Below are 72,089 nucleotides of genomic sequence, written 5' to 3' on the forward strand. Positions count from 1 at the left end.
CTTCGTCTGTGATATTGTCCAATCCAACCATTCTTCTTTTCCCTTCACGAACAACATGTAGCTTCTTGTTACACGGATCAAGTATACAGAAGACCTGAACAACTTGTTTGGCCTGAACGAAAGGTTCATCCTTGTAGGCATTGTTAGCTAGATTGACAGTGGTGAAACCTCCAGTATCAACTTTTACACTGTGAAGATTGGCCCATCGACAATGAAACAACAGGACTTTGAACTTCAAGTAGTCTTGCTCCAATATTTGCTCTACTCTGCCATAGTACTGATCATGTCGACCACCGTCGTCACTACTGGCCTCAATGCATAACCCACTATTCTACACTATGCATTTACTATCTTACTTGATCGTGTGAAAGGTGTATCCGTTTATGTCATATCCTTGCCAGGTTGTGGCACTCCATTCAGGACCCTGTCACAATCACTTCAGTGTTTCCCTAGACAAGTTTTGCACGTTCGCAATTTTGTTCTTGAACCACTCGTTGAAAAAAGACATGTGCTTGTTTCTAATCGGAGTGGGTTTTCATGTCGGAGAAATCCCAAGTGTTCATCAACATACGGCACTACCTTAGTCATATGCGTGAGTACCGTGAAATGAGCCTTATCATACACCTTTTGATCCATCCTTACTATTTTCCATCTAACAGTACCCACATAATCAAGCCTCCCCTCGTGATGAGATCGTGGTAATCCAATTGAAGAGGCTTCCGACAGGTAGTCCACACAAAAATCGATGACCTCTTCGCTGGTGTAACTCTCAATGGTGCTTCCCTCGGGTGGGATCGGTTCCATACAAAACCCTTTAGGATCCCCATATACCTTTCGCAAGGATAGATCTGCGTCATGAAAACAGGCCCACAACACTTGGTTTGTCTAACAAGATGCACTGGAAGATGTTCCATTATATCAAAAAAAGTAGGAGAAAAGTACATCTCCAAATGAAATAACGTTCTCATAATTTTTGCCTATAGTTCATCTAGTCCCTCAGGGTCAATGATCTTCTGTCTGATAGCATTAAAGAAGGAGCACAGCGCATTATCGTGTGTCATACCTTAGGAGGCAAAATATTCCTTATTGCAACGGGCAACAGCTGCGTGATAAGAATGTGACAATCATGCGACTTCATTCCTACCAGCCTAAGGTCTTGTAGTGAAACGAACCTACTAATTCTTGATGAGTAACCATATGGAACCTTTATACCACTAAGACATGTCAACAAATCCATCTTCTCATCTTTCGATAGAGTGCACCAGGCTAGAGAAAGGTACAACCTGCCAGACTTCGTGGTAACAGGATGTAGCTCTAGACGAACACCCATGTCTTGCATATCTCGTCAAGCGTTGAGACCATACTTTGTACTACCAGGGTTAAGCAGTAACATCATCAAACTCTCACATACATTCTTCTCGATATGCATTAGATCTATGCAGCGGCGAACCTCAAGATCCTTCCAGTATGGTAGTCTCCAAAATATTGACTTCTTCTTCCACTCGTTGGTTATTCCCATCACTAGGTTGTGCACATCTGTCCCTATTAGCTCTTGTGGGGGTCTAGATGTATCTTTGTGGCTATTAAATTTTTTTTCATATTCCTATAAGGGTGATACCGTGGGAGAAATCTCCTGTGACCCATGTAGATCGTCTTGTATGAATGTTTCAACCATTTGCTTCTTGTTTCCTTCATACAATCCGAGCACGTCCATCTCGTGTGACCCATGTAGATCGTTGATGGTATTAAACACCATCTCATGGAGGCTAAAATGCTCCTTTGCATATGTGTCCCATGTACATGTGCCCTCATTCCAAAGGATCGCAAAGTCATCGATTATTGGTTCAGGCAAGTAATGGATGGTCCGACAAGAGTTTTACAGATGTCGAAGTATAGCAAGTTGTCCTGCATGTAATGGATGGTCCGACTTACATCCATCATAGAAGGGCATATGACAATCTTCCACCAACTTACTAAACTTCTCAAAGTCTCTGTCGTTGTCATATGCGTCTTCAATGTCATGTAACATTTTAGATAGGCATTCGGTGTCAAAATCAATGGTATCTCCGCCTAACGGAGACGGTACAAACATGCTTTCTTGTCATGCCCTGAGTTTTACCCTAGCTAACAAGTAATTAAATAATGCATTAAAATAATTTGTTAATTAAAGTTCAAGAGAAAACTCAGTGTAAAATTAATTTAATTAAATGGAAGCTTTTCGGTATGTTGTAAAATGTCCCGAAAGCAATTTAAATTATTAACAGGATTTATATTTGAATTTCAGAGAATAAAATTTGCTTAAATCAACTTGATAAAAATCGGCAAAATTGGAGGCAATTTCTTTTTTTCCCTCCTTCCTTTTTCTTTTCTTTTTTTTTTCCTTTTTCTTTCTCCCTTTTTTTCCCTTTTCTTTTTCTTTTTTCCTTTTTTTCCCTCCTGGCCAAACTCACCTCTCCCTCTCCCCCACGCGTGACGCGCACAATCTCCACCTCTCCCCCTGTCGTACTCCATCCCCCACCTCTCCTGTGTGTGCTCATCCCTCGCCCTCCAGCCGTGCATGCCCCAAATCCCTCCCTCATGGTAAAACTAATTCCAATTAATTAGGACTCTATTTTTTATCCCTTTGAAACTTTATCTATTTTCTTTTTAATAGGAGATGGATAACTAGATTTATCTCTAACTCTCCCCTGTAAATACCCCCTAGAGCCTCGCCTCTTTTCCCCGTCTCCCTCTCCCGTGCTCCTCGAGCCGCCTCCTGCTGCCCCCTGTCCTAGCAGCAAGGCACCGGCAGCCCTGCTGCTCCCTGTTCGCAGCATCAGTTCGCCAAATCTCTCCACTGAATCTCAGGATCTTATATATTTTATTCTTGCGAATCAATTTAAATTCATCTACCATTTAATTGTTTAGGTTTTCTAGCCGAACAGTGAGAAACAACCACAATCCTCGCTGATCTCACCACCAAATCTCAGGTTCATGTACGTTTTACTCATGCGAATCAATCTATCTTTGCTCTATTGTTTACTTGCTTAGATTTTCTAATCTAATTAACTAGCGTGAGATTGATCTACAGTATGAAATTCAATTTCGTACGTAGATTGGTTTTACGTTAAAGTCGTTTAGTTTCTAGTTCAGCGAGTCCTTAAATCTCGATTTAACGAGTCGTTCAATCCTGTCGTTGTTTTGCTAACAGTTCACGGTTTCGCATTTTGGATCTGATTCGTCGTGTGAATCTCTGATTCATGCATGGTTTAGTTCCGTTTTGCGACTGCGTGTTCTGTTCGCAATTCCCCGAGCCGTCACCACCAATGCGCTCAAAGAGCCCTTCGCCTGCCTTGGTCCACTCCTCTCCTTCCCTTCCACTAGGCCAGCCCGTCAACCGCGGGTCGTTCTGCTCGCCTCCGCCCCTCTCCCTTCAACCCCTCCTCTCGCCCGCGTGCACGCCACACTACCACCCCGCGCACGCCAAGTCCAGGCCACCTCCCTCCACATCGGGACATCGACAGGTGGGCCTGTTGACGTCAAAATATGAACATTGACGCGCCACACACGAAGGCCTGGAGTCAATCTTAGACAGCTCCAGTGCAGGACCTAAATTCTTAGAATGATGCACGGGCGTGCCAGTCAGTTTGATCCTGCAACTGACAAGATAGGGAGTAAAACAAGCCGATCGGCATCGAGCTGATAGGTAACTAATAATCCGGCCAATCGGACGCTGATGTTGCAACGTTTAGCCGATAGGATGATCGATCGGCTGTAAAAAGCTTAGATCGGCCAGAAACTCAAATAGAAATAGGCTTGAATTAAATATTAGACCAAAATAATCCACCAAGTTACTTATTAATCTTAGTCGATCGGACAAGCCCCTATAACCGGATCGAACTAGACGTACAGAGATTAGACTTAACCAAGACAGTATGCAGTCTAGCACAATATAATTATAGGAAACACGAAGATCTCTAAGGCTAATAAACAAACCGACGAATTACTTGGAATAAACAATGAATTGTGTGTTGCGATCAGCTAAACCCAAGTTGTATGTAATTCTCGTAAGCCGATGCAACATAAATAACTGCCGATCTAACTAAATCAAGCCGATTGGTATAGAAATAATTCAGTAAGGCAATCGGCTACTCTATTGATGTAAATATGATAAGCATGTGGATCGGCAAAAATCATCGGCTATAAACGGCGGACAAACAACCAAGAATTAAAAAATATCTAGCCCAGATTGCTAAGAATAATCATAGAAGATCGGACCCAACAGAGACAGTTCAAGATTACGCCTTACAATGTCAGGATAGATACTAAACAGATCTAGACTGCTATCAAGCCAATGAGCGGATGACTAATAACTTATCAGTTGGTACTCCGATAAAACAATGAGCAAAATACATCGATCTGATATAAACCATCTGATAAACGCAATCTACTAGATCGGACCGAACCGAGACATTACTAGATTGAATATGTCCAACGGCAAATATCAAATCCACGTAGATCGCCCAAAGTGATCGACCAGATCAACTCAAAACACGAAAGTGATCTACGTTGAAACTGATACGATAACTAGCAATCGTGCAACTAGATTAGAAGATCAGACCGAACCGAGACAGTTCTAATCTAGCCGAACGATTACCGTGGCCCAGCGGAACGACGGACTTACCCCTCTACCGAAGATCGAAGTGATGCAACCCTGCGTCAGGTACCAAGTTCCACCGGAGTTGAAAAACTTGGACAAGAGGGTGGCGATGCGCGGAAAGAAGTTAATCTAATTGATTCGTAGATGATTTACAATGACCCGGGGCATATATATTTATACCCTCGGGTGAGGGCTAGGCCGTGTTGGACACGACATAAAACTCCTAATAGAAAAAAGAAATAACAAACTCCTAGATAGATTCTATCTCTAACACACAAGTCCCAACCGCAGTCTAACAACCTTAGCGATAAAGGAAAAATCTAAACTAACTCTAATTAACAAATAAAATTAAATTACACGGACTCTGATTATTCCCGAATCTATCTGTAATATTCTAGGTCCAATCGGACTATATTTCATATCCGATCCAGACTCCATCGGCTGAATCCGAGTCGTATTCCGCTTGGTCCTCTATCTGGTTGTTACGTTTCTTGTTTAATTTGGTCTTTAATCAAAGCTTTATCTCCAACAGCAATTTTCCAAATTCTGGCGTTAATAGGGCCCCACCTGTCGGGGTCGTCCCCGTCCTTCACTCGCCACCGCGCCGAGCTGCGTCGCGCCCTCACCGCGCCAGCCGTGCCTCACCTACGTCGTCGTGCCATGCCATCGGTCGTGCCGCGTCCGCTCACCGTAGCTGCCCCACTGTCACGCATGCCGTGCTCGTCGCTGCGCCGCCCCGCTCGCAACCGCACGTCGCGCCTCACCGCTCACCGCGCACCGCGCCGCACCTGCTCGCCAACGCCCGTGCCTGCGATTCCTGCCGCCTCCTCCAAGCTCGGCGTCCGCACCCGCAATCTGTGCTTCGCTAATTGTGCCACCGCAAATCTCGTCGCCAATCCTGCACTAATCCCACTACCACTCCTATGCCTCGCTTTGCCGCATTGCGCCCGCACCGCTCTGCCTCGCGCTCGTCGCGTCGCCGAGCCCCACGTCACGCACCGCCGCCACGTCAGCGCATCCGCTTGCCCACGCTGGCGCAATGGCCGACGCCGATTTCCCGTGGCTGTCCGCCCCGTGATCGCTGCCGCATTTCCACGCAATCACCGGCCGCAATTGCCGCCCCACATCCTACCTGGAATGGCCGCCGCCAATCTCTCACCGCCGTCAACCGCCTCCCGCATTCGCCGTGCCGCGTCCGCCCCACGCGCGCTAACCACCACCCCACCCTTTCTGTGAGCGCTGAAGCCTCCCGCTCATATTTAACCTCCCCGTCGGCCGTGCCGCCGCCCTTCTTCGCGTCTCCCTCGCGTCTACCATCCGCCACCGCCTCAACTGCACCGATCTCCTCCACCGAGCACCGCCGATCCCCTCCGCGGCCGCTGCTGTTTGCCCTTCGCCCCCTCGAGCCACCGCTGCCCTCTGTCGCCTCTATCACGCTCGTCCTTCACTGCCACCGTCGAAGTCGTCTGCTCCGCCGACCCCCTGTCAGTTGTCACCGTCGTCCGCCTCCCCGCACCGTCGGCGCCGTCCCTTTCTCCTTCCCCGTCCTCTCCTCTCCCTCGCGCCGCCGACGGCGCTCCGCGTTGTCGCCGCTCTACTCCGTGGTCGCCCCGCCATTGACCGTCACCTCCCTCCTCGCTGTCCCTCTCTTCTCCCTGGCTCCCCATTCACCTTCCTCCTCCTCTGCCTCTCCCACGCCGCTTTGCTCGCCATGCGCGCCTAGCCGCCGCTGCCGCTCATCACGTCGCGCCGCCACTAGCCACCGCGTCGCACGCATGGGTGCATAGCCTTCGCTCGCCTCCCGTGCCTGTCGTCGCCGGTGCTCCCCACCGCTAGAACCCCATGCGCATGCCCACCGCCGTCGCCACCGTGCGTCGCTGGCCGCCACCGCCAAGCACCACTGTGTAGCCGCTGCCACCGTTACTGTGCTGCTGCTGTTGTAGTGCTGCCGCCGTCGCCGGTTGCCGCCGCCAAGCGCCGCCAGTCGTCGCCGCCGGCCATCACCGTAGTCGGTCGTCCGTCCTCCGCCGCTGTTGCCGCGTCGCCGCCCGCCGGCATCCGCCGCTAGCCGCCTGCTGCCACTCGGCCAAGCCACCTCCTCCTCCTCCTTTGTTTTCACTCTATGCCACCCTAGGCCCGCACGTCAGCGGCTCTGCTCTCTCTCCTTGTCACTGAGCCGTGTGCCCCATGGCCAACCCCTCTCTCTTCCCATGGGCCCCCTTTGTCATTCTCTTTGCCCTGCTGCCAAGTAGGCCCCAGTCATCAGCGTCCTCTCTCTCTCTCTCCTTGCTGACGTCATCCTCCAATTAGTTTTCTGTTTAGTTTAAAAACACAGATAATCTTCTAAAATTCATAACTAATTTATCTAGTCTTCGTTTTAGTCCATTCATAGTTTCCTTAAATCTAGAAAAATGCCAAGAATCCACTAAAAATAATTTCTTTCTCTGTTTCAGTAGTTTTATAGTCTATTTTTGCTTGTTTTGCCTTGTTTGTTGTAGGTTTGACCCCGTTGCAGCGCCGTTCGTCCCTGAAGTCGTCACCAAAGTTCCTCGTGGGTCAGAGCAAGGCAATTGGCAACCCCTTTGATCATATTAATCCCACGATTATAAAATTCTCCGCTTTACGTTCAAACAAGCATTGTTTTATGTAAATCTATTTATTATATTTATCTATTAGGCAATTACCTTTATACCTGTTGATTCCCAATTATTATTATTGCTATCCCAGGGTTAATTTGACTAGAATTAGGATTAGTCAATGCTTAGCCATACTTAGTTCAACTAGCTCACCAATTATTATTTAATTATTGATTAGACTTTGATAAACCTTGAATGTTGTTATCACGATGAATTTCCCGATGTGGATTAATATAACTAAAATATTGCTTATGGTGCGCTATGGGTGCATGGTTTTCAGAGTCGTACCCATGACAATTAAGGACCGGTTCTCAGGAAACCCTGGAAGTCTTACACGTACTAACCATAAGCAAGTGGGCAACGGTGAGACTTTTATCTAGCTTGTCCCTATTCGACGCACCTAGGCAAGGGTGGGCGTGATGGAGTACGACTGCTTTTTATTCAATAGCTTTTGAGGGCGGATGGGAGTCATGGTGTAACGATGGCCTATGTTGCTTCAAGATTCACCTAGATACAAGAGGGGGCTGCCCGACTTGGTGTAAAGGAGGGGCGAAACCTAAAGTGTGGTACGATTATTTAGGGAGGGTTAGGTGAAAGGTCTTATCATGGTTTCCGTACTGAGGTATCGTGGTGATACGTTGGGGCGTGGTAACAGGCTTGGGAGCCATGTCTTGTGGGTAAAGTTGTACATCTCTGATTAGAGTAAAACTATTTGATTAGCCATGTCCGTGGTTATGGGGCGAACTGACAAATTCACTGGGATTAGTTGAACCGTTAATAATCTGATGAACTTTGGAACTGGTTTGACCCTGCTCAATGTAGTGTAATGTTGGCAGTGGTTTGGGTCTGTCGCGACGTGGTGTAACGTTGGATAGAGGGTTGACCCTGTTGCAGTGTGGTGTAACACTGGGCAGTGGTTTGGGTCTGTTACGACGTGGCGTAACGTTGGACAGAGGGTTGACCCTGTTGCAGTGTGGTGTAACACTGGGAAGTGGTTTGGGCCTGTTGCAACGTGGTGTAACGTTGGACAGTGGATGATTATTTTAACTGTTTACTTTACTTCTTTTCAGTCTATTTTATTTACTGTTTTGCTAAATTACTGCCACTTTTATGCAAAGTTAACCTTAGCCTATCCTTGATATCCAATTGCATTCATTATTCTCCTCTCTTGGGTGTTACTTGTTGAATACGATGGTTTGTACTCAGCCTTGCTTAATTTGTCCCCCACCAGAGAAAGTGACAGAGCCTGAGTCAGAAGGTTGTTTCCAAGGTTGAAATGAGGTTTAGTCCACTATCGAGAATGCCTGTGGTGTGGAGCTATTATCGCCAGCTGAAGCTGAAGATTAGATGGTTTAGTTTGTTTTCACGTTCTGCTGTATTTCGATAGATAATTATTTTTATTTGTTTTTAAGTCGCAGAACTGTGTATTAATTTGTCATAGTGTGTACTCGGCCTGATTCCTGGACCGAGATTTAATACATGCTATTGCTCAGAAATTTGGTGTAAATTTCTAGCCGTGACATTTCTAGAGCTACCGCGACATTCACTGTATTTTGATCCTACACTTCTTCGTCAGATTCAACATCAGGTGCCTCTTGCTCTCCATGCTTGCTCTAACATATATAATTCTCCATGAATCCTCTTCTTATCAAATGAAAATGCACCTCTGAACTATCAGAGATTATCTTTTCATTTCTACAGTCATTACATGGACACCACATATACAGGTGTTCCTATCATTGTCCGTAAATTTAACAAATTTAGTGACCTTCTCCCTATACTTTGTGGATGAACGATAAACATGGTACATCCACCTCCGATCCATCTGTAATAAATAACATAGAGAAATATTATATGATAATTGATTGAAAAAATATTATATAATCAACAACATGGTACATTTAAGTATGTATTTTTACCTTCAATTTGTGCAAAAATTCACCCCCTTGTCCTCACAACCAAATTGCGAATAGTGCACTGGTCGGGATAGAAAGCAGTTGGCAGTTGGGGGTATTTATAGCACCAACATACACCTTAGCCAGTCTTAGAGAAATACCAAATTGTAAACAGTGCACTGGTCGGGATGGAAAGCAGTTGGCAGTTAGGGGTATTTATAGCACCAACATACACCTTAGACGGTCTTATAGAAATACCCGTCATAGGTGGTGGGATGTCACTTGTTACGATTTGCAACTGGAGAAGCTGTCACAGGTGATAGCATACCAGTGACGGCTTAAGGTGTGCGGCCCGTCACAGGTGATGGGATGTCACCTGTGACGGCTTTCCACGGTGGTCCGTCAGTGGTATCCAACACCAGTGACAGGCCGCTGCCAGGTCATGTTCAGGCCGTGATAGGATGCCTCACCTGTGACGGCCAATGTTACAGCCCATCAAAGGTGATCGATACCACCGACCAGGCCAGCGGCCCATCAGTAGTATCCCGCCACAGGTGTGGGATACCACCGACCAGGCCGGCGGCCCATCAGTGGTATCCCGCCACATGTGTGGGATTCTGGCGCAGTGACCTTTGACTAACCGGTGCATATTAGTCTCTCATTTTTCGTGCAATTATGCCTCTCTGTTAGTGGAGATGAATGCTGCAGTTTCACCACGACAGCCCCAAATTGTATATCCTTTTAGCATTCCATCACAAACCAAATGATCATACACTTCATTCCGTTGCTGTAACCACCTTAGAATACATTCGACACATGGGCATCGGATTTTCTCTACAAAACGTTTCCCTCTATATGCAAAATCAAGAAAACCATCTACACCAGTCAAGTAGTCATCACTTGGTCAAGGAGAAAGTAGTAACTTCTTAACAGAGGATAAATCAACCCATTCCCTATGTTAAGAAAATACAGTACTTATTCAAATAAGGCAGGAGTGGTTGAAAGACCAACAGACGCATCCAAACACAGATAAAAAAAAAGCTTATGCTAAATCAAGAATCAACATTCTTATGGAATATCGAAATGCAAGAATTTGTGGGGAGGGAAACCATGCCTGGAGGATTGGTGCTTGGATCCTGTACCCCTTGTCTCCATAACAAGACCAGACAAGCTGCAGGGCGGCAAACTTGTCTAGAAGCTCAATCTAGCTGGCTTCAGTCCATTTCGTTTATCCAAGGATTAAAGTTGGCACCTAGCAAATGAGATATAAATGAATTAAAGCATAACCTTCAACTGATCTGCATAAGACCTTGTAAATATGAGAGGAGGACCCGAGCATAGAATGTAAATTGTGATTTCAAGATGGAGACTACTTCGTATTTATAAATGCTAAATTTAAATCCATGGTAGTATTTTATAAAGAGTCATGTTATTTATGATGACACATTTATTTAATATAAGTTTTTAAATATAATCTTATATGATAATAATATAATATATTTATAATAACTAGATATTTCTTTGTACGAAGCCAAGTAATACTATTAGTTTGTACGGTTCTATATGATATACCCTCTACGGTTTATGACTTTCACTGATTTGAGGGTTCTGTTAAAGGGGCTTTTATGTTCTGATAAATATTCATTACCATATTCGTACAATTTTGTACTCACTCTTTATTTATATTTGATAATATGTAGTTCTGTTTCCGTATCCGGGACATTCGATTCCTATTCCAACTTCGAAAAAATATGAAAATGAATATGACAGATCTAGTTTTTGGTCGTTTCCGATCCGCTTTCATCCCTGCATGAAGCCATGAGACATACCCCATTTTTTATATTTTTAGATTTTAATACTATCCCATCTCTGAACACTACTCCCCACTATTGGTATTATTTGAACTTTTAAATATTTTATAAATAATACTATATTTTATATAAAATGAGCTAATTATAGATGGTGATATTTTTTTCTATTAGAAGTTGAGGTGGTTTCTGTGTTCCGAGAAAAAATGATTTCACATTTATTTCCGAGCATTGAAGCGAGCACTTAGAGAGCTGTAGTAATTTTTTGGGATCAAATTCAAAATTTTAAAAAGTCTAATATGTTTGAACATGCCATTTCAAAAATGACTCAAACTTGAAATTTTGCACACACAAATCTCCCTCTCAAAACACTTCCAGCTGGGAGACACAACAAAGTAACAAACCCTATCGAACACCCCCTGTTGTGTGGTCAGAAAAAAAATGTTGGGAAGGCTAGAAGGAGCCATCCAATGGAATTAAGAAAGGAGAAGCCATATATATTTCCAACCTTTCATTTAATCCAGGCGGAAGGTGAGGGGTTAAGGATTCGAACCCTGGCCGCAGGGTTTACCAACGAACACCTTTGCCAAACCCTATCGAACACCCTCTGTTGTTTGGTCACCGTGGTGCCCTGCATCCCGCCGGAATTTTCGTCTTCCTAGCTCGTCGTGGATGTTGATTCTCTCATTGCTCTCTCCAGCTGCGCTCAAGCCAAGCTCTATGCTAAAGAACCTAGAGTGCTTAACTGTGGGCATGCTGCCTTTTGTCACGGCTGCATTCTAGCCATCAAAATCACGTAACCTGGTAGTTTCCGTACAGAGTTCGTTCTTATTTCTTCGTGTCTATAGCAAGCTGGTTTTCTAATATTTGTTGTTGGCGTTTGTTATTCTTGATCAGCATCTGAAATTAATGGGCATCGCTATAAAGGATTTGCTCAATCTTCGTGCATTACGTCCATGGAACTCAATGCGGTCTTTGTTACCATTTCCTAAGTCCATAAACCGAAGAGCTCTGTACGAATCCTTTTGAGCTCCTGCCAGAAATAACCTTTAAAAATCAAAAGAAAAAACGAGTACGCACCAGTCCCCTGGAAATAAAATGGATCGGAGGTGCAATAAACTTAACATTGTAGCACTCAGAACAAACAAAAGTAACATATATAATAAACAGAAAAGGATATATTGGATGAGGATAGCATAGATCATGTAAATACGCATTGAACCAAGTAAATTTTATATAAAAATAAAAGTAGCACTAAAACCCTTGGATAACAGGGAAACAAACAATGCTTATATAGATCTTAACTTAAGCCTGCATACATCCGACCAACCCTACATTGTTATTCTACCGTAAACTGCTGAAACAAAAAAGAATATATAAATTCCAGCAAAGTTTTGAATTTTGAATTTTATTTATTAAATATTTTATAAATTTAATTTTGCATTTCAAAAATTCACATAACTGACCTCCTGCCGCCCTCTAGGAGGGCGCATGTGTAATTACTTAATCACAAATACTCTCATTGTCTTTTAGATAGAAAAGGGGATGATAACCACTAAGGCAAGAGAGTGCTTGTGATCAAACAAATACATACGTTATACATATATGGATCAAAACGTGGTTTAATTGTGAAAAGTTCCCGGGCTGGCATGGTAATTTTACATATACCCCCTTGCTGCCCTTATATAGGGCGAAAATGGGCTAAATGTAAAAAGGCCCAATGTGACGTTGCCGGCCATCCCTCCCGCCCGGGTGGCCGTTTGCCACGTCAGTATTCCGCCATCCTAGAGGGCGGCAGGAGGTTAGTTCTATGAATTTTTGAAATACAAAATTAAATTTGTAAAATATTTAATAAATAAAATTCAAAATTCAAAAAATTCTTGAAATATGCACTAATAGAAATGGGCCTTGATTTGGCGCAAATTGCTTTCGGCAAGCAAAGGAGGTGGCCTAGTCCAGACGTGCGCAAATGGGCCTCGATTTAGGCCCAGATTGTTTTTGGCCAGCAAAGGAGACAGCCTGGGCCAGACGAGTGCGCGTGTGCAAATGGTCCTCGATTTAGGCATTGTTTCGCGCGCCGTGGCTGAAAAAATCAACTTACAGATCAGTTTGCTAGGATGGAACCTAGAATCTTTGGTTCGGCATGCCAACGCGTTAGGGTATGTACAACATTTATATACATCCATGTCAGATTAATCATACTACATGATATTATTAACTCAAGAAAAACTTGATCCACATCTCTTGGTTCGTCTATTGTTTGAGCACGTGCTCGTAAGCTACATGCGACCTTTTCTACAGAAATACTTCATGCATTGTTTGTATAAAATATAAAAACTCTGTTTAACTGTTTATATATATCAAATAAACAAGAGTTGTTTATACTATTGTAGATGGCCTTATCCATTGCGGTACGAGGTCAACCTGATTTCTTTATGAGTGTGAGTCCATTTGAACATAATTCTCACGTGATTCGGTCAGGATATGTCGAAAGAGATTTGCTCCACTGCAACAAAAATTATCTCAAGGTACCAATACCTCACGGTACCAAATCATTTTTGATCATTGGATCTAACAATGCTCATCGTACTCAACTATATGCAATGGTTAGAAATGATTTAGTACCATGAGGTACCGGTATCTCGAGTTACTTTTTATTGAAACGGAGGAAATCTCATATGAAAACCGATTCACGACCACGATGAAAACTGATTTGTTAAAATACCAGCTAAGCTTGAAGTGGAAGTCCTTAGTTAAGTTCAAGCTTGGGCTACTAGACTTCTCGATTCTTTTGGTACTGAAGAACACTCTCTAACACATGAGTAAGTAACTTGTGTACTATGTACTATCAATCAAACATATTGAATCAGCAACCTAAACGTCTGGTTCCTCTGCATCTGCCGACGTCTCCACCTCAACGCCAAAAATCCTCACGCGTCTAGGGCGATTAGTTGGCGCGGGCACTGGCACCGGCGCCGGAGCTGCAGCTGGCGTGGGCGTTGGCTCTGACGCTGGCTCTGCTCCATGTTCAGCCACCTCCACCTTTGGCTGCTCAGACTGCGCCGGTGGCGATGCCGCTGCGACGATCGCCGGGACTGCAGGGTCAGGCGCCGGAGCTGCGACTTGTCCAGGCAGCGGCGGCGGCGGCTTCTGCTTCTTCCTGTTCACGATCAGCTTGCGGTCGAAGTGCTTCCTCATGTGGCCGCCGAGCGCTACTCCCGTAAGGAACTCTCGATCGCACTGCTTGCATCGGTGCTTGCCCTCCGGCTTGGCGCCGGCGTCGTCGCCGTTGCCGCCCTGGGCGGCGGCGGCGGTGGCCACCAGCTTCTCCCTGATGATGTGTCCAGCCACATGGCCACCCAGACCCTGGTGCGTCTCGAACTCCTTGTAGCAACCCTCGTACTTGCACCTGTACGGTCCACCATGTGGGGCTTCGGGAAGCAGCTGAGCCCAGGGGCGAGCCAACTGCGGCGGAGCCGGGGCATCGTGGTGGGCGCCGGCGGCCAGGTTCGGCGCAGCAGCTCGCACGTGGTGGTCGTCGAAGACCTGGTTGAGAGAGGGCTCATCGCGAACTGGCACGGGATACGCTGTTGCGACGGCGGCCGCCACCTGCGCGAGCTCTGGTCGCAGGGCGCGCTCGCCTCCTTCCAGTTCTTCGTTGGATACGGGGAAGGCAACGGCGACAGCACGGCAGTGGCCGCCGCGGCGGCACTTTCCCGTCGAGGCCTTCTCCTTGTCCTCCCCCTGATGCACCCTCATGTGGCCGTGCACCGCGTTCCTGCTGCCGAACTCCCTGCCGCAGAAGTGGCACGGGAACGCCTCCCGCGCAGCAGCCACGGGAGCACCAGCGGCGCCGGCGCCGTCGTCGCTGACCGTCCTCTCCGAGCCGGAAGACGGCGTGGGCGAAGGTAGCGCCGCCACCAGCGCCTCCCGCCTATCCGCGACCACGTCCTCGACCCGCCGCCGCTTGCACGCCGCGTGCTCGCGCTCCTCCAACTCCTCCTCCTCCTCGCCGAGGCGGGCCCGAAACACGTAGCGACCGTCGTCATCCTCGCTCTCCGAACCCGAGTCGTAGTACCCACCACCACCATGACGGCTCTCCTCCTCCTCCTCCGGACGGCGGCGAGCGCTCTCGCCGTTGCCGCTCGACTTACCACCCTCCATATCTCACCGATCCGATCGATCGCTTCTCGATCCGGAGCGTGATCAGATTGAAATCGAGCAGCAACAGCAACAGGCAAGTAGTTGGGCTTAGCTCTCTCCAAGCTAGGGTTTTTCTTTTTTTGCTCCGCTTCTGGGTGGCCGCAGCGGCAGCAGCAGCGGCGCCACGTTATATAGCACCAGCGGCGGGTCGAGTGGGGCCTAAGTCGAGTGAGCCACGTCACCGCGGCGCGGCGAGAGAGACACACTCGGATGCGGATTCCATGCTCCCCGGCCGCTTGCGACTCGGATGAGGATCAAGAATCGTTATTATAGATAATAACTTGTTACATGTCTCCAATATTTCTCAAATTTGTATAGCATCTGCTCGTCTATTGCAACACAAAAATTAACATAAAACAACTTCCACTACAGCAAAAATTTAAAACTTTAACAGAAATTAACTAATTAAGGACTTGCAGTGGAAAATTTTGAGCCATAATCACGGAAGCATTTTTTACATACGGTTGGATGTCTACCCGTTATTTGCATATCATCTAAATAATCATAAAAAATATAAAAAAAGATAAGATAGATTTATATAAGTTGTATAACTCCACAGACATACAAGTTCAAATTCGACTTCTACATGTTGTAACAAAAATAACACAAAAAATTGTAAATATGTGTATACTTAGATTTACTTTAGTTTGTTTTTTTTGCTACAACTTATAGAAGTTGAATTTACACTTGTATGTTTGTGCAGTAATATAACTCATATTAGCATATCTTGTCAAAAATTTTCATAATTTTTTATCACTATTCATGAGTGTGCTAAAAACTTGTAAAAATTGTTTTTGTCAAAAGCTTTAGGGAACATAATTCTAGTATCAAGCATGCAAATGCTGAGTTCCATCTAATTGGAGTCAGTTTATTAAGATAGCATAGGACCTTTCATTTTTTTTTGTTAATTTACTCCACAAACCTCTGTTGCAGCACAATGCACACTTCCGTAATCGCTTAGTGTGTCGGTAATGGTTAAATGCTACTAAGAAATATATACAACGAATATATCTAAGAATATACCCGGTGGATACTTTATGAGATATTCTGCATAGTTTAGTTAATACCCCTAGGTGGGTCATGTAAGCAAAGGGTAGTAGGGGAATTTCCCTTTTTTTCATCTTTATATATGTATAGATGAATTCATGATGGATCATTCATTCTCTTATTTTTAATACATAAGACTTGTCTCTTTCTATTTCTCCATTTTCTCAATCTTAGAGTCTAATGGTATCTAAATTATACCGCAACAAGCGTGTTAAAAAATATTTTTCCATGTACAAGGTCACAACCTCCTTTGAAATTTAATAATTTCTTGAGTAACATGACATCAAATACTTCTCAAACCACAATATCATTAATTAAGGACAAACATGTAGTTTTTTACATGACATCAAATAAACTCTGTAAGGACAAACATGTAGTTTTTTGTCTAAATTTTATTCATACAACTCGTTTATAAACGTCTTAGGGGTGAAAACACCCGTCCATGGAGTTTTTACACCCATGAGCCCTATAATCTTGTTATCTGCGTTGTGGTCCACTTTTCATTTAGTCTTAGTTAATTTTATTTAGTTTTGTATCTGAACTTCCGTATTAGTTTGTATATTTATATTTGTATAAGTTAATAATATTTTGTACCTATAACATAAAATATGATTGTAAATCTTAAATAAACCACCTTATATAATAGTGTCTAGACATGCAAAATTAATAATTATGATATACAACTATTTAATCAAAATACTCACGACTTTCTCTTTATCGATAAAAATTAGTAAACTTTGTATTTGGAGTTACAATCTTTCAATCAAAGTCCTTATGAATTTTTTTATGAACTTTATATTTGGGGCGCGGACGGTGGAGGCCATCTACTACTTGCCGATCTTGCAATACTATCATTGACATCACCATGGTTCTAGTGCAACTTTCCCTACTGTTGGCGACGGCGGCGAATAAGAAGCCTGAATATGCCGCGTTCGCGTACGCATCTTTGCTGAAGAAAGCCTTGCCGACTCTAGCGGGGCTCTTTCTTCGGGCAACCCTATGGCAACACACTCGTTGTTATACCTAGAGGCGCACTGCATAAGCTCCATCGCGGTGCTGCTCAGTTGAGCTGGCAGCACCGGGTCCTCCGTCGCCGGCGTCACCGCCAACAGGAATGCCATCTAACTGAACTGTTGCTGCTCCTCCGGCATATACGTCTCATTAATGGCCATTGTGAACGCGTAGTCTTCGGGTGGCAAAAGGATCTCACCCTCAGCGTTGGGCGGCTTGTCTTGCTTGGTTAAAGCCGAGAGCATGCAGTCCAGTGACAGTAACAGCGACAAGCTATCGTCGATGTGCGTGGTCGCCTAGACGACGATGAGACGGATGCATACTTAGACAAGTGACACCGCTGACGGGAGAGAGGGACATGATAATGATTCTACACACTATGGTAGAAGTAATAAATATAATTTTATACATAAAGTAAAGAAAATTACTTCGGTTCCTTTCACTCTTGGTGAAATTGTACAAGTTGATAAACATGGAGCTGCTAGTTTGAAAGTTGTTGAATCTAAAAATTAGCAAGTTATTAATTCTATTTTCTATTTAAAATGTATAAACATTCACCTAATTTTATGGCTGGAGTTATGCTTATGACAAAATGTGATTTTGATGAAATTTCTACCAATGATATTTGTTATTCTTTGATATGCAAATATGCTTCATTTTCTCTTAATGATACTGCTAGCTCAGTACCTACTGTTGTCACTAACATTTTATAGAAGTATAATGATCATATTACATATTTGAGAAAATCTAAGTTGGTGTCAAAATCTGATGGTCTTTTCAAAATTATCGAGAAGATTTATGATGAAGCATATAAACTTGAGTTGCCTATCGGGTTTTGGGTTAGCCTTACATTTAACATTTCAGATTTAAAGAAATACTTGGAAGAAGAATATGCGCTTGAGTCAAGGACGACTCCAATTCAAGAGGGGGAGGATGATGAGGACATCACTCTTTCGGATACACAAAACCATCTTCCGTTTATCATTCAATATCCACGACAATTGAATTTACAGGTGACTCGTTCCTAAGTTCTTCTCTATATGATTTTGAGAATAGATTGTTACCTAATGACTATATTATGATTATGAATAATGGAGAGGACAAGTAGACCCAAACCAAGTAAACTTCGAGTATGATTCGGAGTCCAGGACCAGTCTGCACTAAAACGGGCCCAGGTCGCATACGAACTCAGGGTGGGGCGTTCTTTATATGGATGAAATGTAAGAAGATAATTGTTCCAATGGTTCTGGTCCCACGTCTAAATTCATTAAGAGACAACGGGAATCGTCTCAACATGTTGATGTTCAGAATTTGTCCCGGTGTTGCGTCACCAAATTTTGGGCCCTTGGGCCGTGTACCGTGTTGGACTCATTAGGGTTAGGTCAAGGGGTTTTGCATGACCCTGAAAGCTATATATTAGTAGTCACTGCCATAGTTCGGGTTTGGGTTTTTGCTTAGATTAACGTGAAAATCTAAAAAATACTATTGACAAATGTGGAAGACCTGTACTAGGGGTATCCATACACTACATGTATACATACAGTCGTAGGGCTACCGAATAGGAAGGAGATTATATTTATATGGTATCAACCGGAGTTTGGTAACTGTCGGATTACATAGCGCATGTACCAGATTCGAGTTGTAACCGAATTAGGATAGATCTTAGTCTCATCATATTATGACTCTATCTGTAAGCCCTATACCCCACTATATAAGGGGGACAGGGGCACCTCTCTTGGGAGAGGGCCAAACAAACGACATATTTAGATCGGTTATCTTCTAGTTGATCTGTCCACAATCCAATACAATCGCCAAGCAGGAGTAGGGTATTATCTGCTAGTCGAGAGCCTGAACCTGGGTAACCCTGTGTCTTCATCCTAACCATCCATCTTTACGCCTCGCTAGCCAACCCATATATATTGCCGACATCCAAATCGTCGACAGTTGACGCGCCAGGTAGGGGAAGCTACTCCAAGGTCTCTGACGAGATCGATGGAAACAAACTCGAAGATCATGAAGAAAAAGTTTGTCCTGGGGCAAACCTTCAAGTTTGGCGGCATCAGATTCCTTGCCAGTTAGAGCGCTGCGCTCTCCTACATGTGTTCAGATTTATCTGGGCCTGAGGAGGAGGTGTGCCGCTTCGGACCAGAGAACTTGGCGCTGTTTCAAGATGAGATCCAATTTAGATCTCACCACATTGAGCTGCAGTCTCCTGAGTTGGCACGTCCGCCGCTCGGGATTGAGGTCAATGTAGAGCCAACTGCTCAAGTCGCCGCATTAGACACCTACAGCATCTCGGGAAGCTTCGTTCCCCCCATTGAGGTCTTCACCATCACTCGGGCAACAACAACGAGGCTAGGAAGGAGCGGCAAGAGGAGCAAGCAGCCAAGCTGGTCGGAGAACAGCAGTAGGAAGATGAACACCATCGACTTGAAGACGAAGCCAGACGCCAACATGAGAATTAACCTCATGAACATCTAAGGAGCCAGCTGCGCAAAGTGCATTGCGATCTACTCTACACTCGGGTTGAGGGGCATGCAGTTTTTAAGACCCCTCAACAAACCTCCAAGCGGCGGTGGATCTACTCGGCGACGTCGTTCAGTAGCTACCTCAGCAAGATCTACCGATGGTTGAAACCATCAACAAGATCAAGGCAATGGTGACAACAGCTGCGATCCAACACTCGTTGCAACGCAACTCGGGAACACCACTGGTACGGTCAGAGGCTCAGTCGAGTAGGTCACCCCGATCTAGATCGAACGTTTCCAAACGACCATTCGGATCTCGGCCACCGACTGATAACAGATTGTGTCGAGCGTCTCCCGACCCTGAGCAGAGGAAAGACACAGCTAGTAAGCAACGCCGCCTCAATGACGAAATTCGCCGACTGGATAAACAACGCTAAGACCTTGAGGCCGAGACGAAGCATATCTACCAGGAAGATAGCTTCAACCTCTGCCGAAAGATCGAACGCCAAAGTCAAGCCCGCCAGGAAGGTAGTCGTCGGGACCACGAACATTGGAGCCATAGCCGGGGGTCTAGGCATCGGTCACCTGAGAGCTCAGACACCAACACGGTCGACGGTGTAGCGGCCTTCACCAAAAACTTGAGCCAGCTTACTTGGCCGACAGGTTTCAGGCTGACTGGTAACGAGAAGTATGATGGCTCCACCTACCCCAAGGCTTGGCTAATGGTGTACACCATGGCTATCCGGGCAGCCGACAGCGACACTAAAGCAATGGCCAACTATCTACCAGTCGCTCTGGATGACTCGGCTAGACATTGGTTATTGGGGCTCCCCAAACAGTCTATTCATTACTGGGCAGAACTCCGCAATCGGTTCATAGCCAACTTTCAGGGTACTTAGGATAGGCCACGTCCAACAGAAGAAGAACGAATCTCTACGGGCCTACATCAAACGGTTCTCTAAGGTTCGCAATTCCATCCCCGACATCAAGGATGACATGGTCATCGCCGCCTTTCGCAAAGGCGTGAAAGACAAGTCATTCATCGTGAAATTCACTCGCAAAGAGCCAACTACAGTCAAGGATCTCTTTGACATGGCCAACTGGCGCGATGACTCAGACAACATGAATCGGGAAAATGAAATCTACTGCTCATGAGCTCTTCATCTGTTTACTGGATCAATGCCTGGATGCGGTTATACGACTTTGTTTCTACACCCGACTTACTATACCGAACCGGGTAAACGACGCTACGCTCCGCGCTGGCTAAGTCCGCCCAGGGGCTGTCGGGATGGGCACACGCCGCGAAGCCAACTCATCTCAGATTAACACCAAACATGATTGAAGTTCGCCGAGTGGTCAAGATGAAATGAGTGGTCATTAATGACCCTAGTTTCCAACAGAAGGTCGTAGGTTCTTCATCAACTTCGTCACCGCCGAGATCATCGTCACCGAATGGAAATCTCTTCGCCAAGTGGGCCACACCTGACTTCATCTGCGCCGAGTAGTGATCCCATCACCACACTAAATGCATGCACGGCCACCGTGTTGGACGCATCAACTTCGTCGCCGCCAAGTGGTAATCTATTTACCATGTCGGCCACATCTCTCTTCGACATCAGGATCGTCACCACCAAATCGTGATCGCATCCATATATCGACCGCCATCAACAAGAGAACTTGTGGAATATCGAACAACTAAGTCCCTTTCATACTTAGTACATTTTCTGTAAAAGTTTCCCCTTTCTCCATCCTTCGACTGCCCACGCCGAGTGGTTTTCACCCTCAGCATGCTAGTCGGGAGGCTGCTGTCACGCCCGGAGTTTTATCCCAAGCCTAAATATGTAAAAGAAATTCGTAAATAACAATCGGCTTAATTAACTCAGGAAAAATCCCTCTAAAGGAATTAATTTAATTAAATCGAGGTTCCAAATGGATTAACAGGATTTAAACTCAAACTGCAGAAGTATAAAATTTGACCAAACAAATTAATTTAAAACTCGGCAAAAGTGGGGCTTTCCTTTTTCCCTCCTTTTTCCTTTCTTTTTCCCTTCCTTCTCAAATTGGGCCGAAGTCCAATTTTCCTCCCTTTCCTTTTCTTTTTCCTTTTTCTTTTTCCTCTCCTCCTTCCCGGGCCGGCCCAGCCGAGCCGGCCCACCTCTCCTTCCAGGCCGGCCCAGGCGAGCCGGCCTCCCGCCCCGTGCCCGCGTGCGCCTCCCCCTCCCCCTCCACCTGGGCAGTCGGCCCAGCTCGCCAGCTCGCCCGCACCGCGCCGCCGAAGTCTGCCGCCTCCTCCCTCGCACCACTGACAGGCAGGGCCCGCCTGTCAGCGACCGGTCCAGGCGTCGGCCGAGTCCGCCTACCCGCCGCGTCCGCGCCGGACGCCGCAGCGCCACCGTAACCGCCGCGCCCGCAACGGCCTCGCCACCGCGCCCGCGTGTGCGACTCAGTCTCCACCGGCCATCCCGCCCTAGCCGGCGCCGCCACCCTATAAAACCCCCAGCTCTCCGCCCCGCCGCCACTTTTTGCCTCACCCGTGCACCGCCGCTTCCTCGCCGCCATCGACCGATGTTGCCGTCGACCGTCGGACGTCGCCGCCTACCCACGTCACCACCTCCGCCTCGGCTTCACTGACTTTCTACCATCTTCCGTCGCCATCGGTGGGCACCCGAGCGCCCTCGTGCCTCTTCCTCTCCTCCGCCACCGTGCCCGACTTGGTGTAAAGGAGGGGGTGAAACCTGAAGTGCGGTGCGATGGTCTAGGGAGGGTTAGGTGAAAGGTCTTATCAAGGTTTTCATACTGAGGTATCGTGGTGATACGTTGGGGCATCGTAACATGCTTGGGAGCCATGTCTTGTGGGTAAAGTTGTACACCTCTGCAGAGTAAAACTATTCGAATAGCCGTGCCCACGGTTATTGGGCGAACTGACAGATTCACCGGGATTAGTTGAACCCCTTTAATAATTTTATTAACCTTGGAACTGATTTGACCCTGCGCAATGTGGTGTAACGTTGTTAGTGGTTTGGGTCTGTCGCAACGTGGTTTAACGTTGGGCAGAGGGTTGGCCGTATCGCTACGTGGTGTAACGTTCGACAACGGTTTGGGCCTGTTGCAACGTGGTGTAATATTGAACAGTGGATGATTATTTTAAATGTTTACTTTACTTTTATTTCAGTTTATTTTATTTACTGTTTTGCTAAATTACTGCAGCTTTGTGCAATTTAACCTTAACCTATCTTTGATACCCTATTGCATTCATTATTCTCCCTCCCTTAGGTGTTACTTATTGAGTATGGTGGTTTGTACTCAGCCTTGCTTAATTTTTCCCCACCAGAGAAAGTGCCAGAGTTCCAGTCAGAAGGTTGATCCCAAGGTTGAAGTGAGGTTCAGTCTGCCGTCGAGAATGTGTGTGGTGTGGAGCCGTCATCGCCAGCTGAAGCTGAAGACTAGATGGTCTAGTCTTGTTTTTCTTTTTCCGCTGCATTTCGATAGATAATTATTTTTATTTGTTTTTAAGTCGTGGAACTGTGTATTAATTTGTCATAGTGTGTACTCGGGCTGATTCCTGCACCGAGATTAATGCATGCTATTGTTCAGAAATTTGGTGTAAATTTCTGGGCGTGACAGCTACACTGCATTATGTCACGGTTCTTTTAAAAATCTATTGTTTAAAAGCTCTTTTTTGATCATGAGATCAATATCTGAATAAAGCTAAACAAACTTCGCGGCTATGCCCTACTTACCGTACCAAACCGAGTAATACGCTATGCTCCGCGCTGGCTAAATCTACTCGGGGGCTGTCGGGATGGGTACACGGCACAAGTTTACACAACTCATTTCAGATTGCGAGATCTAATCAGAGCAAAGACTTAAAGCAATAGCAAAACAATTTACATTACAGACAAACAAATGTCTTGCAAAAGACATGTTACTGCTAATGGCTATATTTCCTATTTGCATGTCAAAGGTCCGAACTATGGAGTCGGCACTGGCTTTAGCCTCTTTTGTTAGCACCAACGCCTTTTTCGAATCGCAATTGCCTGCAAAACCTTTGACGGTGGCTAAAAAGACTATCCAGGGATAAAGAGACTTCATTGTGGCAAAGGCTTGGCAAGACGCTATCATCGCCATGTCCCTCACCTCCTCGGCCACACGCTCGGGTACCTCTTTAAGACTGTCATTCGCTGACGTGGAGCTAAACCGTGTCACCATAGTCTTGAACGGCCCAAAGGTCGCCCAAGGCCGCAAAAGCAAACCGGTCCCGAGTAACCTCGACTACATTAAGTCGGGTCTCAATATCGGCTACTGTGCCACGGGTGCTCTATCGCACCAAATCTCCAAAATCGCCGAACTAAAATAGTTCAATGGCTCCAAATCTCCAAAATCAACTAAGTGTTACTATGTCCCTCCGCGGGCATAGCGGACCGATGCGTAAAACTCGGTGCTGGCATAGTTGATACCATGTTGACGAGAACGTTGCGAGTTTATGGTTCGCCCAAACGGTGACATAAAATTCGTGATTTCTCACATTTCGGGAATCAATGGTACGCCTATGTTATGGGCCCAAGGTCGCACTCGGAGGCGTCTATTGATATCACCCATGGCACTTAATTGCGTTTTTTAGCCTGTGCCTAAACTTTGAGTAAACCCGAATATACATGGTACTAACTACTCGGCTGTAACGGTTAGGCAGTACTACATAACCTACCCTACGGGCACAATGTAATTATAAATTACATGTCTGGGGAGACACGGCACACAAACCATCTCCAAACCACTCAAGTTCAAATTGCTCGGAGAGAGCAACCAGATCTAGGTACCACTCGGGTCCGGAAGCACTCAGAACAGTGTTGCTCGAGTTGGAAAACTCAAAATTTCGAGAAACATCTCTTGGGTAACAGTCCATAGAAGACTCTATGTTTAATTAATTGTTACGCATTTAAGCATAGAGTCGGGGGCTACACCTAATAGGTGCATCTTCGATGCACCTATTCATTTCTTCCATTTGGAGCCATCCACAGCCTCTACAATCATCACGGAGTACTCGGGATCACTCGAGAAGCACTCGGGGAGCGCTCGGGAATTACTCGGATAACGTCAAGCATACTGTGCGAAGATACGCCTAATGATCAACAATCTACACAAATGATTTGCGCAGCTATGTACGACTCCGGGGCTACTGTGGAATACGTGTACTAGGGGTATCCGTAGACTACATCTATACATATAGTCGTAGGGGTACCGAATAGAAAGGAGATTATATTTGTATGATATCAACCGGAGTTTGGTAACTGTCGGATTGCATGCCGCATGTACCGGATTCGAGTTGTAACTGGATTAGGATAAATCTTAGTCTCATTAGATTAGGACTCTATCTGTAAGCCTTATAACCCACTATATAAGTTGGACAGGGGCACCCCTCATGGGAGACGGCCAGACAGATGGTATATTTAGATTGGCTATCTTCTAGTTGATCTGTCCACAATCCAATACAATTGTCAAGCAGGAGTATAGTATTATCTCGCTAGTCGAGAGCCTAAACCTGGGTAACCCTGTGTCTTCATCTTAACCATCGATCTTTATGCCTCGCTAGCCACCCCATATATATTGCCGACATCCAAATCGTCGACAACAAACATGTAAGTCTTAGAAATACCATTTACGAGTGTGAGATCTAGGAAATGCCATTGTACAAATGAATTTGTCTAACAAATACCATTGTCGTTAGGGTTTTGTCCATTTTTGCCGTTAAGTACACTATTCACACTATAGAACTTAACGGAGAAATGCTGACAGAACCTTAACGGCGATGGCATTTATCAGACAAATTCGTTTGTACGATGGCATTTCCTAGAACTCGCACTCATCGATGATATTTCTTAGAATTAAGTGTTTTTCAATGGCATTTGTTAGATTTTCTCTAGATTAATCTATTTAGAACAGTTTTTGCCGTTTGTTCGGTTTGTGAGACCCCAACTCATGAGTTTAATCATTCATCCGCAATTTGGTTACGTTCTTTCCTATTCTTGTTTGTGTTCTTTGATTCGCAAGCAGCGATTAGCCTTCTCGGCGAGGTCAACCGGGTTTCGACATAGTTGATAACCAGAGGAGAAGTGGTGATGCGATTGCGGGGCTTAAGGGCGTGTTCGTTCAGAAGCTAGATCGAGTTGTCACAACTCCACCAAAGCGAGATATTATCAAAATCTATCGGAAGATAGGAAACCCTAGTTCAAATCAAGTTTGGTGATATTACAACAGGAGCTGCAGCAGGTCCTTCCAGTTGAAGAGTTGTTGGTGATGCTCCCAAGTCCCAAGCTAGAGTAGTCACACTGCACACACTTGCACTACTACTGTTTGCATGTGATGAATCCATCTACAACATAACACAAAAACGATTTAATGTTTGTCACACCTGGAGTTTCGTCCCAAGCCTAAATCGTAAGAAGAAATTCGTAAGTAACAATTGGCTTAATTAACTCAGGAAAAATCCCTCTAAAAGGACCTAATTCAATTAAATCGTGGCTCGCAAATCGACTAACAGGACTTAAATTTAAATCGCAGAAGTATAAAATTTGGCCAAACAAATTAATTTAAAACTCGGCAAAAGTGGGGTTTTCATTTTTTCCCTCCTTTTTCCTTTCTTTTTCCCTTCCTTCTCAAATTGGGCCGAAGTCCAATTTTCCTCCCTCTTTCTTTTTCCTTTTTCTTTTTCTTTTTCTTCCCGGGCCGGATCCGTCGAGCCGGCCCACAGCCTCCTCCTCGGCCGGCCCAGCCGAGCCGGCCTCCCTCCGCCCGCCAGCGCGCGCCCCGCCTGGGCCGCCGCTCGGCCCAGCTCCCGCGCTCGCCCGCGCCGCGAGTCCGCGCCGCCTCCCTCCTCTCTCTCGCGCCACTGACAGGTGGGGCCCACCTGTCAGCGACCGAGCTCCGCCAGCCCGCGCCGCGCCCGCGCCGGCCGAGTCCGAGTCCGCCGCCGCGCCGCAACCGCCGCCGCCGCAACGGTCGCCGCCGAGACCGCGTCGTCCCCGACTCGGTCTCCAACCTCCGCCCGCCCTAACCGGCACTGCCACCCTATAAATCCCCACCGCCGCCGCGCCGTCGCCCGCTTTCCCTCTCAGCTCTAGTCGCCGTCGCTGTTCGCCGTCGCCGTTCAATCCCGCTGCCGGACGCCTTCGCCGCTGTCCAGCCGCGTCATCGCCTCCGCGCCGCTGTCGCCGACCGGTTGCCACCCTCGTCGTCACCGGTGAGCGTCCTCCGCGCCGCGCATTCCCTCGCCGCCCGGTCGCCGTCGTGCCCGGTCGCCTCGCCGCCGCCAATCGATCTCCGCCGCCACCGCCGATCTCCCGCTCCCACCAGCGTCGCCACCTCCGCCTCGGTCTCGCCGACCCGCCCGCGCTCTCGCCGCCGCCGGTGAGCACCCGCACCCTCCTCCCCTCTTTCTCCCCCTTTCCGGCCGACCGCCGCCGAGTCGCGCGCCGTCGCCGGACGAGTGCGAAGCTCGCCGCTCCCGCCGGCCGCCGTGGTCGTCGTCGCCTCCGCGTTGCCGACGTTTGGCCGCCGTCGCTTGCGCCGCGCGTGCCGCGCCGCCGGCCGTCGCCGTGCCGCGCCGCCGGCCGTCGCCGTGCCAGCCGTCGCCGCTGTTCTGCCGGTTGCGCCCGTGCGTCGCCGCCTCCACCGTCGTCGCCGTCGCGCCGTCGTCGGACGCCGGTCGTCGTCGTCGCGCCGTCGCCGTCGCGTCGCCGCCGCCGTCGCCGTGCGCCGCCGCCGCCGCGTCGCCCGTCGCTCCTGCCGGTCGCCGCCGTCTGCCCGAGCCCGCGTGCTCTGCTCCTCTCTGTTCCTCTCTCGCTGACGAGTGGGTCCCACCCGTCAGTCGTCCCCGTGCCCGCCTCCTCTCTCTCCCCTCCCCGGGCCCGCGTGTCAGTCTCTCTCTCCCTCTCCCTCTCACCGACAGGTGGTCCCCACCTGTTAGCCGTCAGCCTCCTCTCTTCTCGCTGACCTCAGCAGCCCCATTAATTGCGCAATAATTGATTTAGGACTTTTCTGTTTAGTTAAAAACCCAGAAAACTTCTAAAATTCATAAGTAATTCATCTAGTCTCCATTTAGGTCCATTCAAATTTCATTAAGTTCATAAAATTATCAAGAATCCACTAAAAATAGTTTCTTTTGCTGTTTCAGTAGAGTTTGTGCCTGTTTTATTTATTTTTGTGCTTTGTCGCTTAGATTCGGACCCCGCCGAAGAGCCGGTTTACTTCGAGATCGTCGCCGAAGTCCCCCAAGGGCCAGAGCAAGGCAAGTGACACTCATCCTTGAACATATTGAACCCATTATTGCAAATTCCCCGCTTATTTATTTGAAATATGCATTGTTTTAATTAAAATACTTACTTTATGTTATTTTCGGGTAAACCTTATTGTTATGCCATTGTTTAGCCAACTTTATTCATTGCTGGACCAGGGGTAACTTGATTAGAGTTAGGCCTAGGTTAATGCTTAGCCATGCCTAGAACAAATAGCTCATGGGATCACATTTAATCATGCTTAGTTCTGAATAGCTGAGATAATGATTCACTACCCGGTTCGGGTTAATGTCAACTAAAATATTGATAATGGTGGGCTGTGGGTGCATGGTTTTGAGAGTCGCACCCATGGCAATTAAGGACCGGTTCACGGGAAACCCTGGAAGTAAATAAGTGCTAACCACATGCCGAAATGGGTAAGGTGGGATTTGAAGCATGACTTCGAACTATTTAACGTACCCAGGCAAGGGTAGGCGTGATGGAGTATGGACGAGCAATCTTGGTGTAACGAAAGCTTCTCCTGCTTCCGGATCTACCAAGGCACAAGAGGGGACTGCCCGACTTGGTGTAAAGGAGGGGGTGAAACCTGAAGTGTGGTACGATTAAATAGGGAGGGTTGTGTAACGGGTCCTATCACGGTCTCCTTTCCGGTATACCATGGTGGTATGTCGGCGCACGTTCAAGTGTAGTGGAGTCGTGTCTTGTGGGTATAGTAGTACACCTCTGATCAGAGTATAAACTATTCGAATAGCCGTGCCCACGGTTACGGGCGAACTCCCAGCTTCACTGTGATTAGTGAACCTTAATAACTTGAGTAAATTTGTTATCACTCGGGACTACTGCAACGTGGTGTAACGTTGAGTAGTGGTTGGGCCTGTTGCACGTGGTGTAACGTTGGACAGTGTTGTGGTACTTTACAACTGCTTATTTTATTTATGTTTTACTGTACCTAATCACCTTTGTTCTTTTAAGCTCTGTTATTTGGTTTAACTGCTGCTTTATCGCAACTAACCCTAGCCTGTCCTTGTTAATCCCTACGCATCATTTATTCTTCCCCTTGTCCGTGTTACTTGTTGAGTACGGTGGTTTGTACTCAGCCTTGCTTAACTTTCCCAACCCAGAGCTAGAAGTCGAGTCCGATGAAGGTGCCTCTCAGGAGTGAGCTGTTCCGCCGTCGAAGTGTTGCCTGTGGACTGGAGCCGTACCCGCTGAAGCTAGTCTACCCCTTTGTTTTTTTTTCCGCTGCATTTCTGCTAGAATAAGTGTAATTTTCAGTTGTTTCTAAGAACGATGGTTATGTAATCAACATTGTCTTTTTGTGTACCTTGGCTAGTTCTGGACAGGGATTTATTACACAATTAAGTTCAGAAATTCGTGTGAGGAATTTCTGGGCGTGACAATGTTGGAGCTAACATTCCACAACACAAAAATGAAATCAATTAGAGCTCCACAATAGAAAACAAATAAAAATGGAGTGTGATTACTTACTGTGGTGAAGAATTGAAGATGAAGTAGTAGCGGTTGGCGACCAACGGAGCACGACAAGCATCTGGTGCAGCATGGCATGGCCGGTGTACAGGCAGCGAGGCAAGGTTGCGACATCGGGGTCTAACAGCTGGAGGGAGCGCCATGGTTGTCAGTGTCGGTGGCTGGTGGTGCGGGATTTGGACGGCACTGGTGTCGGGGGCTGGTGGATGGAGGGAGCTAGAGACGGCGTCGGGGGCAAGAAGGCAGCGAGGCTATCGGCATCGGGGGCCGGTGCTTGGGGGCGACGCGGGATCTGGCCGGCGCCGAGGTTGGCAGGGAGTGGCGGGAATGGGATCGAGAAGGCGGCAGAGATATGGAAGGGGGCGACGGGGCTAGAAGTGGGCGATGACACCGGCTAGCGGTCTGGACGATGGCAGCAGCCGGTGCTAGCACCTCTTGCATGCACGGGCGGCTGCCGCCTCCAGCTCCAGCCTAAGTGACGAGTGACGCCATGTTCTAGACTATGGTTCTTTTGGAGCCTGTTAGGGTTAGTCGTTTGGGCCATTCGACTAATTTCATACGAGGTTGTGGTTTGGAATTCTGGAAAGTTTCTGACCAATTCGGCAATCTGGAAGATAGTGCTCTTGTCGTATCCGTTACCTTTTCACAACAAAAATTTCATCTGTCCATCGTGAGGCCAGTAATAATACAGACCACAAATACTACAGAGGTGTCCCCACCAGGCAGTGAGACAGAGGCAGAGCCAGTTGCAAAACTAAAGAATTCCCCACTCCCCCCGGACGAGCGCTCGAGGCTTCGTGATTTGGAGTTCGAGGTATCTCCTTCTTCCCTCCTGATCTAGAAGCTTCTCCACCCACCAATCTTTGCACGATCAAGTTTCTTCGCTTGGTGTTGCGCTGTGGATTCATGGTTTTCTTGATTCTCGGTCTCCCTCTCCCGCGCAGTTTCCACGCCCGCCGCCTGCTCGACGAAACACCTGCGCGTGCGGGGAGTGCTCGGCCGCCATGCAGGAGGGGTGGGGGTCGCCTGCCGAGATGAGGAAGGTCACGGCCCCGGCGCAGGACGATGGCGAGGACTGGTTCAGCGGTGTCCCCGACGACGTCATCCGCCACATCATGTCGTTCCTGACCACGCGCGAGGCTGTGCGGACGTGCGCGGTGTCGCGGCGGTGGCGCGGCCTGTGCCGCTCCGTGCCCTGCATCGACGCCGACATCATCGTCTTCAAGCGGAGAGACACCGAAGTGGAACAGTATGATGAAGAGGGGGAGTTGGCGTTCAAGATGTTTATGAACAAGGTGATGGAGCTCCGCTACACCGTTGCCACGATACGTACGTACGTTTTGGTTCAGGTGCATATTGAATTTGGACGAATGTTATGATGTTTATTGCATATTGAATTTCATCTTTTCAAAAATCTGAGTCTAACTTCAATTGACATTACTACACATAAATTTGAGATGAAGAGATATCATAGTACATACAAACGGAAAATGCCTCAGCAATTGTTGAATGTCTTGCTGCTGCGGCTAGTTCACGATAGTGTTGATCTTTGTTTATACTGGTGTAACTACCTAACTTGCATCCAAAGCACCCTGACAATTAATTCATATGTGTTCAGGAGACTGGTTGAAAGCAAACAAGTATATCATTGTTTATTCTGGTTTATTCATGACATAATTTCTTTCGCTTGTAGTCTTTTACCATCCACTATCTTGAATATATAGCTGTACCTGCACACCATACATAATACTTATCTCATAGTGTTAGTCCCCTCAATTATTGGCAAGTTTTGTGATTCAGGATTTTTTTTTCCATAATGTCTTGGCTTTTCTGTTGCCACATAATCAGTTCAATCTTGTGCAGCTGAGAATGGAAAGTAATTTGCAAATGGTACCCAAGATTCAACAATCTTGTGAGCCTGACTCTCGGTCAGTGGTGTCTGGACGTAGACTTCTATGGATTAATTCTCTTCCTTCAGAACTCACCAAAACTGGAGAAGCTAACTCTAGAACTTCATAAGGTAAATCTTTTCCTCCAACTGTTTACTAATCTTACTTGAAATACTTTTTTTACAAGCATACATGTCAATCTGGAATATGCTTATCTTATTTTCTTTACAAGTATCATCAGGAAACAACAAAAAGAATCATCGGTGAGTTGGAAGATAGATCATTTACATCTGAGCTCCTTACGAGTGTTGAAGTCTAATGCCCCAAGAACCATCCTCAAGTATCCACCCACACGTTCTTTAATTGTGGATGACAAGCAGTTGTTGTGGAAATTCCGTTTCTATTTGACATCTGAGAAGAGAACTCTTGTAAAGTTCCCTGTCGAATGGAGTGACATCCAAGTTAGTGAAAGCATCCACATAATTCAATATTGCTTTCATTTGTAATTGCAGGAAACTACTTAAATTATGTTGATTAAGATAATTTTGTTGATGGTTCTTGCCATTTGAGTTATTTAGTTGGATGGTGCATTCTTTTCTCCTAGCAAGAAAGATGCCCATTCCACCCCACACACAATGTTTATGTTATGGATAGGAATCCAGGATGCTTATATTGGATCACTATGCCTTTAACTTTTCTGAAGTCGCTTCCTCTTCAAATTTATTAATTCTGGAGTAAAAAGAGGTCAGACATCCATGTTTTTTTAAGGATCAGCCAGTGTTTTGCTATATGGGAGCTTATGTAAAAAATGTTGCACTAGCCTTTTTGTACCACTACACTTTACCAACTATTGCAGCATTCTCCTATAACTATTTGCAAACCAGTATTTTGTTTAACTTGTAATGATGAAACATCTCATTCATTCATGGTTATAGAGATGATGCACCTCAAACAAAAATTTCAGTACTGCTGCATCTAACCTAAACAACTTCAGCAACCTCAGCTGCAGCAAGAGGTCCCGATGTGTTTAAAACTGGATGTGCAGACTATGAATTTCTTTTATTTGTACATGTATTGAATTGTTGCAATGTACATGCTCGATCTGTAGAACTGAGATATCTTCCTATTTCCTGCAGGAAGCCAAACAAGCTATTTCCTTGATCCAAAGATGGGAAGCCATTGATGTGGCTGATGCACTGGGGCTCCTTTCACCAGTTTCTCTAAATGATGAAGTAAATGATTTTTCCCAATTTGTTACCCTTCTTGTTTTCTTAGATGCCTATGTCATATGAAACACTAGAAGTTTTGTACAGATATCGTTGGTTTTTGCTCTATTCGTCTGTTATTGACATATTCTCTGTTATCAATGTTCCAAAGTTCACTCATTCCATCATGCAATGGGCTAATATATCTATCTAGGGGTGAATGGACCCAACTTTTTGTCCTACAAAATTGAAGGACTAGGTCCAAAAAGAGATGGAAATTTTTTTATAGATTTTTGAGCTAAAATATATATATAGGCTGAGTTGGGTTGTGAAAAGACCCATGGGTCTTGGCCTATTACCATCCTAGCAGTGTGGCATGCTCATTTTTATTCTTTTTGGAATGCGACCGCTATCTAATAGGCCTGGGCAGAAAAAGACCGAGACCGAGAGATCGAACCGAATAGACCGAGACCGAAAAGACCGAGACCAAGAAATTCGGTCCTAGTCTCAGGTGGAGGAGGTGAAAGACCGAAAAATTCGGTCCGGTCTTCGGGTAGAGGGCTCGGGTAACCGAAATACCCGAATAGACCGAGCTAATAGTGCGTGCCCCCGCTAGACTGAGACCGAACTATAAATTGTGTTGTGGAATGTGGAACTATGCACTTACCTAGTCTATGCTTAGTTCCTCTTATTTGTAGTGCATGATATTTCTTTATTTTGTTAAATGTGTCATTTTCATTGTGAAAATATATCCCAAAAACTGGGGAGCTGCTGCCCAAATTTCCTGTGATTTTTGAACTTTATTGAAATTTTAGGCACTTCGGTCGGGACCGAGACCGAACAAGACCGAGACCGAATTTCTCGGTCTTGCGTTTTTTCAAGACCGATCGAGTCCGAGTTCTGAAAGACCCAATTTTCTATCGAGACCAAAGACCGAGACCGAGATCGAACCGAAAACCGAACGCCCAGGCCTACTTTCTGATAGTGCAATTGCTTCTAAATGTTGTGTTGATGACATAACTACCACTCTTGTGCAAAGGTTCGTGCTTATGCTGTCAGTGTGCTTGAAAGGGCCCAAGATGAAGAACTGGAATGAAGTTTTCAAATTTTTAATTTTATTTATTAAATATTTTACAAATTTAATTTTGTATTTCAAAAAATCACAAAACTAACCTCCTGCCACGGAAAGGTGACATGGCAAACGGCCGCTCGGCCGCGAGGGATGGCCGGCAACGGCAACACGGTGAACTTTTCATTTAGGTCCTTTCAGCACTTACAGAGGGCGGAAATTTTTCAAATGAATCGGGAATTTTTGGATTGAACGGTTTGATGCATATATGTAATAACATATGTAATTAATTAATCACAAATGCTTCCGTGGCTTAGTGGTTGCTATCCTCCTCTCCTACCTAGGAGACCGGAGGTCGAATCCCGAGGAAGAGGTTGTGATTAAATAAGTACATATATTATACATATATTATCAAACCGCTTTTCAATCGAAAAGAAAAATTCTGAGGTGCACGCAACATTTTTGCAGTTTGCCCCTTCCAGCCCTCTGTAAGGGCGGAAAGGACCAAAATGAAAAATTCGTCGTGCCGCCGTTGCCGAGCGTCCCTCGCGGCCGAGCAGCCGTTTGCCATGTCACCTTTCCATCCTCACAGAGGGCGGCAGTAGGTTAGTTTTGTGATTTTCTGAAATACGAAATTAAATTTGTAAATTGTTTAATAAATAAAATTCAAAATTCAAAAAATTCGAACTGCAATGCTATTTACTCCAACTTGTACAAGGTCTGAGGTTTGGAATATCTGATAAATCTCGTCTAGCACATTTCCTTGTGAATCGGGGTATGCTCTTTATTCTTGTTATTTAAACCCTTTAGTGGTCATTTGGATGATAACTGAGGTCAAACCTATATATAACAATTTTGCAGTTGTTTGATGTTAGTAACTTATTTTGTGAAATGTCAGATACAACCTATTATTTTGTTATGATCTGAAATTTAGACAACCTCCAAAGCCTGCAGTGTGGTAAAAAAGAAAACTATAGGTATTTACCTAAATAATGATTTTGTTAAGTTTTTTGCTTTATACGATCTTAATCCGGGTATATAAAATTTAAAAATTGGTTTTAAAATTAGGGGTGAAAAGTCTCCTATACATATAAGGTGGGTGATGTTGGTTTTAAGGACTATACATATACTGAGGGAAAAGAATTGCTCCCTCCGTTTTATTTTATTTGACGCCGTTAACTTTAATGTTTACGTTAGACAATTTGTCTTATTTAATAAATTTATATAATTATTAATCGTATTTTTCTGATTTGATTTATAACTATATGAACTTTAAGCATGACTTATAATTTTACATATTTTGATAAATTTTTAAATGATATAAATAGTAAAACATTGATTTAAAAGTCAAAGGTATCAAAGGAGGGAGTATATCGAGAATTCTCTAAAAACGAATGCAAACAATTATTTGTGCATCATCGCTACATGTCTAGATGGCGGTAGATAAGGAACCAGGTGACCGACAAATAGCAATGCTGCATTCATGATTCTGTAGAAAAAAAATGTAACTAAGAAGAAAACATCGGGTATTATAACATCTAGCTGTCAGCTTCTCTAAACTCAGAGTTGTGAACAGACATAAACACCAATGGCATCAAGATATGACCCTGATCGGCCAAAAAAGCCAACAATACTGCTATTGCTAACGAGCGTAGATGTGGAGAATGGAATCCCCTTTGCAGATCCAAAAGGGCCATAGCTACGAAGATTTGTCACAATGCTAAGTGATGTTATGACATTGTTCAAATGATGAAATGGACCAATTGTTCCTGAAACTTCGGTCACAACCTCCGACTCCCCAAATTTGATCTGCAAGAAGTTATTTATGAATGCTATAATTAGGTCCAATTACTTAAAACATGAATACAACTAAACCATTATAATGAATCTTCATGCAATCATCTAATTATGCTTAAACTTTTTTTTATGCTGACCGTTCGGGAGATCCCACCAACACCACCCCATGATGGTGTAGAATGCCGCTGCCCATATGCATCTCTGTAAGAAAATGCAAGTGCATCGACGATGGCGCCACTGCAGATCGTGACACTGTCAAGATGGCAAGGCGGCACCACCGTGATTTCACGAGCTCTGCCTCCAGTTCCTCCCCATGGCCCAATCTTTGGAAGCTCCACCTGTGCATGCAGCAGCAACGTGTATGCAAGGTATTGATCAGCAAACTTGGAAGAAGGTTAGTTATAAGATGGGCCAATCTAAGGGTAGAACATACAGTGGGTAGTGCAGCTTTCTGTTTCAATCTCTTCCCATGGTTTTGATGGACAAGCTGATGCAGTTTCCCTCTTTCACCTTCATCCAGGGCCATATCATCCTCGAAGTGCCGGATCACCTCAATTTTGCAGGTCTGATTTGAACTTAACGAAGCCATGTACCGCACAGCGTCATTGGCCTCCCCAACTTCTGTTTTGTTGGAGCATGTACAGTTGATTCTGATTGTCATATGTGAGAGGGAATCTGAGATGTTGTCGAGTCCAAATTCAAAATTTCCAAAGGCTTCTTTTGTCTCCCTCACACTGAATACAAGCTCAAGGTTCTCAAGCTTGGGCATAGCTCCTTCTGAAAACACAAGACCCATTGCAGGAATGGCTATCCAGAACACCACAAGACCACAGAATGCATTGCCTCTGCTGACCAAGCTTGTTTTCTTTGTGGCCCCATACACTTCCAAACGCAGAATCTGAAGGGAAGGCAGTGCCCCAAGCATTTCCATGTCCTCCTGCTGCAGTGTTTCGAGCACAGTATCCAAGGTTGACAGACATGACATCATATTGGAGCTGATCCACCTTGGCAACTTGCTAACTGCATAGGTGCTTGAGAAAAAATACTGGAGACTACTTGGCATGTAGCCTAACTGTAGAATGAAATCAAAGGAACAACTGGGAGCAAAGATTGATACTAGTTGGACTTTGTTTAGGTTGCGTAAGGAATTAATCAATGCTTTCTCGTACCTTGTATGCCATCTACCTTCCACAAAAAAATGGAGAACTCTCAACTCCTTCAGATTGCCTAGCTCTTCTGCAATGCTTGGGGACAGACTGATGTCGATTTCTGACAGCTCTCGTAGAGATTTCATCCTCCCAATCCCATGAGGCAACCTTACAGTCTTTTCAACATAAAGGCACATAAGTTGCTTTAGCCCAACAATTGATGAAGGTAACTCAGTTATAGATGTTCTTGTTAGGTCCAGCGTCTGCAAGCAATATAGTTTCCCAACTTCCTTTGGGAGGTTTGTAACTTTGGTATCCTTCAGTCCTATGTGCCTCAAATGAAACAACTTCCCTATATCTTTAATATGACGATTTTCCAGGTCCCTGCAGCCCTCTAAATCCAATACTCGCAAAACATTAAACCTTGAAAATGGTGGCATCAGATTACTGCTGCAGTGGAACGCAAGAAGCGATCTTACATGTGACAAACTCATTGACTCCAGCTGTAATCTTGTATGCTCTTCTTTACAGTTTTGGAGGCACAGCCGACGGACCTTGTTTGGAATGGTTGTCTCTTGGTGGTCATCTAATATAGTTACGAAGTTTTCTTCACTTGACAACGAGCTGATTAGATCAAGTACCATATCATGGACTCGACATGTTTGCACTCTGCCATGAGCATCAATGCTCTCTGGTTGGATCATGCTCCTGTTAATTAACTCATATAAGTACTTCTCTCCTATTTCATACAAATTTCCCTCATGTTGCTGCTTGTTGATAAACTCTTCACTTATCCATCTTAAAATCAACTGACCAGTGGAAATGATATAACCAGATGGAAATATACACATGTACAATAAGCAAGCCCTTAGGTGCAAAGGCAAGTCATAATAACTAACAGACAATATCCATCTCATGTTCTCCACAGTAGGGCTTTTTTCAAGTCCAGTGCCGATGGAAGTGTGGACACTGTACCATTCAGCTATTGTTCTGGGCTTATTGGCTAATAGACTAGCTGTGGTCATGATTGCTAATGGTAATCCACCAATTTTTTTCAGAATTTTCCCAGATACTTCTCTTAGTTCAGCTGGACAACCATACTCACAGTTGAATATCCTCTTGTAAAATAACTTTCTGGAGTCATCACAAGAGAGAGGTTTCAGTTTATAGATGGTGCCATCAACATCACTACAGGATGCTTCGGCAACACCAATTATACGAGTAGTTGTGATAATCCTGCTACAGCAATTGTTCTCAGTCAGAGCACAACTGATATATGCCCATGTTGATGTATCCCATATATCGTCGAGTACAACAAGGTACCTAGTTTTGCAATAGAACATTAGCTAATAAATTGTTGTCATAAAACTTAAAAAAGGCACATGTTGGGAAACACAACAATGGAATTTATATTTTACTTATATTAACATAACCATGTATGCATGGACAACATGGGCCCAGGCATGGGGTAGCTTGGACGTTAGACCCACGCCTGGCCAAAAAATTACATTAGAAAAATGACTACAGTTTAGTTAAAATTTATAAAAAATTTAATAATCTGTAGTTTAGCCCTAGGCTTGATAAATCTCTGATTCCGTCCTGTGGACAATAGGACAAGCTGTGGAAGTAAAAAGATATATCTTCACTAGGTAATATGAGTCCTTAAGACAGGCGTACAATTTGTTGATGACCAAAATGGCACAAATAGAATTAGCAGATAAGAATGGAAATGTATATTTGTTGATGACTTAATATTGATTCTGTTGCATGTACAGTACACCATGACCTAGAATCAGTGCAATGCAACTACCTTAGAAAGGACTTTAGCTGAAAATTCATCCGTTGAGGAAAGATTTGCCAGCACTTAATAACTACCCTACAAAGTCCTGTTAGGAAAGAGCATTCCAGGCAAATATGACCATTCCCAGCAATTATATACTACGAATATATGTCCCCCGAATGCCCTACTCATTCCCGGTGTATAATTGCAGGTAGTTACACTGCGGTTATTTTTTTCTCAATCCCCGGCCGGCAGATAATATGTACTAGTTAAATATTAATCCCGGCACATATTTTATTCCTGACAGTCTCTCATTCAATTTTATTCCTCGCAGTTAATTGCTAGATTATAATTTCAGCACATATAGCACCCCTCTCCAACCGCGGGTCCATTCGACATTTTTTAAGGTTTTTTCCTCCTTTTTGCCTATGAGTAGACAAAAATCCTATGCAAATTGTCTCAAAAATCGGTCGCTTGTTGCCTAATCTGGAGTTTCAAAGCTATTGCCGATTTTCTCAAAAAAAAAGGGTGGCTTGTTCCCTTAAAAGTGCAAAAGTTGTCCTTTTTGCCAATTTGGTCCTAAATGGAATCTATACAGTTACGAGATGGCAGGAACTTCGTTCTGTAATGAACTAATGATGCACCAAGAATATCAAATATGTGTACATTCTGCTATATTTTTTCTTAAGAAAATTACATTCATAGCACCAAATCCTATGTAATAAAACAAAAGCCATAAAACATTTATCTCAATTAAGTCCCCACCGTTATCCTTTCGCTTATACTTATTCTTATAAACTAAAATTTAGATTTTTAACTTTAAATTTCGAGTTTTTCCATCGTAATTTTCTTTTAGCCTTTGTGCAGATAACTATGAATTATTTTTCGTTTCCACATCCGTCATTTTGTTTTTCCCGGAAAAAAAATCAAAAGATGACCTCATGTGTGTATTGCACATGTACCCCGTCTTTTCGCTTATGTTTTTCTTATGTTTATAAGTCAATATTTATTTGATTATGAGAACTTAAATTTGGAGTTAATTTTGGGAATTTTTCATCTTAATTTTCTTTTTCAGTCTTTACTTTTATATTACGGAGAGAACACAAACGGAACCTTTAGCCATAATTTTTTTCAGCAGTTAATAAGGTGTTTGGCTTATGCTTATAGAAAGCAAAAATATGAAGCTGGTAGTTAAGACTACAGGTTTTTTAATTTTATTAAATTAATCGTTTAGTGTAATTTCTCATAGCTTGTATCCGAAAATTCAGCATGCATGCGAACACTGAACACAAAATCATATTTAGCTCCACGGCAAGCATCAGAAACGTTAACAGAAAAAGGATGAGTTAGTTACCTTTTGTCGATGACGAATTCTCGAATCATGTTGATGAGATCCATCTCATCCCATGTTTCAGTGTTCACACAATCTGGCCTCATAAATTGCCGTATTATGCTAATCAATATCCTTTTTAAATCCGGAAGCTTGGAAGACACCGAAACGAAGGCATGGCACATGAATTGATCCCTAACCTGTTGATAGGTCACATTAGCAAGAGTAGTCTTGCCGAGGCCACCAACACCAACAATAGATACTACTTTCAGTTGCTTCTGTGACATGATGCCAGTTTGGTCCTGCAGGAGCAAGCTGGCTACCTCCTTCACCGGGCCATCTAACCCAACAAGCTTCCTCACGTCTCTGTACATCGCCATCAACCATGGATGGCTCGTCTCAGTGCTCGATTTCGTAACAGCAGCAGCAGCAACAACACCGTATCTGTCACGGCGTTCCGCCACCTCTCGGACAAGTTCGTTGATCCCTTCGATGCGCCGTGCGAAGACTGACCGACGACGGTGAGCCTTACACGGAAGCATCATGCCGATGCACATGTCGATCGCTTCCCTCACGACGCCAAGCTTGCCGGAGCGACGGCGGCGAGGGGAGCCGGTGAGGCTCAGCTGCAGGTGCAGGGCATCGACAACGTCCTCGATGTCGTAGGACATCTCCTGCACGCTGGCCACCCAGAGCCTGAACTGTTTGTCGAGCTGCCGCTTCGGCACTCCGGATGCTTCCTCCAGCGCAGCTTGGATGCTCTCGAGCTCGGATCGGAGGAACCGAGCCTGGCTCCTGGCGCCTCTCTGCAGACTGTGTTCGTTGGAGATCAGTAGAATGGCCAGCTTGGGGAGGAGGGAGCCCGCTGCCCCAGTGATGAGCTCCATGGCCTGTCAGGTTAATTAGTTTTGTGGGTTTGTGTCTGCATGTAGTGCACAGTGCAGAACTGCCCACACAGACCAGTTTAAATACGAAGCTAGCTGTCCATGGCGCTATGTATAAGGCCATACTCAATGTAAGTTTCATGGACACGATTACCTAGAGTAACATGTCATCTAAAAAGTTTGAAATTATGATAAAACACCCCTCTCTTAATGCATATATAGTTTTATCTATTATTGTTTCTTAGGTTACATGCAAGACACAAGCTAGCTAGGTAACATTGCATAGAAGGTTTCATCTCTATAAAACTCATTTCATCTCTCTTCAGTAATACTTTGCCACATCATCAAAAATATCTATATGACACCCTATTTATTGTCCTTGAAACTCGCATTGAGATTGGCCTTGTTAGGAAAATGGACGTATAACCGAGAAGTAGATTTAACGTGGAAACCCTTGCGGGAAAAAACCACGGTTGCCAACTAGCAATATCCGCTGTGAGGTGATGATTACAATAGCAGGGAAATACACCGGGCTGTCGCACGGCGCATCGAAGGGGAAATCAAGCAGCCCTAATAGGAAAATGATTGCTCAATCTTATTAGGAAACTAATCCTACTCCTACTGCTAGTAGGAAAGGGTTAGAAGAAACCTAGTAGGAAAGTAGTAATATAATCCAAATACATTACAGATAATAATTCGGATCATATCTCTAACAGGCCTAATAATCCCAGATGTTAGAAGTTAGAAAATCTAATTGGTTCAGCATCTACTCTGTCTAGAGTTAGTCTAATGCTAGTCTGGTCAACGTGAGAACTTGCCCTCCTCTTCCCATAATATAATAACCAACTATATAATTAATTAGATACTGCCTCGTATACAATTAGATACTGCCTAGTATACAACTATCATTTGTTCACATGTGCACATGCACAAAGCATGCACATTAGTCTTTTGTTGCTAATTACCTGTACATATATCGCCCTATTGACCTTGAAAACCGTGGAACTTCGTGGAAATAGCAGACTTGACTTCTGAAGTTTGATTACCCAGACGCTTGCCTGCTTCGGTATAGAAATTTCTCTGCTTGTTCATATTAATTGAATTCCCGCACAGCAGTAAGACAATGGTCGTCTATATACATCTACATCAGATTAAGTATTCAATGTGACATTATTAACTCAAGAAAAACTTGGATGTCGTCTCTTCATTTATATACTGTTTGAGTATGTGCTCCCAACCTGCTTGTAACTTTTTTTAAGAAAACTTAATGCATTGGTTGCATGTAATAAATACAAGACATAAAAATGATTTATTAAATATTGTACAGACAAACAACTTATTATATAACTTATCTGTTTAGTTGTCTGTGTATATTAAATAGACAATGATTGTCTACGCTGTTGTACATGTCCTTACGAGGCCCATGGCCCCCTGATAATTGAAATCAACTTCTAATCACAAATCCTGATAATTGAAACATTTATTTTGAGACAGAGCAAATATGTTGTATCTTATTCTCTTCCCTTCATCGTGCCTCAATATCATGATCATACAGGACACAAATTAATAAGGGCGAGAGATAAAGAGAGATTTAAAAGGAAACATGTCGGGAACAACTTGCACATCATACCATTGTGGCAGGTGCTCTTCGTAGCATATACTTGCCGATTGAATCTAGAACTTGCTCCCGTTGTGATTGCCTATAGCGTCGTAGGTTTCCATCGATCTAGAGTGCTACATAAAACACGGAAAACCATTATATCAAAAATTTCACAATAACATCTTATAGATGATACTACAGTACAATAGCCCTATACAGACAGTTGGCCAACCCAATTCTTTCCATCTGAGATAATATACTCTAGCAAAAAAATATGTATTTTCTCTGTTTTAATGTTTTGTCTGATATATATGAACAAATTCATGCACATATCATAGAAAAGAATTTCCATTGTACAATTAAACGTATCATCTACCAACACACCTTCATCAACAAAAAATACACCAGGATCGTTGTAACAATCCCAATGGAGGAAACGGCATATGTTGGCACGAGGATTGTACAATGTCCTCTCATTGTTCAACAATAGCGATTTTAACAATGTACAAAACAATCAAATAATATTATCGAACAACGACGTGCATAATAACATACTACCTCCGTTTCATAATGTAAGATGTTTGACTTTTTTGTTACTGCGTTTGACCATTTGTCCTATTCAAAAATTTAGTACAAATGTAAAAAATGACAAGTCATGCTTAAAATTCTTTTGATAATAAAGTAAGTCACAAGCAAAATAAATGATATTTTTATATTTTTTTAAATAAGACAAATGGTTAAATATTGTAAGCAAAAAAGTCAAATATCTTACATTATGAAACGGAGAGAGTAGTTTGATTTGAACTTACGTGGTCGGGGTCCATAATCTATTTCCTGTTTACTCTAAGCATCGTGCAGATGTAGTACCCACATAGTAACAAATCTGCTGGCTGCTTAAAGCACTTGAATAAAACAATATAAAGTAGATAAGAATTGATAGAAAGACAATATAAATCATTTAAGTGGTTTATTATTACTGGTCATTTGGTTTTAACAAGAAATTATCTATAAAATTTCCTTTGTAAAAATTATGTGTGTTGTTATTAATGAAGTAAATACCATTAACTACAAACCTATAGTAAATATCAGCTAAGAAGTAATGTATCATAGTTCAAGTGTGGACTTACAATTACAAAATGGCGAGAACTTCCCTATATCTTTTACGATTTTGGTCCGTTGGGTCAACGACTATTGCCAAGGATTAATTTCTTCGGATATATTATCAATAAAATGTAGTGGTAGCTAAAAAATATAATCCATATTGTGACATGAATGTTTTGTGTATGTAATAGAAAAATAATCAAAATATTCACAACGATGGCATGTATGACTTAATGAAAATTTTAGTGTGCAAATATGAAATTTTGTCTCAGGAAGAGAAAAAGGTTGCTCCCATGTATACACCGACATCCACCTTTTTATCTATATGAAGTTTCCATATGTATTCCTCCTGCTACTCCATTATATTGTCCTTGAACTCTAAGTAGTTTTTACTAAGCACAACTGTGTGTTATGCCTTGTCAATCTTGCATCGGTTGAGGTGTCCATTCAGTGTTGTGAAATTAGGAGCTACAACAAATGAGTTAGTCACTTACAAGCACCATGCACCGACAATGTTAATTTGCATTCTCTGATAAGTTTATAGGGCATGAAGCTCTCTGAAGTTGGCCCAATATATCCTGTGAGCTCCAGACATGAAGGTTTTCTCTAGGATCTTAACTGTGTTATGTATTTAAGTCCTTTTCTACTTGCCTTCAAGAACCATTCATGAAATTGACGCATTCTCCATGGTAGTTCATCCAATATGTGATTCGATAGGAAGGGCTTGCCCTTGAACGTTTGGGACTTTCATGGAGACCTATCATTGTGAGTCTTCCCATGTATTTAGCACTGACTTCTGGTCCTTTGTTAAAGGCCTATTCTTCAGTTTACTTCTCCCACTGAAAGTTGTGACCATCATCTTCTTGTTGTCTAGGTTAATAGAATTTGGATCATACTTTGATATCATTTTGGGGATATTTTTGAGGATTGGGTGTGGACAATGGGACCTTGGGTGGGGTTGATGGCTCCTTGACAACGACATTTTCTCTAATATACATTGTCGCTCAAAAATTGGAGCCGGCGGAGTCAGGGAAAGCCTTTTTTGGTGGGGATGGCTCCTTCGGTGAGGATGGTGGCTTGGGTGAACTTGCCAGTGGAGATGGCAGCCTAGGTGTGGATGGAGGATGGGGTGGGGATAGAAGACTTGGTGGTAGTGTGGCAGCCCAGGTGGAGATGTCGGAGCCGGGGCTATAGCGCTCGCTGGTTGTTCTTGACCTACATAGAGGTTTACCTAAACATGTGATAACTTGAGACTTCATCTTTTCTCGGATGTCCATGTCGATCTTGTTCTCTTGCTATGTTCAACTTCAGATAACTTCCTCCATCATGACTTGGACGTATGTGTCGATCTTGTCCTCCTAGTATCTTGACTCCATGCACTTCTTGGTCCTCTACAAGGTTCCTGATCATAATTAAATTATTAGGTAGTAATTGTTTTCATAATCACATAAAGAAATACTTAAAAACGAGCTTACCTGTAAATTCAATTATCACGCATGAGCTCTGATAATGAGATATTCTATCATAACTTGAGAAACGTGAGTGTCGTGTGTAAGCAAATGAGTGATGTTCTCATAGAACCACATACCTCACAGTCTACGAATAGTTTCCTCATTGTATTTAAGTAAATATTGTTGGGATCTCCAATAACCTTGGTTCAACCCAGTTGATTCTTCAACACATTTTAATGTTTGGGGATTTGCAAAGATATGAGAGCGTGTAAGAAATAATTGGGTACATAAACGATGTTAAATTAAAAAATATTGAACTAAAAAGTTAATAGATATGGTCAATATTTACCATGTTCATATAAACAATTTCCTCATTTTATTTAAAAATTTGTGTAAGTATGCAAAATTATAAACTATGCTTAGAGTAGCTGTGATGATAAACAAATCACAATAAAATAATTAATACTACGTAATTATGTATTTTTATAGACGAATATATGATCAATATAGATTTAAAAGTTAATGGTATCAAATAAAAAACGGAGGATGTAGTTTGCCTGGTCTCAAGCTCATACTTCAGGAACAAAACCTGACCCTCCCAGTCCCCACCCCACCCCAACAGCCCCCTTCACACCTCTCCGCAGCCTTCATTTGTCGGAGATTAGTAGAATGCCCAGCTTGGGAAGGAGGACGCCCATTGCCACAGTGATGAACTCCTTGGTCTATCATGTTAGCTATGCCACCAATAATTATCTTTAAATTTGATGCCCACTGTCCACATCGCTCTTTTATCATATTGATGGAATCTCAAATGTTAGATAGAAAAACAAAGAAAACAAAAACCAATTGGCTTGAACAGTAGTCGGGTCAAAACATAAGAACTTAAGTAATGAAGTAAAGACAGAGTAGCTGGTGAGCTCACCATGCACGTCGACTATCATATGTTCACATGTGCACATGCACGCAGCATAAGCACATTAGTCTTTTGTTGCTGATTACCTGAACATATATATATAGTCCTGGTGACGTTGAAAACCACCAAACTTCATGGGAACGCCAGACTTTCTGAGTTTGCTTACGCAGATGCTGCCGCGACTTGCCTGGTGCTCGATCATCTGGTTCAGATTTTCTTAATTAGCATGCCCGCCATTAGCGCTCAATGAAAACAAGGCCCCGGCAGATCTTCTGCATTTTTCTGTATGCTCTGTCCGATCGTACGTCTTCCTCCATCCTGCTTCCTTTTTTGTCTTTCAGAGAATGGCACAAGATAGCTTTACCTAACATATTAAAAGATCAGAGTTTATGGTAACATCCAAAAATATTATGTACAGGAGGGTAGAAAGGGAACCCCGGGACAAACGGTTAGATGAAGGTAATCTCCGAAACGTCGCGGCTTGCCTAAATATGTTCTGAGTTTTGCTTACACATATGTGGTCGCCACTTGCCTGATGGTCTGGTTCAGACTTTCTTAAGGCCGTGTTGTTGTTTGGAGTTAGTAGTCGTGCGGCAGGAGATTAATATATCATTAATTAATTATTAGTTATAAAAAACAAAAAATGGATTGATATGATTTATAAAGGTAACTTTTCTATATACTAGATGTAGTATAGCGTTTAGTAATTCGAGAAGTGTGTATATGGAAAATGAGTGAATCTAGCTTACCAGGGCAAAACAAACGTGTCCTCATAGCATGTCTAGAGGGGCATTCGGCTGTATGCTTAATTATGTTTTGTTTCTTCGTTTTTTTTGTATTTTTGGTTTTCTAAAAATGCCCACCAATGTACTTAGATAAGTTACCAGCCGTACTGAAAAAACGTGATGTTGGAAAAATATGGCAAGAAAAGACATGAATTTAATGTGAAAAACCTCTATATGTGGAGAGAAGAAAACAATTACAAACAAAATCAAAATAATAGTACTATTTTTCAGGTGAAGGATGACTTATATTTATAGCGAAAATAGACTATGACTAGTGTTGGACTACGAGTAATTTTAGAGACATAATAAAAAAAATCTCTGCATGACTCAAAACCCTTACATTATATGATAGAAGAAAATATCTCGGAAACATCGACTGGTTGCTAGGAACCAGGAGCACCACTAGTTCAAACAATACTAGAACTTAGTATTTAAAGTGACACCGTGAGCATATGTCTGGGATTATCTCTGTATGTATCTTTTCCACGGTAACTTACCTTTAAGCAATAATATCACGGATAAAATGGTACTTGCTCACAATGCAGTTGGTTTTGGCATGAAATACATCACTACAGGTTAAACAAATGAATAATTTTACCTTTTTGAGTAGGTACCAAGAGGTACTAAATTTTACGCTAAATTTTTTGCATCTTCTGGTAACTTCTGAAAGACCGTAAAATTGCTCTAAATAAATAGCACCATGTCTATCATAATAAATAGTATTAACATTCTAGTGCATACCAATTTCATAAACAAAAACTCGCAACCAAATAGCTTCATTTTTTCCTTCAGTAGTTGAAATATAGTTTGCTTTAGTGAAGAAAAGAACAGTGACGTACTGAACCGAAGGCTTTTAACTGATGATTGAACCACATCAAGCGAAGATCTCTCTAGCATAACCAGAATCAACAAACCCAACAACATTACTTTTTGTTCTCATCAAATATAAAGCCAAAATTAGAAGTATCTTTCAAGTAACTAAGAACTAACTTCAAGCATTCTAATGTGCTTTACTAGAATTGTGCATTATTCTGCTAACAACTTTAACTACACGAGTCAAATTAAATAAAGTCGGCTGCAAATTATAGGATACAATGCTGCCAATGGACCTAGCGTAATGTCACACTTGAGCTTTTATCCTAAGCCTAAAGCACTCAAAAAATCATATAAAAATAATTGGCTTAAGTCACTCGGGAGAAAAACCCTACAAAGAATTAATTTAATTAAATTTAAGTTCACCGAAATATTCTAAAATATCTAGGGGACAGAGAAATTCTAAAATTAGAATTGCAGAGGATTAAATTTGTTCACAAATTTAAAGATAAAATCGGCAAAGGTGAGGTTTTTCCTCTCCTCCCTTCCTTTTTTAGTTTGCGTCGTAGCCCAAACTCTCTCTTCCTCCCCGGCGTGCCTGCTCTCCCTCCCATCCCTTCATTTCTCTTTGGGCCGGCCGAGCTGCCGTGGCCTAGCACGGCCACCCACTGCTCAGGCTGGGCCAAACCCTAGCACTCACGCCCGTGCCCGCCGCAAGTCCGCACCGCCTCGAGGCGGACGTCCCCCATCCCCGCACCACTGACAGGCAAGCCCCGCCTGTCAGCCGCCTCCCCTCCACGCTCGGCCGAGTCCCGCTCGGCGATGGCTTCGCCGCAACTGCCATTTTTGCCCCGAGTCCCGTCTACGCCAGACTCGGTCTACAACCACCGTCCCGCCCTACCCGCGCACCCCCACACTACATGCGCCGTCGCTCCCTCTTCGCGATCTATCTCGCTGCTCATTGTTGAACGACGCCACCGATCGCCGTCACCACCTTCGTCTCCACCTCGCTACGTGCCGCCATCCTTCTCATCGCTGGTGAGCACTCCCCCTCCTCTCTATGCCTCTTTTTCCGTTCAGCCACCGCCACCGGCACGTGCGCCACCGTCGATGCCCGTTCTTCCCCGGTAGGGATGGCAATTTTACCCACGGGTATGGGTACCCAACCTAACAGGTATGGGTATATGTGTAATTTTTTACCGTGCATATGCCCACCCGCAACCCGAGTGTCAAGCGGGTAGCAGCTGGGTTTTAAATTTTACCCGCGGGTAACCCGTACCCGACCCAAAAATTATGTAAGGATGTTTAAAAGACTTTTTCTGTGATGGCCCGATTGGCCCATATGTAAACCATATATATATATATATATATATATATATATATATATATATATATATATATCACTTACAAAATGAAAACCGTAACTCAACTCCATCCATCTTACCATCCGAGGCTCAGAGCGCAACCAGAGCAAAGGCGGCGAGCGGCGTCCAGATTTGCCAGGCGGCGGGCGGGCGGGCGATCCAAGCGGCGGTGGCGGCAGGCGGGCGGGCGGTACGAGCGGCAGTGGCGGTAGGCGGTCCGAGCAACGGCGGCGGTGGGCGGTCCGAGGGGAAGCGACGGTGGGTGGTCCGAGCGGCAGCGGTGGTGGGCGGGCGACATCAAAGCGGTGTGATGGCGTCGAAGCGGCGGCATCTAGATCTGGCAAGCGGCGGGCATGCGGGCAGGCAGAGGCGGCGGGCGGCATCTCGAGCGGCAGCGGCGGTTGGTGGCGGTGCGAGCGACGGTGGCAGCAGGTGGGCAGGCGATCCGAGCGGCAGCGGCAGCGGGCGGGCGGCATTTGGGTGGCGTGATGGTGTCAGAAGGGGGCACCCGGTGTGTAACCGAGCGTCCGTTGGGTATGGGTTTGGGTAGAGTTTTTTGCTTGCGAATTAATTCGGGTATGGGTCAGGTATGTATGTGCGGGTATCGGTTCAGGTATGTTCCTGCTCTACCCATACCTGACCTGACCCATTGCCATCCATATTCCTCGGCTTTGTCGTGTGCCGTCCTTGTCCTCCCATGCGTCGTCGCCATCTCGGGTCTCCCCAGCTTTCATCGTCGCTGAGCCCCGTCATCGCCGCTGAGCCCCATCATCGCCGATCATCGCCGCCATCGTCGCCAATTGTCGGACGTCGTTGCCCACTAGTCACCGCCGTTGACCGACGACGTCGCCGGCCGCTGCTGCTCGTCGTCGCCCTCCTAGCCAAGACTTGGTACCCTTGCTTTCCCTCCTGCTCTGTTCAGTCTCTCTGGCTGGCGAGGCCTACCTGCCAGCCGGCCGGCTAGAATCCCCCTCTCTACAAGCGGGCCCTGCCTATCGGTCTCACCACTCCCTCTCCCCCTTTCTCTCCCATGGACCCCACCAGTCACTCCCTCCCTCCCCTCTCTCTCTGCGGGACTCTCTGTTCAGCCCCTCCCCTTCCACCTATCATCGTCGGTTCTCTCTCCACACTGACGTCAGGAACCTCGCTTAATTGCCCAATAAATTGATTGAAAGCTTTTCTGTTTAGTTAAAAATTGTAGAAAACTTCTAAAATTCATAACTAATTCATCTAGTCTCCGTTTTAGTCCGCTCAAATTTCATTAAATCCAAAAAAAATCCAAGAAACCATTAAAAGTATAATCTTCTGTTGTTTCAATAGTGTTTAATCATGCTTTGTTTACTTTTGTGCTTTGTAGCTTAGATTCAGAGCCCGTCGACCCACCAATTTACTTCGAGATCGTCGTAGAGGTACCTCAGGGATCTGAAAAAGGCAAGTGGCATTTATCTTTGATCATATTGCTCCTATTATTATAGAATTCTTGTAAACATTATTTTATTCAATGTATTTACTGTATTTATTTTCCAGGCTTTGCCTATTATTATGCCATTGTTTATCCTTTATTATCTTTGTCATACCAAGGGTAATTGAAGTAGAGTTAGGCTTATGCCATGCTTAGCTTTGCTTAGTACAAGTAGCACATGGGATCACATTTAATCAATGATAGTTGTGAATAGTTGTTGATCTTGAGTTAATACCCAGTTAGGATTAATGCCAACTAAAATATTGATTAATGGTGGGTTGTGGGTGTATGGTTTTGAGAGTTGTACCTAGGGGTGAAAACGGGTCGGGTTCGGTCGGATTTCACCATTCCCATATCCTAACCCACATTTTGCAATCGGGTTCGGATCTAATATGGATATTATCGAATACGGATACAATCACGGATAATACCAGGTACAAATACGATATAAATACGTATCAAACAGATACGAATACTTACGGGTACGAATATTTATGCGAATCGGGAGGCGGCCGCCGGACGCCGCCTCGGCAGGGAGACGCGGACGCCAGACCAGAGGGCAGACGCTCGAGGCAGCCGGCAGAAGGCGGAGGCCAAACAGAGGCTGGCGGCGGCAGCCTGTGTACGGCAGTGCGGGAGCTAGGAGGAGACGAGCCGATCTGCCGATGTCGCCGTGTGGTCGTGTCGCCGTGTGCTCGTGTCATTTGCGTGCATGAGCAGCGTCACGCCGTCCCCGTGACTCCGTGATGCTGCGTGCATGCGTTAGGTTAGGTTGTGTTTCTGTGTTGTGTACTTGTGTTGGGCCTTGAAGCTTTATGGGCTGAAATAAGCAAATGTTAAACCGGATATTAATCCGGGTATTATCCGGATAGTATCCGCAATACATCACAGATAATCCGTATCCGTCGGGTATTGCCCTCCCGAACCCGAACTCGTATCCGCAAAATTACCCGGATTCGGCTCCGAATCCGCATAAATTACTGGGTACCCAAATATCGGACCCGAATTTGTCCCGAATTAATATGGGCGGGCGGGCGGGAAATATCCGCCCTGTTTTCACCCCTAGTTGTACCTATGGCAATCAAGGACCGGTTCATAGGAAACCCTCAAAGTTATTTTTGGGGCAAGGACCGGTAGCCCCGCGTATCAGCCTCTCCACCCGTGCCACCGCCGAGTCCCGTTCGACGCTGACTCCGCCATCGAGTCCGCTGCGGACTTGCGCCGCAACCGTCGCTGCCCTCTCTGCACGCGTCCGCGCCATAGAGTCCTAACCACCACCGCCGCCATAACCGGCCAGCCCTCACCACAAATACCCCTCCATGCGCCGCCACCTTCCTCCCCTCCCAAACCGCCGCCGCCATTCGATCTCACCGCCCGCTATTGTTCTCCACCTCGGAACCCCATCACCACCACCATCATCCCCTCGCCGACGTGCCGCCACCCTCGATGCCGCCGGTGAGCAACTGCGCTGCCCTCCTGCCCCCTTCTTCCTATCCGTGCGCTATGCAAGGGTGCGTTCCCGCCGCCGTCGCCTTCCTTTAACGTGCCATCGCTGATGTCGTCGGCCGTCGCCGGTCAGCCCTCGCCCCGCTGCTCTCGCTGCCGGCCGAGCGCTGTTGCCCTCTCCCCTTCCTCCATTCCCTCTCCCCTCGCAGCGGGCCCTGCACGTTAGCCGCCTGACCGGCCCCTCTCTCTCTCTACACACAGGCCCTGCTCGTCAACCGCACCAACCCACTCCTCTCTCTCCCCCCTCGGGTCCTACCCGTCAGCCTCACTCCCTCACCGACAGGCGGTCCCCACCTTCGGCGCCACTTCTCTCTCAGCGCTAATTAAGTGCCTTACTTTATTGTTGTCACGCCCAGAAATTCCTCACACGAATTTCTAAACTTAATTGTGTATTAAAATCTCTGTCAAGGACTAGCCAGGGTACACAAAAAGATAATGTTGATTACATAACCATTATTCTTAGAAACAACTAAAATATAACACGTATTCTAACGAGAAAATGCAGCGGAAAAGAAAACGTAGACTAGCTCCAGCGGGTACGGCTCTAGTCCACAGTTAAAGAAGGCGCTGACATCAGCGAGGAGAGAGAGAGCGCTGACAGGTGGGTCCACCTGGCGGTGGGGGAAGAAAGGAGAGGTTGACAGGTGGGCCCGGTAGGGGAGGAGAGAGGAAGGGAGGGTTATCTGGCTGGCAGGTGGGCCCCCATGGGGAGTAGAGAGGGAGGCCGGCGGCTGACGGGTGGTCCCCGGCGGTCAGAGGAACAAAACAGAGGGGGGTGCCGTCCGAACAGGGAAGGGCGGTGGAGGGTGGCGACCAACGGCGAGCGGCGAATGGCAGCGCGGAAGCATAAATAGTCTTAATAAGTTCTAAGTAGTACTTGGCGACAAGGCATACATATTGGTTCATGTAGTAAGCGTGCTACCCAAAAGCCCATACTCTTCGGCCTACCAAGATGCAAGGCTAAACTCTAAGCAACTTAATAGGTTAAGGTCAGCCCATACTTAGCATATGTGGTTTGTACTGTTTTGGTGACATAGAGTGAGGTCCTTAATCGACCCGGGTGAACGCTCCCCTATCGGTGTACAACTACCACCATATGCACACCACTCATCGCCCAAGTCTAAAAACAAGTTATCTCCATTTTCAGTTCACAATACTCACATATTTAAATCCCTGTCTAGCAACATCAAAATAACCATTTTCACATACAATATTTATCAAAACGAGTAATTTGCAAAGCGGTAACCGAATATAAGCATATAGCGACAATACAAGCATAATATAATCGCAAGGAACACAATAATTATATTCAAAATCACCCTATGGTTACAACCAGCAAGGATTCAATATTTTTAAGGTGGATTATGCAGCAGTTGGGTCATATCGACCATCCCACATTTATATAATTTCTTTTACCAAAATTAATCCTAGCTAACGTATGCATATTTGCAACAGAAACATTTGGCCCAATAAAACATAGGATCAATGTGGTCAAAGGAGGGGTTGACTTGCCTTCGTCTGCAAACACCTAAACCTGGTCGTCAAGAAACTCACCCTCTTGTTCTTCGACATATTCTTCCTCTATACAAAATACGCATATACGATAAATACAAAAATGCATAAAAACCAAAAATGCATGAAAATGCATGAGACTTATGCAGTGAGTGTGTGCTGGTCTCATGTGGTCTCTAGTGAAGGAATTTGGAATTTTTATTTTGTCACTTTGTTTTACAGACATGTGCATTTAATATTTAAAAAGGTTTTAAAAGGGCTAAGATTTATTAAGAAATATTTCTGTACGGAAGTGAAGAAAATTCCTTTTACAAAGTTATGGAACATGATTTTAGAAAATTAACAGAAGTGGTTTTACAATTTTTAGAGCTATATTCAATTTTTTATGGATTTAACAAGCTCTAGGCGATATTTATGGCCACACAAAAATAAAGGAAAAGTTTGTAAATAAAGTGCCCAGTTTTATATTTTTGTAAAATAATTCACAGTTTTTTTGGATCTAACAAAATTAGTTTCACAATTTTCGGAGTTAAAATAAATTTTCTACAAATTTTTGAAGTTCTGCTCAATTTGAGCATATGTTGAATACGGTTTTCGTTAAGAGCCCTCGGACTTCTTGAAAATTATGGATCAGTCCAAGCTATAGCGCTCTGAATCTTGCTGTTTTACAAAATGGGCCCTAGCTTTAGTCAAATTCTCCCAACGAGGTCCCTAGTCGGGCTCACAGAAGGGGCAGCCATGCCTGGCTCGATCTAAGGGTCGCCGGCGGCAAACCAAACCTTGGATGGGGTCGAGGTCATTAGAGAAACATAGAGGAGGTCAAGGCAAATCTAATGGTGGTCGTGGCGATGACGACGGTGGCCTGTGCAGCACCGACGATGACGGCGAGCAGCAGCCTTCGGTTGGCCGGCGCTGCATGTTGCTATTTTTGATTGATTCGGCTAGTATGATGCATGAAATGGGTACCTAGGGGTTCCATGGAGCTTACAACACGGCGGGCCGTGGAGGAAAAGTGTCGACGATGGTGAGGGTAGCGGTGACGTTGTTGTGCTCGACGCGAAGGATGTTGGAGAGGCGGCGTTGCTCGGCGGTGTTTCGTCTGAGCACAAGTGTAAAATGGGTTCACTGAGGGATGATAAGAAGGATGACGCGGACGGTTTCTTGCGAGACTCACCAGAGGGAGAGTAATGGCGATGAGGGCTCGCCGGCGCCGACATGTGCGCTCGTGTTCCGGCCATCCCAAGGGGTTTCCTTCCCTGAGTTCGCTTGGAACGTGAAGAGGCGAGGTAGGAGAGCATGTTGGCGCAAGGGTAGGTTTAAAGGTGGAGTTTGGACACAGTGCCCGTGAGCTTGGTCCATGGCCTAAGCTCTGTCTCTCCGTTCTCAAGCCGTGCCACGATGGAACGGGTCGGCTGGGTGTGTCAGGAGCTGTGCCTCGTGTCGTGGAAGAGTAATGGAGGAGGAGATTTGGTCTGGGCATGGAGATTTCGTCGGAACGGCTTCGTCTACCCTCAATGGAGTTGTACCCGGGTGGTGATTGGGGAGAATGGCGCGAGGTGGACGATGGGTACGAAGACACGGTGTCTAGACCCACCAGCAGCGACAGCTAACATCATTGCTTCGTGGAGAAGGCCCGGCTTGGCATGGTGGTAGGCTAGGGGTGCTGTTCTCCTCTTCCAAAGAGGACGCCGGCCAGTGTTCGACGAAATGCTTACAAGGACTGGAAAAAGGAGAGAAGGTGGCTGGTGCAATCATGGTTTTTCTTGGGCTTCCATTGGGCATGAGGGCGGTGGATGCTATGAGGAGGGAGTGGGAGGCTGCCATATGGGTCCTAGGGAGTGTGGAGCCCACTTGTCATTGAAAGAAATTTGAAATCTGGCTTGGAGGTTGTCAAGGAAGACTATTTGCCAAGGATCTTTGTAGGGGATTGAATGGAGATTTTGTACAGCAAGCCTGGACTAGTGATCTTCTTGGTCGGGGGTGATGTGGAGAGTAAAAGTGCCGAAGTGGTTTGGGTTAGAAGTCTATGGTTTAAGCTTGATGGAGTGATGAACATGGGTTGACAGTATGGTTAGTAGCAATTGAGAGTGCAGTTAGTAGCCGATTGGATTTTTGGAGGTTGGGAAGAAAGGGTTAGAAAGTGATCCAGGGCATGCCTCTCCTCAGTCTGTTAGAGGAAAGTTAGTAGAAGATTTTGGCTGAAACAAAACTTCCAAAAGAGGGTTTGAAATAAATTTTACGGAGAGATCAATTTTGAATCTACTAAGCAGTTTTTCAGGATTTTGGAGAGATTAAAATAGATCAACGAGTTATCAAACCTTAATGAAAAAATATGAAAATTTGTGGGTTGATTTCTGACATATCAAGGTATTTTTCAGAATTTTTGTAGAATTTTTGGATGCATAAAATTACAAAATTAATTGTTTTTGTGACTCTAAGCCTATTATTGCATGTGATGATGAGATGATTAAGATCCAAAAACAATTAAAATCACTCCACAACCACATGATGCATTTAAATTAAATTTAGTTCTCAGGTTTACTGGCTTGGGTATGTTACAAACCTACCCTCCTTAAACAAAATCTTGACCTTGAGATTTGATAGGATCTAGGAGAAAAAACTAGGAAAGTCGGCTCTAAGGCAGTCTTCCCTTTCCCATGTTGCTTCTTCAGTAGTGTGGTTGCTCCACTGGATTTTGAGCATTTTGATTGAGTGGCTTCGCGTGTGTCACTCGGCCTCCTCAAGAATGCGGATTGGATACTCTTGGTAGGAGAGGTCGGGTTGGAGATTGATGTCTTCTAATGGAGTGAGCTCCGTAGGAACTCGAAGGCACTTCTTGAGTTGCGAAACATGGAACACATTGTGGACATCTGAGAGTTGAGATGGCAGGTACAACTTGTAGGCAACTTGACCCCTCTTGGCAAGAACTTGATATGGACCAATGTGTCAATGCGCCAATTTTCCATGCACTTGAAAACGACGAGTGCCCCGCAACGGCGAGACCTTTAGATAGACATAGTCACCAACCTCAAAGCTCAATTTGCGACGGCGACGGTCGAAATAACTCTTTTGGCGTGACTGTGCCTCCTTTAGCCGGTTTCTGATGAGAGTGACGTTTTTCTCGGCTTCCTTGATAACGGCAGGACCAAAAGGTTGTCTTTCTCCCACTTCTGACCAGAAGAGTAGGGTTCTACACTTTCTTCCATACAAAACATCAAAGGGTGACATTTGAAGACTAGTTTGGTAACAGTTGTTGTATGAGAATTCGGCAAAGGACAGACGGTTCTCCCAATTGGTGTTATAACTGACACAAGATCTGAGCATATCTTCCAAGATCTGATTGGTGCGCTCAGTCTGACCTCCAGTCTGTGGGTGAAAAGCTGTGCTAAAGAACAATTGAGTACCAAGGAGCTCATGAAGATTCTCCCAAAACCAGGAAGTGAGCTGGGGACCATGGTCTAATACAATGGCCTTTGGTACCCCATGCAAGCGAACGATGTGAGTCAAATAGAGCTCTGCCTGCTTTCACCATTGTAGGAGACATTCACCGGAATGAAATGCATGGGCAACCTTGGTCAAGCGGTCAACGATGACCCATATGGAATCATGCCTATTAGAAGTCTTTGGAAGACCTGTTATGAAATCCATTCCAACTTCATCGAACTTCCACTCAGGAATTTGCAAGGGTTGAAGCAAACCTACGGGACGCTGGTGCTCAGCCTTGACACGCTAACACACATTACAAATAGCAACATATGCAGCAATATCACGCCTCATGGTACGCCACCATTAAAGAGAGCGCCTATCTTGGTACATCTTGGTGCAACCTGGATGGATGGACATGGGAGACTCGTGTGCCTCTGTAAGAATAAGCTCCCGAAGATGTTGAGTGTTAGGGACAAACAATTGCTTCCCATGAACAACAACACCATCATCATCTGCAAGGAAAAGATAGTTGGCTTGCCACTTGCCATTTCCTTCTTAATTTTAGCTACCTCCTGGTCAGTGAGTTGAGCCTCTTTTATCAGAGAAAGGAGGGTCGGTTGAAGTGCTAAACAGCAACAAAACCTTCTTCAACAACACCAAGATTGAGCTTCTGAAATTCCCATAACAACTCCGGTTGTGGAAAAAGTTCGAAAGTAGAAATGTGGTTAAGTTTCCAGCTAAGTGCATCGGCTACAACATTGGCTTTACCGGGATGGTAATGGATGCCAAGATCATAGTCCTTGATGAGTTCCAACCATCTTCTTTGCCTTAGGTTTAGATCTAGTTGGATGAAGAAATACTTCAAACTTTTATGGTCGGTATAGATTTCGCATCTTTTACCGATAAGGTAATGGCACCAGATCTTCAAGGCGTGAACCACGGCTACCAATTCCAAGTCATGGGTTGGATAATTGAGTTCATGAGGGCGCAACTGACGTGAAGCATAGGCCACAACCTTTCCTTCTTGCATCAATACACAGCCGAAGCCATTGTGAGATGCGTCACAATAGACATCGAAATTTTTATGGATACCGGGCATTATAAGCACAGGGGTCCGTTCTGAGCCTTTTCTTTAACTCTTGGAAACTTGCCTCGCATGCCTCTGACCATACAAACTTGTTCTCCTTCTTGAGAAGTTGGGTCAGCGGTCTAACAATCTTAGAGAAATTATCAATGAACATGCGGTAACAACCGGCTAAGCCAAGAAAAGCTCGAACCTCTGTCGGTACTGGGCTGTACCCAGTTAAGCACACTTTCCACCTTGCATGAATCAACTGTGATACCACCCCCGGATATCACATGACCAAGAAAGGCCACTTCATTCATCCAAAACTCGCATTTGTTGAATTTTGCATAAAGTTGATGCTCAGGAAGTTTGTCAAGCACTAGCGTTAGATGTTGTGCGTGTTCTTCCTCATTCTTCGAGAAAACAAGAATGTCATCAATGAACACCACCACAAATTTGTCCAAGTACTCCATGAAAACCTTGTTCATCAAGTTCATAAAAGTGGCAGGAGCATTGGTTAGGCCAAAAGAAACTACGGTGTATTCAAATAAACCATAGCGTGTTCTGAAAGCTGTCTTTGGAATATCCTCCGATCTGATCTTGAGTTGAAAATATCTAGACCTCAAATCAATCTTGGAGAATACTTGCGCACCGGTCATTTGATCAAAGAGATCATCGATGCGGGGAAGTGGATACTTGTTCTTGATTGTCACCTCATTTAGTGGATGGTAGTCAACACACAGTCGAACCGTACCATCACTTTTTGGAGCGAAAAGAACGGGACAGCCCCAAGGAGAGATGCTATGTCGAATGAAACCCTTCTCCAGTTGCTCATCAATTTGCTTCTTGAGCTCAACCAATTCATCACTGGTCATACGGTAGGGTTGCTTAGCGACAGGCGCAGCACCAGGCACAAGCGCAGCACCAGGCACAAGATCAATCACAAACTCAATGTCACGATCGGGTGGCATTCCTGGTAGCTCATCAGGGAAGACATCAGGATATTCACACACCACGGATATAGATTCAAGCTCAGGGAGGTGAAGGTGGCCGTTTTCCCATCGATGTTGACAAAAGAGATGGTTTTAGAAGCACAGTTGATAGTCCCCTTATGTTTGGAAGGCCAATCCATGCCTAGGATGACATCCAACCCTAAGGAACTCACTTGGATTAGGTCGGCTTTGAACTCTACCTCATCAATGAAAATAGGCACATCCTTGCATATTGTTCTGGTTTTGAAGGTTGACCTAGGAGATTGGATTATCATGGGGGTGCCTAAAAGGGTGGTGGGTATGTTGTTTTGTTTCGCTACTTTGGTGGATATAAAGGAATGAAATGCACCAGAATCAAACAACACCAAAGTAGGAACTGTGTGAACAAGAAAGGTACCTAGCACCACATCGATTGCGTCAACAGCTTCCTCTGCGGTCGCGTGGTTGAGACGACCGCGCCCAAAGTTCTGAGCCGGCTTGGGAGCAGCTTGCCCCCCACGTGGAGCAGTAGCAGGGGCGCCACGACCTTGTGGAGGACAGGGCTGCGGTGCTATGGGGCATGGCGGACGAGAACCAGTGCGACGTGGGTAAGGACAGCTGTTGGAGTAGTGTCCCAACTTTCCGTAGTTAAAGCAGTTAACATTTGCAGCACGGTTGTAGCCTCCGGGCTACGGTGCACCACGGTTGTCCTGCGGTGGCATAGTGGCAGGTGGACGTGAAGCTGCGTACTGGGGACGCTACGGTAGAGCAGAAGTAGGACATGTAGCCAGAGCATGCTGCCAAGTGCGTGGGCGACTTGTACGGCTGACAGTAGCCCTACGCGAGCAGAAGTAGGACATGCAACCGGAGCATGCTGCCAAGTGCGTGGGCGACTTGTATGGCTGACAGTAGCCCTACGCGAGCAGAAGTAGGACATGCAACCGGAGCATGCTGCCAAGTGCGTGGGCGACTTGTACGGCTGACAGTAGCCCTACGCGCCATGAACCTATGCTAGCGATCCACAACTACTTTCTTCTCACTTGCCTCCCAACGGAGGGCCTTGTCAACAAGGGTCTTCATACTGTCGATCTCATGGGTAGAGAGACCGTGCTTCAACTCCGGGCTAAGGCGATCAAGGGCAAAGTTTCACCTTCCTCGCCTCAGTAGTGCCTAGCTGATCAGTCGCATACCGTGCAAGGTAGTTGAAGTGACTGAGGAACTCCATGAAAGGAAAGTCCCCCTGGGTGAGATTGAGGAACTCCTTCCTCTTAGCCTTCATAAGCCCTTCTAGGACGTGAGCAGCGTGGAAGCCCTGCTTGAACACGTTCCAGGTGAAGGCGGTGCCCTGGGGAAGTGTAGACTTGTAAGTCTCCCACCAGGCAGCTGCAGCGCCCTGAAGATAGTATGCGGCGTAGGTTGCCTTCTCCTCACCATCACAACGGACGAGGTTAAGCTTGTTCTCGATATCACGGAGCCAGTCGTCCATGTCAAGAGGATCAGCAGCAGCAGAGAACACAGGTGGTTGTGTCCGCTGCACTTGTGCCAGCTTAGACTGTAGTTGACGGTTGTTCTGGAGGAGAGCATTGCCCCAGGACTCTTGAGTCGCGACCAAGCGCTTCAAGAGTTGATTCTGCACCGTGAGAATCTGAGCCAAAGTGGGATCCATCTCGTCGGTTGGACGGCTACCACTTGCTCCCAAATTCCGAGGGGGAGATGGTGGAGGCTGCGAGTTGTTGTGGTCATTGTTTTGGTTTCCTGCTGAGTCTGCCGTTATATAGCTCCTAGAGCGGGTAACGGGCATTCCGCACACAAAACACAGAAGTAGAAAGTTCTTGAAATTGATAGACTTGGCATGATTTGAGCTAAAAGGAAGGACAGAAATATAGAAGTAGTGCTAAAAGGAATTGTAATAAGTTAACCCAATCCAAAAGTACGGAATGGTATGGGCACTTAAAAGCAAGTATTTAAGCACTAATTTAACTTTGATATCAACAAATCATCAAAGTTGGAATTTCTGGACAGCAAGCATGGATACTCGAAAATGGTTCATAAACGCGCTTATTATGCACCATCCATTCCATACAAAAGAAGTTACACAAATAGCCACCAAAACACGTTTACAAAATACTCACACTACCAAAATGTGGCTAAGGGAGTACATCAGAGGTCATCATACATCTCCTGCTACTGAACTATTTAAGTCACCTAGCTAGAACAAGCCTAGGTGCTCTGCTAGAAGGTCCGGGAGAACCCGAAGAGCTAGAAGTCATCTCCGCACCATTATCAAGAGGCGGAGCTGTCTGGATCACCAAATGGTAAAAGCTCCCGCGGTGATATCGGATGTGGTTTGGCCCCTCAAGATGCTAGAAGGGAGTGGAAGATCAACAACAACCCGGTGACTACCACCAGGCCCTTTGACAATAGGGGAAGGTGTAATCAACTGGTAGTAACCTGATAGAGGGGTCAGCTCGTCCTCAGCTGGTAGCATGGCGTCTTTGCCGTACACAACCACTAGTGGGATGCCCCAAATCCCAGCTCCGGGTTCCACCTCACGGTCGAGGATAGCGATGCGCTGCTTCGCCCGATGGAGCTCATGCATAAGATCCTCGATGATCCTCTCCTAGGACCTAAGAAGTAGCCCAAACGGAGGAGAGGGGAGGGCGGTTCACCTTGAAAAAATTCTAGACCAAGGTAGGTGGCAAAGCAACCAGCACCCGGCCTAGAGGGAACAAAACGGTAATCCACAGTGCATTCCGGGCTCATGTCACGGAGGAAGCCGGTAGCAGTGTAGGCAGCATCATTCATGGCTCCCACGGCAGTCGACCCAGTGCCGTACACCATAGTGTGGTGTCTGTCATTGTCCATCGATGGAAGGACTAGCTCAACCTGATAGCTCCTTTGAGAGGCGCTATAGTTTCGCGTGAAGACAGTGTACTGGGGTTGTCGAGTATGGCCGGCGTGTTGCATCATTTCCTAGAGTGTTTGCTGCATGGTGCCTGCCATCAAGCCTATGGAATAGTAAGAGGGTTCCCAGGGAGCCATCTACAAGGTTAGGACAAGATTATCTAGATACCCGTCGGTATCACCACACTCTACACATTGAGTGTGATCTAGAGGTCATAACGAAACCCTACCCGGAATCCCTCATGAGGCATGACACCGTCGTTGTATTGGACAGACTGCCCGCTCAAATCATCACAAACCACATGTCATTAATAAATTTTATCATATCACAAACCATAAGAACTTCCGATAAGTTACCAAAACCCGGTAACCCATACTCTTCGGCCTACGAAGAAGCAAGGCTAAACTCTAAACAACTTAATCGGTTAAGACAAGCCCATACTTAGCACATGTGGTTTGTACTGTTTTCATTAGTTGGTGACATAGAGTGAGGTCCTTAATCGACCCGGGCGAACACTCCCCCTATCGGTGTACAACTACCACCATATACACACCACTCTTCGCCCAAGTCTAAAAACAAGTTATGTCCATTTTCAGTTCACAATACTCACACATTTAAATCTCTGTCCAGCAACATCAAAATAACCATTTTCACATACAACATTTATCAAAAAAAAAGTAATTTGCAAGGAGGTAACCGCATATAAGCATATAGCGGCAATACAAGCATAATATAACCCCAAGTAACACAATAATTGTATTCAAAAGCACCCTATGGTTACAACCAGCAAGGATTCAATATTTTCAAGGTGGATTATGCAGCAATTGGGTCATATCTACCATTCCCACATTTATATAATTTCTTTTACCAAAATTAGTACTAGCTAACGTATGCATGTTTGCAATAGAATCGTTTAGCCCAAAAAAACATAGGATCAAAGTGGTCAAAGGAGGGGCTGACTTGCCTCCGTCAGCAAACACCTGGACCTGGTCGTCAACAAACTCACCCTCTTATTCTTGCTGTATGCAAAATACGCGTATACGATAAATACAAAAATGCATAAAAACCGAAAATGCATGAGACTTATGCAGTCAGTGTGTGCTGGTCTCAGGTGGTCTCTAGTGAAGGAATTTTTATCTTTTCACTTTGTTTTATAGACATGCATTTAATAATTAAGAAGGTTTCAAAAGGCTATGTTTTATTAAGCAATATTTCTGTATAGAAGTGAAGAAAATTCCTTTTACAAAGTTATAGAGCATGATTTTAGAAAATTCACAGAAGTGGTTTCACAATTTTTAGAGCTATATTCAATTTGTTATGGATTTAACAAGCTCTAGGCGACATTTATGTTCACACAAAAATAAAGGAAAAGTTTGTAAATAAAGTACCAAGTTTTATATTTTTTTAAAAAAATATTTCACAGTTTTATGGATCTAACAAAATTGGTTTCACAATTTTCGGTGTTAAAATGAATTTTCTACAAATTTTTGAAGTTCTGCTCAATTTCAGCACATGCTGAATACGGTTTTCGTTAAGAGCCCTCGGACTTCTTGGAAATTATAGATCAGTCCAAGCTACAGCGCTCTGAGTCTTGCTGTTTTACAAAATGGGCCCTAGCTTTAGACAAATTCTCCCAAGGAGGTCCCTAGTCGGGCTCACAGAAAGGGCAGCCATGGCTAGCTCGATCTAGGGATCGCCGGCAGTGAACAGAAGCTCGGATAGGGTCGAGGTCAACAGAGAAAACATAGAGTAGATCAAGGCGAATCGATTGGTGGTCATTGCGACGACGATGGTGGCCTGTGCAGCACCGACGACGATGGCGAGCGGTGGCCTTCGGTTGGGCGGTGCTGCCTGTCGCTATTTTTGATTGATTTGGCTAGTATGATGCATGAAATGGGTACCTAGGGGTTCCAGGGAGCTTACAACATGGCTGGCCGAGGAGGAAAAGCGTCGACGATGGTGAGGGCAGTGGTGACGGTGTTGTGCTCGACGTGAATGACGTCGGAGAGGCAGCTTTGCTCGGTGGTGGTTCGTCTGAGCACAAGTGTAAAATGGGTTCACTGAGGGATGATAAGAAGGATGACGCGGACGGTTTCTCGCGAGACTCACCAGAGGGAGATTAATGGTGACGTGGGCTCGCCGGCGCGATATGGACGCTTGCGTTCCGGCCATCCCAAGGGGTTTCCTTCCCTGAGTTCGCTTGGAACGTGAGGAGGCGAGGTACAAGAGCCTGTTGGCGCAAGGATAGGTTTAAAGGTGGAGTTTGGACACGGTGCCCGTGAGCTCGGTCCATGGTCTAAGCTCTGTCTCTCCGTTCTCAAGCCGTGCAACGATGGACGCGGTGCCCGTGAGCTCGGTCCATGGTCTAAGCTCTGTCTCTCTGTTCTCGAGCCGTGCGACGATGGAACGGGTCGGCTGGGCGTGTCAGGAGCTGTGGCTCGTGTCGTGGAAGAGTAATGGAGGTAGAGATTTGGTCTAGGTGTGGAGATTTCGTCGGAACGGCTTTGTCTACCCTCAATGGAGTTGTACTCGGGTGGTGATTGGGGAGAATGGCGCGAGGTGGACGATGGGTACAGAGACACGATGTCTAGACCCACCAGTAGCGACGGCTAACATCATTGCTTCGTGGAGAAGACCCGGCTTGGCATGGTGGGAGGCAAGGGGTGTTGTTCTCCTCTTCCAAAGAAGACTCCCGCCAGGTGTTCGACGAAATGCTTACAAGAACTAGGAGAGGAAGAGAAGGTTATTGGTGCAATCATGGTTTTCCTTGGGCTTCCGTTGGGCATGGGGACGGTGGATGCTATATGGGTCCTAGGGGGTGTGGAGCCCACTTGTCAATGAAAGAAATTTGAAATCTGGCTTGGAGGCTAAGTCAAGGAAGGCTATCTGTCAAGGATTTTTGGAGGGGATTGAATGAAGATTTTGTGCAGCAAGAAGCCTAGACTAGTGATCCTCTTGGTCGGGAGTGATGTGGAGGGTAAAAGTGCTGGAGTGGTTTGGCTTCTAACCCAAACCACTCGTGGCTCATTAGCTCGCTCGACTCGTGACAAACTCGGCTCAGCTCGGCTTGTTTCATTTTTCTAACGAGTTGAGCTGGCATTTTAGCTCGTTAGAGATAACGAGGCAACTCAAGCTGGCTCGCGAGCTGCTCGTGAGCCTTAACGAGTTAGAGCCCAATTCAATTGCCACAAGACCCATGATCCGTTCCCATATGAAAGCCCATTAGGATAGGCCCAACAGCCCATGAGCCAAACCCTAGTCAAAGGACTCAAGTCAAAGGAATGCACCCCGTGAATCCCATCCGTGCGTGCGTGACTATCGCCGTTCGTAGTTCGCACCGAAGTCGCAACCAAAGCCGCCGCTCACTGTCTCTCATCGCCTCCGCCCGTCGCACCTGCCGGTGCCCCGTTGGCCACCGCCCTAAGCTCCACCGCCCCGAGCTCCTTCGGCCGGTCGCCGCCCTGAGCTCCTCCGTCATTCACCACCCTGATCTCCTTCGCCGTGGCCGCCGCCTCGCGTCGCTCCATCGACAGCCACTGCCTCGCGCCACTCCGCCAATAGCCGCCGCCCCGAGCTCCTTCATCGTGGTCGCTGTCTCACGTCGCTCCGCCGACCGCTCTGAGCTTCTCCATCGTGGCCATCGCCTCGTGTCGCTCCGCCGATGGCCGCCACCTCGCGTCGGTCCACCGCGGCCATCTCCTCATGTCAATCCACCGACGGCCGCTACCTCGCATCGGTCCCACCAGGGCCATCGCCTCGTGTCAATCCGCCGATGGTCGCCACCTCGCGTCGGTCCACCGCGGCCACCGCCCTGAGCTCCTCCGCTGTAGCCACCCCAATCTCACGAGCCTAACAAGCCAACTCGAGCTTTCCAACGAGTCAAGCTAAGCTGGGTTTTTAGCTCGTTAAGATAACGAGCCGAGTCGATCCAGCTCGTTATCTTAACGAGCTATACCGAGCCAAGCCGAGCCGGCTCGATATCCACCCCTAGTTAGAAGTCTATGGTTTTGGCTTGATGGAGTGATGAACATGGGTTGACAGTATAGTTAGCAGCCGATTTGATTTTTGGAGCGAGGGAAGAAAGGGTTAGAGAGTGATCCAGGGTATGCCGCTCCTTAGGGTGTTAAAGGAATTTAGTAGAAGACTTTGGCTGAAACAAAACTTCAAAAAGAGGTTTTAAAATAAATTTTACGGATAGAGCAAGTTTGAATCTACTAAGCAGTTTTTCAGGATTTTGGAGAGATTAAAATAGATCAACGAGTTATCAAACGTTAATGAAAAATTATGAAAATTTGTGGGTTGATTTCTGACATATCAAGATAATTTTTGAGAATTTTTGTAGCATTTTTGGATGGATATAAATACCAGATTAATTATTTTTGTGACTCTAGGCCTATTATTGCATGTGATGATGAGATGATTAAGATCCAAAAACAATTAAAATCACTCCACAACCACATGATGCATTTAAATTAAATTTAGTTCTCAGGTTTATAGGCTTGGGTATGTTACAGCGGTGGCAGCTCGGGCGACGGAAGAAAAGCGGCGGCAATGTGCGGAGAGGGGGATTTATAGGGGAGGGGCAGCTGGTTAGGGCCGGGCGGCGATTAGAGGCCAAGTCGGCCACGGTGGTGGAAAAGGCGATGGCGGTTGCGGCGGCCGGTGGAGTCCGGTTCGGCGACGTGGCGGACTCGGGCGGAGGCGGGGAGACAGACCTTGCAGGCGGGGTGCGCTTGGCCGGCGGGCGCGGGACTTGGGCCGGGGCGGCCCGGCCGGGAGGAAGGAGAGGGAGGCTGGCTCGGCCGCGGGGAGGAAGGGAGTGGGGGAGCTGGGCCAGCTCCGCTGGGCCGGCCCTAGGGGAACAAAGGGAGGGGAAGGGGAAAGAAGGAAAGGAAAAAAAAGGAGGGAAATTGGACTTTGGCCCAATTTGAGAAGGAAGGGAAAAAGAAAGAAAAAGGGAGGGAAAAGAAAAGACCCACTTTTGCCGAATTTTAACTTAGTTTTTGGAGCAAAATTTTATACTCTACAATTTGAGTTTAAATCCAGTTAATAATTTGCAAACTTTGATTTAATTAAATTAATTTCCTTTGAGGGGTTTTTCGTGAGTTATTAAGCCAATTATTATTTACGAATTTCTTTTATGGATTTAGTCCTAGGATTAAACTCCGAGTGTGGCAATTGTGCAATTAAATCATTAAGTATTTTCTGTTTAGTTTAAAACATAGTTAATCTTCTAAAATTCATAACTAATTGACACCGTCTCCGTTTTAATCCATCCAAATTCCGTTAAATTCATAAAAATGCCAAGAATCCGTTAGAAATATATTTGTGTGATGTTTCAATACAGTTTATGCCTGTTTTATTTATTTTTGTACTTTTTCACTTACCGTCATAGCCCGTCGACGCACAGATTATAGATTCGGAGCCCATCGACGCGCTGATTTCAGAATCACCGCCGAAGTACCCCAGAGAGTTGAGCAAGGCAAGTAGCATTAATCTTCGATCATATGGAAAATCCCCTCTTTATTTATTCAAACTTGCATTATTTCATTTAAAAGTATTTATTGTATCTATTTTACAGGTAACCTGTTTCATTTAAAAGTATTTATTGTATTTATTATTATGCCATTGTTTATCCTTCTTTATTTATGTCATACCAGGGGTAATTTGAGTAGAGTTAGGTCTAGATTATGCTTAGCTTTTCTTAGAACAAGTAGCTCATGGGATCACACATTAATCATTACTAGTTATGAATAGCTGTTGTTCATGATTTAATACCCGGTCCGGGTTTAATGCCAACTAAAATATTGCTAATGGTGGGTTATGGGTTCATGCTATGTTAAGGATCGGTTCCCAGGAAACCCTGGAAGTTATTTTAGTGCTAACCACAAGCCAGAGTTTGCAACGATGGGATTTGAAGTGTAATCGCAAACTATTCGACATACCCAGGCTAGGGTGAGCGTGACGGAGTATGGATGGACCCTGCGACGGGTCTATGCTACTTCCGGATTCGCCTAGGCACAAGAGGGGGCTACCCAACTTGGTTTAAGGGAGGGAGCGAATCCTGCAGTATGGTGTGATTGAATAGGGGGGTATGCGATGGGTCCTATCACAGGTTCCTTTCTGGTATGCCATGGTAGTACGCCTCTGATCAGAGTAAACCTATTCAAATAGTTGTGGCCACGGCTAAGGGTGAACTGCCAGATTCTCTGTGATTACTCAAACCTTTAATGACCTGAATAAACTGACACTAGTTTGGGACTACTACAACATGATGTAACATTGAGTAGTAGTTGGGCCTGCTGCAATGTGGTGTAACGTTTAGCAATGATGTTGGTACTTTAACGATGTTATTTATTTACTTACTTATTTATCACTATTCTATTTAAATCTCTATTATTTATTAAATGTTGCTTTATTGCAATTAACCCTAGCCTATTCCTTGTGATCCATTGCATTATTTATTTACTCCTACTCAATTATACTTGTTGAGTATGGTGGTTTGTACTCAGCCTTGCATAATTTCTCCCTTTAGAGCTAGAGGTTGAATCCATTGGAGGTGACTCTCAGGAGCAAGTTGTCCGTCGTCGAAGTCGTTGCCTGTGGACTAGAGTCGTACTACGCTAGAGCTAGTCTGCGTTATCTTTCTGCTGCATTTTTGTTAATTTAAGTGTTATTTTCAGTTGTTTCTAAGAACGATGGTTATGTAATCAACAGTCTTCTTGTATACCTTGGATGATCCTGGACACGGATTTTAATACACAGTTAAGTTCAGAAATTCGTGTGAGGAATTTCTGGGCATGATAGCTGTTGACTGTGTGTATGATAAGCACCAGATTAGTCCGATCGGCCAATTAATCTTAAAACTGTCTTGGTTAAATCCGATCTTTTAAGATTAATTGGTTGATTGGGTTATTTGGCAATTATCCTACTCACGATTCAGCCGATCGGGCATATTTTCATCTATTATCATGAAATTCATGTAAAGCCAATCATCTAGCTCATCAGCTGGGGTCCTAAAGCGGTATTAGCCATCCGGCCAGTAGCGGTTTAGGTTTAACTGCTTTATATGTTATATCTTGTTAATTACAGGATAAAACTGACTTGCATGCCCAGTATCTAAGAATTTAGGTTCTGCACTGGAACGTTTTAAGAAGTGATTCTCAAGAATCATGTGTGACACGTTAATTATTTTCAACATCAACACTCATACTACTACCACAAATGTTACTTGGGCGGAGTTCTCTAACAACTTTCACAAGGTTCGTGTCCTTGATGGAATAGTAGCTCAGAAGAAGCTAGAGTTTCACGCTTTCCAACAAGGCAACAGGACTGTAACCGAATGCCTGCAGGAGTTCAGCCGCTTGGCACGGTATGCACCTGAAGATGTGCGTACGGATGCCGAGAGATAGGAAAATTTCCTCAGAGGACTAGAAGATGAGCTGAACAAGCAGTTGCTCTCAAGGGACTACGCCGATGTTGAGAAGCTAGTGGAGAAGGCTATTCGGCAGAAAGACCAACACAATAAGATGGACCGTAAGAGGAAGGCCTCGCAGTTCAAGCCAAATTCAGGGAACAACCAGAAGCCCCGGTTCCATACCGGTCAACATCAGGGACCATCAACTCTAATTGTTCGTCAGCACCGTCTTGTCGGCCCAGCTCACAGGATCTCACACACACGATGAAGTGATGATAAAACACACTCGAGAGAATTTTTCTTCAGCGTTGCACACCAGCACTAATCAACAAACTAATTAGCTGCATGGGCACACATATACCACTGCCTAACAACTAATTCCTGCATGCAAAGCTCATGGGCCACTTGCACATATTTACATGCAGAACACCACTAACACACATGTGTAAGCTAGTTGATCCACTCTTCACGTCACCACGCATTTTACTTGACTTGGCCGCTCCTCCAAGGCAAACAGACACCTACTCCATGCATTCACATGCATACAACTCATGGTTTCACTGATCATACTAACTCACAAATGCAGTCCCTCACTTGCTCCCTGGCACATGCACTAAATTACACATAAACAACAAGATTAGCTCTAACAATCTACTAAAACAGAACAAGATTATATTTTTAATGGATTCTTGCCATTTTTCTGAATTTCAAGAAATTTGAATGGACTAAAACGGAGACCGGATGAATTAGTTATGAATTTTAGAAGTAAACTTATATTATTAAACTAAACATAAAAACCTTAAATGTATTAATTGCGCAATTAATAAGGCTGTTGATGTCAGCAAGGAGAGGTGACACTGATAGGTGGGGTCCAACTGTTAGTGAGAGGGGAGAGAGCTAACGAGCAGGCCCGGCCGAGGGAGAGAGGAGTGGTTGGTTAGTGGGTGGGCCCAAATAGCCAGTGGGAGAGAACAGGGATGTCGCCGCCGGTCGGGACGGCAACGGCGGCGCGGCCGACGAGCGATGGTGAGGACGACGGCTCAATGGTGACGGGCAGAGGGTGGCGTGTTAACGCCAGATTGTAGCAAATTTCCGTTATGGATTAACCCGTGATTAAAGACCGAATCAGACAGGAAATAGGGCAAGCGAACAAAAGACCAAGCGGGATACAACTCCGATTCAACCGATGGAGTTTGGATCGGACAAGCAATAGAGTCTGATTGGGCCTGGGATGCTGCAGATAGATTTGGAAACAATTATAGTCTGTGTAATTTAGTTTTATCTATATATTAGAGTTTGTTTAGAATTTTATCTTTAATTAGAGTCCGTGTGCAATAGGTTAGTTATTAAATGCGGATCCGTATCCAGTTAGGTCAGTTATTTTCGGGGATATAAATAGGGTATCTCGTAGATTTGTAAAAACAACAATTAGTTCAATACACACATCCTTGGCGTATTGCCAACCTTTTCAACAAGAGCGAGCTTTTGGCGTGAGGTTTGCCAGCTTCGCAATGTTAGTTCGTGTCTGTCAACCCGCTGATCGGCTAGAACAGGACTGTCTCGATTTAGTTCGACCTCCTGTATAGTTGTTCGATGGTTTATCGGAGGCTTATTGTTACTTTTGATCTGTTCTTGATTTGAATTAGTGATAGGTTCTCGATCAAGTCATCGCGAGTTCGTTATTTAACTTGGTGATATGAATCTGGACAACTTGATTCTGCCTCTGTTTAGTTCAATCAATCTAGTTGATTGGGTTTGTATTAATAGATTAGATCAAGTACTCGAGGTCTTATTGCTGGAGTTTTAGTTTACACACCTACCATTCTATCGTCTGCTAAATTCATGTGCGATAAACACTTAGTGTCCTAGCGGATTAGGTTTAACTATTTTCCATATCTTTTATATCTTGCCAGTTATAGGATAAAACTAACTAGCACGCCCGGTTTCTGAGATTTAGGTCCTACACTAGAGCATTCTGAGAAACGACTCCTAGGCCTTCGTGTGTGATGCGTTGAATCACATATTCGATGTCAACACGACAGCGTGGCCGAAGGGGAGGCGTGGCAGCGGCGATGACCGGACATGACGGCGATGATGCATGGCAGGTGTGGACGCGCTCGGGCATTGGTGGTGACGCTTCAGCGGTGGCGAGGCAGAGGGGATGCGCCGAAAGGGAGTGGTGACGACGACGGATGGCACGCACGTGCAGTGGCGACGCACAGTCCAGCGGTGGTGGCCAAAGAAGAAAAAGGAGGGAGAGAGAGGGAAGGAGGTCTCACCGGTAGCGAGGAGAGGTGGCGGTGAGTCATCAAGAGGGCGACACATGCGATGATAGTGACTGGCGACGACGTCGAGTGGTGAACAGCGAGATCGATCGGCGGCGGCACAAGGGGAGCGGGAGTAAGGTGGCAGCGGCTAGGAACGGGGGTTTATAGCGGGGGTGGCATTGGTTAGGGCGGGCGGGCGGTTGGGGGACGCTATGGTCAGAAGTGTCATACACCCCTTTTATGGGATCAGACGGGGGAATGTCAAGTTTTCGGAACTGATGTGTTGAGTCAGGCAGAAAAGAAAGTTAGAATCATCCGAGAACGGTTGAAAACTGCTCAAACCAGATAGAAGAGTTATGCAGGCAATCGTCGAAGGGATCTCGTTTTTGAAGTAGGAGACTATGTGTACCTTCGCGTCGTACCTCTAGGACAAGTGCATCGGTTTCAAACCAAAGGGAAGTTGGCACCACGCTATGTGTACCCACCCGTCAGCCTCCTCTCTCTCCTCACTGACATCAGTGCCTCCTTTAATTGCGTAATAATTGATTTAGGACTTTTTCTTTAGCTTAAAAACCCAGAAAACTTCTAAAATTCATAATTAATTCGTCTGGTCTCCGTTTAAGTCCATTCAAATTTCATTAAATTCATAAAATTACCAAGAATCCATTAAAAATACTTTCTTGTGCCTGTTTTATTTATTTTTGTTAATTCGAAGCCCGTCGACGCACCGATTTACTTCAAAATCATCGCCGAAGTACCTTAGGGACCCGAACAAGGCAAGTGGCATTCATCTTTGATCATATTGAACCTATTATTGCAAAACCCTGCTTTATTTCTTCAAACATTCGTTGTTTCAATTAAAGTATTTATTGTATTTATTTTTCAGGTAACCTATTCTTATGGCGTTGTTTATCCATCTTTATTCATGCTATACCAGGGTAA

The 72,089-nt window shown here is 45.2% G+C and overlaps 3 protein-coding genes across 3 annotated transcripts; 1 reads left to right on the plus strand and 2 right to left on the minus strand.

Annotated features, from left to right (window-relative positions):
* Positions 1–13,625: 13,625 nt before the first annotated feature.
* Positions 13,626–17,349, minus strand: LOC107305047 (zinc finger protein 219-like). The gene is made up of 2 exons (XM_040528244.1): positions 17,252–17,349; positions 13,626–15,032 (listed from the first exon to the last, which is right to left on the minus strand). Exons 1-2 carry the CDS (start codon positions 17,347–17,349, stop codon positions 13,853–13,855), a joined length of 1,278 nt encoding a protein of 425 aa, XP_040384178.1. The 3' UTR covers positions 13,626–13,852.
* A 12,897-nt stretch (positions 17,350–30,246) lies between these two features.
* Positions 30,247–31,427, plus strand: LOC102707714 (F-box/LRR-repeat protein At3g58900-like). The gene is made up of 3 exons (XM_040528426.1): positions 30,247–30,300; positions 30,431–30,815; positions 31,350–31,427. Exons 2-3 carry the CDS (start codon positions 30,491–30,493, stop codon positions 31,364–31,366), a joined length of 342 nt encoding a protein of 113 aa, XP_040384360.1. The 5' UTR covers positions 30,247–30,300; positions 30,431–30,490; the 3' UTR covers positions 31,367–31,427.
* Positions 31,428–35,187: 3,760 nt separating this feature from the next.
* LOC121055544 (disease resistance protein RGA5-like) lies at positions 35,188–40,591 on the minus strand. The gene is made up of 6 exons (XM_040528245.1): positions 39,729–40,591; positions 36,632–37,917; positions 36,300–36,386; positions 35,880–36,223; positions 35,584–35,784; positions 35,188–35,256 (listed from the first exon to the last, which is right to left on the minus strand). Exons 1-6 carry the CDS (start codon positions 40,589–40,591, stop codon positions 35,188–35,190), a joined length of 2,850 nt encoding a protein of 949 aa, XP_040384179.1.
* Positions 40,592–72,089: the final 31,498 nt, after the last annotated feature.

Source organism: Oryza brachyantha, chromosome 10 (assembly GCF_000231095.2).
Source record: "Oryza brachyantha chromosome 10, ObraRS2, whole genome shotgun sequence".
Lineage (NCBI taxonomy): Eukaryota > Viridiplantae > Streptophyta > Magnoliopsida > Poales > Poaceae > Oryza > Oryza brachyantha.

Excerpts from the sequence above, each read along its gene's own strand:
- LOC107305047 (XM_040528244.1), bottom strand. The coding sequence starts at position 17,349 with ATGGCATTCCTGTTGGCGGTGACGCCGGCGACGGAGGACCCGGTGCTG. Across the intron at positions 15,033-17,251 it reads CTTATGCAGTGCGCCTCTAG|CGAGGATGACGACGGTCGCT; the intron begins GTATAACAACGA and ends GGGTTCGGAGAG.
- LOC102707714 (XM_040528426.1), top strand. The coding sequence starts at position 30,491 with ATGCAGGAGGGGTGGGGGTCGCCTGCCGAGATGAGGAAGGTCACGGCC.
- LOC121055544 (XM_040528245.1), bottom strand. The coding sequence starts at position 40,591 with ATGGAGCTCATCACTGGGGCAGCGGGCTCCCTCCTCCCCAAGCTGGCC. Across the intron at positions 37,918-39,728 it reads GAATTCGTCATCGACAAAAG|GTACCTTGTTGTACTCGACG; the intron begins GTAACTAACTCA and ends TTGCAAAACTAG. Across the intron at positions 36,387-36,631 it reads TCTCCATTTTTTTGTGGAAG|CAGGAGGACATGGAAATGCT; the intron begins GTAGATGGCATA and ends GAAACACTGCAG.